Below are 72,089 nucleotides of genomic sequence, written 5' to 3' on the forward strand. Positions count from 1 at the left end.
ACCTTGCACATTGTGGCAAGATCACCACATTTCAACATCATCATTTCATGTGACTTTTGACAAGATTTTAAGTGGCTTTAAATTCAAATATCTTTATGGTGAATTTGAAAATTTAGGTGTTTAAATATCTTGATATTTGAATTAATGTTTTATCCTCTTGAAAAACAATTGATTTTGAGGAAATTAACTTGAAATTGTATATTTTTAAGCATGTTAAGTATTTATATTTCAAAATGCTTAAAAATAGTTTATGGTAACATATATTTCTTATGGTATTTATGTTTGGTATGAAATGATGATTTTAAATATCTGAAATATTTAAACAAATGGTTGGGTTTCAATATCAAACTTTAGTTTATGGTAGTGTATTTGTTTTAAAAAATAGAAAGTATGGGTGTGGATATTAAATTTAAGTTTATGGTATTATATCTGTTCAGGGAAAATAGAAAGTATGATATGAAAACATGGTTTTCAAATATTGTACTGTTGTTTTTAAAGTGTGTATATAACACCCCACCTTCGCTATAGGCCTATCACTCTCTGCCAATATTGCTGATATTGTTCCCAATTTCACCACTCAACTTAATGTGGGATTCTTTGTTCAAAGCTTCGCAAGATCTCACTCATTCTACGATTGCTCTCGCCTAAGTAAGCTTAACGTCAGAGTTTTTTCAAACCATGAAACCAACCGCACTGAAAAGACATCGCCATTATGAAAGTCACTATTATTACATTTAAACCATTCCTTAATCTATACTAGGGCAATGTGGGATTGGACACCAGGTAGCCTAAGTGCACAGCACTTACATATGCTGATCATCACAATCCACCCCCATTGAGGTACAATGTAATTGCTAGCACACTTTTGGCTACGTACAGGCTCCTATACCATTTGTAACACTTTGTTTTCACTGGCGACCTATCATCCTCTGCCAATATTGTCCTCAATTTAGCCATCACTCTCGATATAGGGTTTTTTGCTTAGGGCTTCCCTATCACACATTCTAAGATTTTCTCGCTTGAGCATGCTTTTCAGAGTTCTTTCAAACCCTAAAACCAACCATTGCTTTTCAGAGCTATTGCTTTTCAGAGTTCTTTCAAACCCTAAAACATATGAATGACTATTATTACATTTGAACTATCCCTTGATTTACACCCTAGTGATGTGGGATTGGACATCAAGTAGCTTGCTTGTGCTCCACACCAACCCACAATGGTAGTCACAGTGTACCATATAGTACCAATGGTTCTATTTATGTTATTAGCTACTAAGGCTTAGTCATTCTATATGTAGTCATGACATAAAAGTATGATGATGAGAATTGTGTGCTACTCCCTTGTGACTATAGGATGACAGATTGCCATGATATGAGAGAATGATGATGAGTTGTGTGCCATTCTCTTGAAGTGAGGATGAGTTGTGTGTCAATCCCTCATGATGTTGGTTTCTATATATCTCTTTTTTGTCTGGTGGCGTTTTGAGATGTTGTACACCATCTGATAACGTTGTGTATATGGTGTGGTACATTGAATATTTTCTCTCTAATATACATATTTTGATGATTTTATTACGTTTCATTATTATTTGTAAATTATGATTAGATTGTTTATTATCAAGCATTAATTTATTTTTTAGTTGATTAACAATATTTTAATTTTTTTAATTATGAAATGTTCTTTCTATGATATTATTCTGGAGATATGAATTGGGTTTTATGAAATGGTTTAAAAATGTGAATTTTTCTAAAAAGTGAAAATGGCTGTTTTTATATTATTATTTTATTTCACTCACTAAGTTTTTCTCATAGTTTTAAATTTTTAAATTGCTCCCTAAACCTCAGCTAAGAGGTTACACATACTACATTTGGTATCTTCATCATATTCCTAATCTATTATCATCTCATATCTTTATAGTCGTTGTTATTCCATCGTTGATGTATTTTCCTTTTCATGTACTTCCGCTGGATTTATCATTTATGTTGTTTTTAGATTGCTCTGGTAGACTGACCTAAAATATATGACTCTTTATTTTATTTTTGTTTCTTTGGATTTGGTTTTGGAACTCATGATTTGATATTGTTGATTTACAGAAAATCTTTTAGAAGTAATATTTTTTAGGCTATGCCCCCCGGTAGACTCGAACCCCGGTCAGTAGCCTTGGATGGTAGTGCTTGTACCAACTGAGCTACCACACTCATCTATTATTGATATTCGACTTGTACTGTTAGGTTATATCCATTTTATGGGAGATCCCACTAAACTTTTCAAAACTTGTTTGATAGGGTTTCCCTAGACGGGACCAGTATAGGCAATTGGGAAGGAGCCCAGGGGCGGTCTTGTTAGTTTGAGTGACACAAGCCTTGTCATCCACTCGTTCTTGTTCCTTTCTTTCTCTTGGTAATATAATAAAGAAGCTTAACCTTGGAGAAATCATCGAAGTTGTGCAAATCATTGTGCAACATTCAAATCGTAGCCTCCATACTAGTGATTTAATTGATTTTTCTTTTCTTTTGATATTCAATCATGCCTTTTGTTTTAATTTTGTTGAATTTGTTTCTAATTATGAACTAAATCATAATTAGGATTATGAAAGTAGCCCTAGTTATTAAGATTTATTTTTATTACCATGGTTTAACTTTTATGGATTGAATATTTGGTTTTTAAGCAATTTAATAAATCAACCAGTTCTTAATGCTTCATGGGTAACATCTTTTGTGATTGATTTAGGCAATATAATTGTAAGGAAATCTACGGTATATTGTAGTTTAATGGTTGGTTTACATGCGGTGCTTCCTATGCTAATAAGTGTGCCAAAATTACTTAATCATTGAAAGAATGAGGGCAAGGTTAATCAAAAGAAAACAAGGTATGAAGGATTGAAATTGATTTGGAGTGAAGGTGTATCTCGGCTTTGATGTAATAAGCTGCTGAAAATTTGTAACAAGGCCGGTTTTGGTGTTCTCTTGGTTTCAAATGGAAACTTAGGTATATTTCTCCAAAATTCAATATATTCATTCATGGAGCTGTAATACATATTTATAGCATACAAAATAGTTGTGAAGGCACACCATGACCGGTTTTAAGGACCAATACAAACAAGTCCTTCATGGTGAAGCAAAAAAACATGTGTAAAGTAACTTTGCACATGCATCATGGTTGGTTGACAAGTGTTGCTGCCTCATTAGTTGCTTCATGGTGAAGTAGTCCTCATGCATGATGACACATGTCCTTCCATGCATTGATTGAGAGAAAGGCCAAATGGTGAAGCTCCATGTCACCAAGTAGCTTCCATGTCACCATCCTTGTCACCAAGGTGCTTTCCATGTCATCTGGGTGCTTGGTTTTTCTTAAACCCTAATTTGGCTAGTATACTTTAAACAACATATTTTGGTGTCTTTGTGCACCAACTTATCTAGCCTAGATTACACAATTTGCTAGAATTAAAATACAAACCAAATATGAAACAAACTAGGTTAATAATTGTTGGGGTGAGAAGGTTATGACCAAGAGCAAGCTAGCTTGAAGTGTTAGCAACAAGCAAGCTTTTGGTGATGCTCTTGGGAATGGTTGTGTGTGAGTTGTGTTTTTAGGTTTTGGTTATGGTGTTTTCTGGTTTTTAGGGTTCCTAAAGTGTTCTAAGGTGTTGAAGAAGAGATAAGAAGAAGAGGAACACGTTGGCTTTTGAAAATGAGGCTTTGATGTATAGCCATTTCATTCATTTTACAATATAAGCTTGAAATTACAACTAGTTCACACATGCCAAGCATGTGAGCTTACAAAATGATTAAAGTATTTGAAATTTAAAAAGTAAAATGGTCAACACCTAACTTTTCATACACAAAAGAGTCAAAAACCAGCTGCAACATGTCTATTCCAAATATAGTAAAAAGTGGCACATGATTTTGAACTAAGTTCCTATTGTTTAACTAGTTTGGGTAAACAACCAAACTAGCTTCACCTACTTAGTTCCCCTTTGTATCTGCTTATGAAACTTGGTTTGAAGCATCCTTGGTCATCAATAAATATTGTTCCAAGAGCTAGGAAAGTTCTGGAACCGGATCATGGGCCAAACAGCTCCAAATCTGGCCCATACTCTGCATACTGGGCCCATCAGATACAGCAATCTGTTTGGAATAGAAAATGAACTTTACCATGTCATTTGGACCTGAAATTTGAACCATAGTCTTCTATATATGTCTGTAGACATCCCTCACAATTTCAGCCCAAAAATCCATTTGCAACCTGAGATATAAGATAAATAGTGGAACTATGTTGCTGGAAATTATGAATCCAGCACCATAGGCATTTCAAGCATAACATTCCTACTATTTTGTGCATAATTTTGCCTATACTTTTGCATACATAACTTAGGCACAAAACATTATCAAAATATACCTTGCATAAATTAAAAACATACAAAAAAATATAAACTCATAAAAGGAAAGGATTTGATACCAAGGTGTGCATGCTAGCCGGTGACATGCACCATCAAGTGGCAAAATTGCCACACTTCAACACTCCTCCTTGGCAATTTTGTATGAGACGTTGAGAAGTCCTCTCAATATCTCAAATCTCTTCTTTCCCAATGGCTTGGTGAAGATATCCGCCAAGTTCTCCTCGGAAGTCACATACTCCAACTTCACTTCACCATTTGCTTCAAATTCCCTTAAGGAATGATACTTGACCGGTATGTGCTTGGTCCTCCCATGTTGGACTGGATTTTGTGCAATTGCTATTGCTGAAGTATTGTCACACAATATTACCGTGGCTTCCTCTTGCTTCAAGCTCAAGTCCTCCAATAATTTCCTAAGCCAAACACCTTGATTAGCACAACTTGAGCAAGCAATATACTCGGCTTCCGCGGTGCTTTGTGCAACGGTTTGTTGCTTCTTGGAATTCCATGAGAAAGGACCATTTCCAAGAGTGTAAATGTAGCCCGATGTGCTCTTGCTATCATCCAATGAACCAGCCCAATCACTATCACTATAACCAAGCAAAGCTTCATTCATGCCATCCTTGTACAATATACCAAAATCACTAGTACCTTTCAAATACCTTAGGATTCTTTTTGCACAACTAAGATGATTTTGTGATGGACTATGCATAAATCTTGACAAAACAGCCACACTAAACATGATATCCAGTCTAGTAGAGCATACATATAAAAGGCTACCAATTAAACTTCTATAGATGGAAGGATTTACCTTTGGAGAATCATCATCCTTCACCAACTTGGTGCCTTCATTCATAGGTGTGGCAACGCTATTACAATCCTCCATGTCAAACTTCTTGAGCAACTCCTTCACATAGCTTTCTTGAGATATGAAGATGCCCTTGGATGATTGGACAACTTCAATTCTAAGAAAGTATTTCATCTCTCCAAGGCTAGACATCTCAAAGTTCAATTTTAGCTCACTTTTGAAATTGCTCACTTCTTTCTCATTACCACCGGTCACTAGAAGGTCATCAACATAAAGAGACACCAACACCATGCAACCATGAGTCCTAATATACAATGTAGGCTCATTAGGACTCCTCCTAAATCCATGCTTTGTCAAAATACCATCTATCTTGGCATACCATGCCTTAGGAGCTTGTTTAAGGCCATACAAGGCCTTGTGTAGCTTGTATACCTTCTTTTCACTTCCTTTCTTCACAAAACCTTCGGGTTGCACAACATAGACCTCCTCCTTCAATATTCCATTCAAGAAGGCTGACTTCACATCAAGGTGATATACTTTCCAAGACTTTTGTGCCGAAATTGCAAGAAGAAGTCTTATGGTTTCCATCCTTGCAACCGGTGCAAAAGTCTCTCCATAATCCACACTGGCTTGTTGTGCATATCCTTTGACAACAAGCCTTGCCTTGTGCTTATTTATGGACCCATCCGGATTGTACTTGGTCCTAAAGATCCACTTCACCCCAATAGCATTCTTTCCCTTCGGTTTTGTTACCAAGCTCCAAGTGTCATTCTTGTTTATCACATCGATTTCATCTTGCATGGCTTGTCTCCACTCTTTTCTTACCATAGCCTCATGGACATTGATTGGATCACTCAATGCCACATTACACCTTTCATAAATCTCATTAAGAGGTCTTGTGCCTCTCACACCATAACCAATCTCCAAATCAGCCCCTATGGAGATTTCTAGCTCATTCTCATCATATTCATCATCATGGGCAGCACCTTCATCATTTCCTTGTTCCTCATCATTATCATGAGCTTCAAGCCGATTGTCTTCATCCATACTAGCCAACTCCTCCTTACTACAAACCCATTTAGCTTCCTCATCAACTTTTACATCTCTACTTATCACAAGTTTCTTGGTTTCCAAGTTATACACTCTATATCCCTTGGTCACATCACTATAGCCAACCAAAACACCAACTTGTGACCTTTCATCAAGCTTTCCTCTCTTCTCTTGTGGTACTAGGATATAACAAATGCTTCCAAATACCCTTAGATGATCAAGAGAAGGCTTATATCCAAACCAAAGCTCAAATGGGGTTTTACTCCTCAAAGACTTGGAGTAAAGCCTATTTTGGATGTAGATGGATGTATTAACTCCTTCGGCCCAAAACTTCTTTGGCAAGCCACTTTCAAACAACAAACATCTAGCCATCTCCATGATGGTACGGTTCTTCCTTTCACATACACCATTTTTTTGTGGTGTGTATGGTGTAGTGAATTGATGAACTATACCATGATCCTTACAAAGTTGTTTGAAAGCCTCACTTGTGTATTCCCCACCATTGTCCGTCCTTAACACCTTTATAGTGCAACCGGATTGATTTTGTACTAACTTCATAAATTCTACAAACTTCTCCAAAGCTTATGATTTTCTTTCAAGGAAATACACCCAACACATTCTTGAGTAATCATCAATGAAAGTTATAAAATACTTGCTGCCATTTAAGGATGGAACACTCATAGGACCACAAATATCCGAATGTATAAGTCCTAACTTCTCCTTTGATCTCCAAGAACAAGATTGAAATGCTAGCCTAGTATGCTTTCCTTTTTGACACACTTCACACACATGTTCTTGCTTCTCCACCAATGGCATGTCTCTAACAAGTTCATGTGTGCCTACCAATGACTTAAAGCTAGCATGGCCTAGTCTTTTATGCCAAAGTTGAGAGGTGTTCTCAACTTTGGTGTTCAATGCAACCGATGCACCATTTTCATCCATATTCAACCTAAAATTCTTGTTCTTCATTCCAACACACATTAATTCATTTCCATGTGGATCAACTATAGTGCATGTCATGTTTGAGAAGTGTAATGCATATTTGTTCTCAAGCATTTGACCTACACTAAGTAAGTTCTCACATAAAGAAGGTACATAGAGAACATCATGGATAGTTTTGATACCTTTGGTGGTGTGTATCACTACATCTCCTTTGCCTTTCACTTCCATCAAGGCTCCATTTCCAATTTTGACTTTGTTGTGGCTGCTCCTATCCAAGTTTGTGAACCACTCATGCTTGTGAGACATATGGTGTGTTGCTCCACTATCAACGATCCATCCTTCATCATTCTTGATGCTACTAAAACAAGTAGCAACAAACAACTCTTCGGATTCACTATCACTTGCATTATCTTTAGTAACATTTGCTTGTTGCTTATCTTTCTTGTTTGCCTTGCATACTCTCTCCACATGACCTTTTTGTTGGCATTTATGGCAAAATGCATCCGGCCTCCACCAACACCTTCTTGGATGATGACCTTTCTTCTTGCAATGGTGACAAGGTTCATAGGACTTCCTCTCAGGTTTGCTAGTTTCACCTTTCTCCTTTATGACCTTAAGCTTGTTCTTCTTTTGATTTTGTGTCTTTTGATGTTGTTTAGACACAAATGCAGCCTCCATTGATTCTTCATGTCTAATCCTCCTCCTTTGCTCCGTAGCTTGCAAGGCATTCACCAACTCGGTCAAGGAAATTTCATTTAGGTTCCTTGACTCCTCTAATGAAGATATCTTAGCTTCAAACCTCTCGGGCAAGGAGACCAACACCTTCTCCACAATCCTTTGGTCACTTAATCTTTCACCTAGCACCCTAATTTGATTCACCACATTAAGAAGCCTTGTGGTGAACTCCTTAACCGTTTCTTTGTCTTTCATCTTGATAGTCTTAAACTCCCTCCTTAGGTTAAGGATTTGCATTTGCCTTGTCCTTGCACTCCCTTGGAACTCATCTTGAAGTTTATCCCAAGCTTCTTTGGCACTCTCACATGCCATTATCCTTGTGAAAATGGTATCACTAATACAAGAATGAATGGCGGTGAGAGCCTTGAAACCTTTAGCCAATTCCTCCTCATGGTGCTTGATTTGGTTGACCGTTGCCCCTTGTCTCAAAGGCTCGGGTTCTTGGGGATTTATGGTGACCTCCCAAAGACCATAAGCCTTCAAGTAGGCTTGCATCTTGATACTCCAAATGTTGTAGTTCTCCCCATTGAAGATAGGAGGAGAAGGAGTTGAAAAACTTGAAGAAGCCATGTGAATGTTGCTTTCTAGTATGAAGGAATATGAAAATATATTTGTGATTTCAAGTATCTCTTCACTCTCAATGAACGAACCAGCCCAAAAAACCTCACAAATCTCACAAAAAAATATGCCTTGCTCTGATACCACTTTGTTGGGGTGAGAAGGTTATGACCAAGAGCAAGCTAGCTTGAAGTGTTAGCAACAAGCAAGCTTTTGGTGATGCTCTTGGGAATGGTTGTGTGTGAGTTGTGTTTTTAGGTTTTGGTTATGGTGTTTTCTGGTTTTTAGGGTTCCTCAAGTGTTCTAAGGTGTTGAAGAAGAGATAAGAAGAAGAGGAACACGTTGGCTTTTGAAAATGAGGCTTTGATGTATAGCCATTTCATTCATTTTACAATATAAGCTTGAAATTACAACTAGTTCACACATGCCAAGCATGTGAGCTTACAAAATGATTAAAGTATTTGAAATTTAAAAAGTAAAATGGTCAACACCTAACTTTTCATACACAAAAGAGTCAAAAACCAGCTGCAACATGTCTATTCCAAATATAGTAAAAAGTGGCACATGGTTTTGAACTAAGTTCCTATTGTTTAACTAGTTTGGGTAAACAACCAAACTAGCTTCACCTACTTAGTTCCCCTTTGTATCTGCTTATGAAACTTGGTTTGAAGCATCCTTGGTCATCAATAAATATTGTTTCTGGAACCGGATCATGGGCCAAACAGCTCCAAATCTGGCCCATACTCTGCATACTGGGCCCATCAGATACAGCAATCTGTTTGGAATAGAAAATGGACTTTACCATGTCATTTGGACCTGAAATTGGAACCATAGTCTTCTATATATGTCTGTAGACATCCCTCAAAATTTCAGCCCAAAACTCCATTTGCAACCTGAGATATAAGATAAATAGTGGAACTATGTTGCTGGAAATTATGAATCCAGCACCATAGGCATTTCAAGCATAACATTCCTACTATTTTGTGCATAATTTTGCCTATACTTTTGCATACATAACTTAGGCACAAAACATTATCAAAATATACCTTGCATAAATTAAAAACATACAAAAAAATATAAACTCATAAAAGGAAAGGATTTGATACCAAGGTGTGCATGCTAGCCGGTGACATGCACCATCAAGTGGCAAAATTGCCACACTTCAACAATAATTTCGGCCAAGGCATTTCAGCTTTTACCTTGCCTTGGTCTCGGTTTTGCATGTTTCATGGCTAACACTTGCCATGATTCTCTAACAATCATGTCTTAATAGAAGCGTATGATTTGGGGTCTTAATTAGGAGTCTATCATTAATATGAGAAATTGAGATCAATTTTTAGTGTTAAGGGGATTAAGCTAGGTTAAATTATCAATTATTCAAATATATTATTTAGCATGATATCTAATAAATTGGATTAACTAGTGGTTAATTTCATAGCCATCGTCTCACCATTATTGAATTAATTCTCAATTTAATTTGCTTTCTTTGTGCTTGCTTACTTTTAATTTCATTATTTGGTTTTTATAATTTAGTTTAGTTCCAGTTTACTTTTAATTGAAAATTAAGTATTTAATTTAATTAGAATTAATAATCCACTATTTCCTTGGATTGGACAATCCACATTTTACTGGAAATTAGTTTATTATTTTATTTGTCCACTTGCAAATATTTTCAGAATATCCTTCAGTTTCTGAAAATTTTGGCAGCTAAAGTCCTCACGAGTTTAGCACTTGTCTCTGTTAAATCAAGCTGTATCAATTTTCTTATTCTATGAAATCAGTTTCAGTTTTTCAGTAGGTTCGTTTTATTGACGCCACATATTGTGGTTATTGGTTTGTGGCTTTTCTTTCCTGCTTAAGTCGGTTGGTTAGTTTTGCATATAAATACCTTGATTAGTAGCTTTTTTTGTATGTTGTAATAATTTTTGTGCAATACATAATGACATAAAAGCTTAGAGCTCTTATTTTCTATGTTTCTTTCTTCAACTAATTTTTCTCAACTAAATTTTTGCTGAACAAGTTTAAATCAGGGGAAAAGGATGGAATTTTGAGATCTGGTTTCGGTTTGTGTTTGAGACTTGTATGATGTATTGATGCAAAAGCTGTTGGTGATTTGAATTTCGATAAATAATAACAATGGAATTTTGAGATATGGGGTTAGTTAGTGCTTGAGGGTTTAAATACCAATTAATAATTATTGTTCTGTTTTTTTTTTCTTTTTTTTTTTTTTTTTTCAAACAAGAAGGTATTCATATTGATTTGAAAAGTTTATCAATATTGAGGATCACGCTTGATAACAAATAGTAATACTTATAAAACAAAAACATGACCATCAAATTTTAAGGTAGGTCAAACTGTTGTGGTTAAATAGCATATATTTCTTTCATAGATTTTTTTTTTTTTGGAGAAAAAAAAAAGTCGGACATATATATATTAGTAACAAAAAAATAGAAGGAAAATTATAACAAAAATAATATTAATAACAACAATAATTATAATAATAATAAAACCAATGCTGTATGTACAACCCATTCGAGTCCAAAAAAAACCAAAAATTAGGTTAGATGTCAGAATTTGTATGGACCATTTGGTTCATTTCCAAAGAGGAAAATCATAACCATGAGATTCGTAACGTTTATAGGCTAATTATAACCTAAAACAATTGTCACAAATTTCATTGCCAAAGTCCAAGAAAATTGATTTAACAACATTATTTTCTACCAAAAGTCTCAGACACGCACAACAGAAAATTAGCCCAAAATTAGTTGGAGATGACAAGAATATTTCTTAATTTGATCATGGTTTTGCTTATATATACTGGGGAAAGTTGCATCATTTTCTTTGTGAAAAAGCTCCATGTAAGTCTTCTTTTTAGAAGGATATGGCTTTTTCATTATCTACTTTGTCACCAACAACAAGCATTTTACTAAGTTTTATCGGAATCTTTGCCATTTCCTTGGCTGCCTTTTGGGCATCGGTCGAGGCTGAGACAGGTTTGCACCTACTTGCAAATATATATATATATATATATTTTTTCATTTCTCCATTATCATATTTGGATTTTTAAACTTAAATTAAAATTAGTTTTCCCTGTAGTCCGAGTTAACCTTTAAAGCAATAACTAAAGCCAATTAATATTTAATATATATATATATATACATATGTATGTATGTATTAACAAAATTTAGAAACGCAAATTTTGAAGAAATTTTTATGCCTGAATATATGTATATATATATAAAGCTACATAAGCTTTTAATCGAATGTGTGATGAGTTATATATCTAATTAAATAAACTAAATTCTTTATGATAGGTTAGATTTGATAAATTAAACAAATTATAAAGTCAATAAGCAGGACAAATAATTCCGTCGATTTGCATATCAAATAATCCTCTCTTTCAATTAGATTCGCCAAACTCTACACTTATATAGTAGCTTGTTAGAATCCATTTCTAAATCATTTTCTTATTCTATTTTTATTTTGTCTTTTTAAAGACAACGTCCTAAATAGAATACTGTAAACATACATTTAGTTTTGAATTTTTCCTAATAATTTCAATTTTTTCCCTATTCCAATTTTCATCAATACACACACACACACACACACACATATAAATATATATATATATATATATATATATGTATATGTTAAATTCAATATGAATACTAAGAAGATGAACGTGCACGTGATCATTATTTATGGTGTAAGTCATACAAATTTTTATGCATTGCAATTTTATTTTTCTCTAATATTATTATTACCATCAATATACATTATGATTAAGATATGAAAATACTAATTAACCATAGGTTTTAGCATTATTTTGCGGTGGATCGAAGTCCAAAAATATTTATTACAAACATTAGATACTCATATGTTATTTCGCAGGTTAAGTAATTGTCCCAAAAATTCATTTTCCTAAAGTAGGATTTCATAATAACAAATTAATACATAATTATATAACAAGTAGCAAAACTCAGTAAAGGTTTCACTGGTGATCCTCACAGCTAGTGACAAATAGCTAAACGTGCAAGAGTAATATACAAATTTGTTTGAAATCTAAAGCTACAAATAGTATTATTCCACTTCATTTCTCACTATATTTACATCTACCCTTTGTTTTTTTTTTTTTTTTTTTTTTTGGTTTAAAATTAATTTGATTCGATAATTGTTTGTTACAGTATCGGTGAACGTGACAGCTGGGGGTATTAACTACGAGTTAGAAGTATATGATGCTTCCATCGCAGAAGAATTAAAAATAAAGTCTCATGACTTTCCAAGCGATTTTATATTTGGAGCTGGTACTTCCGCAGCCCAGGTAATAAATTAGATGTTCACAAATATGAACACATTAGGATAATCTGATTTTATAAAATCAGATTGTAATGCCTCGTAAATTGATCATTTATCTTGCTTCCTAACTAATTTTCACTGCAACTATACTAATTTGCACTGCGACCAAATTCATCAGGATTGTATTTTACCTTGTATATATAAATCTTCTTCAATTTTCAACAAAAATTATCAATTCTCTTTTTCATGTTTTATACAATTGCTTGATAGATTGAAGGGTCAGCAAACGAATCAGGAAGAGGGCAGAGTATTTGGGACAATCTTCTTGCAAAAAGCAAAGGTTTTGAGGCTTCAAACAAACCATTAATTTCCTTTTACTTTTTCATTAGAGCCTGTTTGGAATGTATGAAGATTATGTTGGACTGAAGTATTTTAAGTGCCATCCATTCAATTCAACTAAATTTTAAAATGCATTTAGAAATGATTCCTAGAGATTTAAAAATGCGATAAAAATGATAAAAGTACTTTCTACAGTACTTGGCAAAAAGAGAATTTAAAGGTGCTTTTCAGTGATTTTATTTCTAAGAAATCACCTATGCGTAATTATTTTTCTTATAAATGAAATAATTCCTATGAAATCATTTCCAAACAGCCGTTCCTCGTACAAACCATTAGTAGTACACACATATAAATTGGAAGTATCTTTCAATATAGGCTGCAATTATATTATTAGACTTTGATTACTAATATATTGCATCTGAAATTTCTGGTTATAGCCCCTGCGGCACGTAAGTTCCCGATAGCAATCGATTCATATAAGAGATACAAGGTGAGAATGGAAAATTCATATTTCTCTACGTTAAATGTTTTGTGAGAATCATTTATTTTGTAATTCATATTGTATCATGATATGTTTATTCATTAGGAGGATGTGAAGCATGTGAAGGACCTTGGAGTAAAATATTATAGATTGTCCATCTCTTGGGGTAGAATTCTTCCAAGTAAGTTATTGTGCGTTTAATCTTTTTGGTTTAATTTTTTTCGTTCGGATATCTTTTATGGGTTAATTATTTTTGAATATATAACTTTTTGAGCTTTTAATTGACGCATTTAAATATGAAAGAATTAAATTAAATTCTTCAATACAAAATTGCATTCATAAAATGTCAGTGAGACGAATGAAGTTGGCTCACTAATATGCTCAACACACCTATCCCTTTGTAAATTTTGGGTTGGAGTCAACAATTAAATCCGCAAATTGGTGCAATCTTGACCCCTTCAGAAAATCTTCGGTAGGGCATCAAACCATTCAGCCAATGTGATACCATCCACAAAATGCCATGTGTCAAAATTGGATAAAAATATTATTTTTTATTTGTGTACTCTACTCCATCTTTTTTCACCACAGCTTCTCTCTCTTTTACTGGTTTATTAGGTTTATTAGTCTTATGACTCTGAGTTTGGATCCAAAACCTCAACCATAAAAATCTTTGGTTTTTTTTTTTTTTTTTTTTCTTTTTTTTTCTTTTTTTTTTTTCTATTCGAAAAACAATCTCTTATAAACTTAAATCTGAAACACAAATGCAGATAAAAGTAAGAAAAAAAAAATGTCTTGAATACAAAACAGAATAAGCAAATACACTCCCTAGCCATTTTTTTAAATAAATCTTTTTAAGAGTTTAAAATTATTATAAGATGAGAAACTATAAACTCCTCTTTAATTTTTCAAATCAATTTTTTTCTATGTTGACATGCTGTCAAAGAAAGAAAATAAATGGGTTTCTACGGTGAAAGTACAACGAAGAAAATAAAGGAGGCGAGTATATCCATAAATCCGGATTCAAAAACAGAAAAAAATATTTTAGATTTTGATTTGATAATTCAGAAATAATAGAAAATATATAGAAAGGTTTTCCATCGAAGACATTTTCAAAAAAACTGGAAGATAATAATAAAAAATAAAATAAAATTGAACATGTGCTGTGATATCATTGGGTGGTCGAACTGCATCACCATGTATGCCTGTCCCACTGAAGATTTTCTTAAATTAACAGAAAACAAGAATGAAAAATAAAATAATAGAGTCAATCAAACATAAGGTTTTTTAATATTTATCCTTACATGGCCCATCCTGCACAAATGTTTTTTTTTTTTTTTTTTTGATAAACAATATGATACATGAAGCAGAAGCACTACTAAATTAAAAACACATAAACAAAAGTGAAATAAAGAGACAATTAAATTTATTTATTTTATTTGATAAAATGGGGAAGGAGTCTGAGTTTATTGAATCTGAAACGTGAAAGTTATCAGCAATGATCATTAGCAATGATCATTGCGAAAGTGAAAACTAAATATAGTAAACTGACCTGTTTAACAATTTTATCCTTTATACTTAAAATTTGTTATTTCAAAAATCATCCTGGTATATCATAATGACCACAAAGCATTTTAATTCGGTACCAAATCAAAATCAATATTCTAATATTTTAAATAATAATTGCAAAACAAAATTAAATTACATTTTTAGATCACAAAGTAAATAAAATTATTATTTATCTCGTGTTTACAAATTAAATTATATTCCATGCTTTTATTATAAAATATAATAACTAAAAAAATCTTGTGTTATCCCATTTACAATTTATTTTTTATTTGATGAGATGATAGTTAGGTAATTTTTTTGTTTCAATTATTTTTTCTCGTTATTAGTTATTTAACCTTGAGTATTAGTTGTTATTAATTTATCGAATTTACCTATTATCAATTAGTTCTTAAAACTTCATAAACTCAACCGATCAAAATAGTCAAAACTGTACGGGTAATTATTGAAACTTTTAGACTTTAGCCATTTGTTGTATTTATATGTTTGGCTTTATTTTCCTCTTTACTCTTATTATTATTATTATTATTATTATAATTTTTTAATGAAAGATCCTAATATTCGCATCGTGTATAAGCAGATGGAACATTAAGTGGTGGAATAAACCAGCAGGGTATTGATCATTATAACCGTTTAATTGATGAATTGATAAAAAATGGTATGAAATGAAGCTAAAATTCATACCCTAATGGATTTTACATATTATATAACTGAAGTATGTTAATGGATTTTACATATTATATAACTGAAGTATGTTTTTACACTTTAACATTGTGTTCAAATGCAGGCATCGTACCCGTTGTTACAATTTTGCACTTTGACTTTCCACAAATTCTGGAAGAGAAGTATGGCGGATATTTAAGTCGATCATTTGTGTAAGCACATATCTAAAATAAAGTGAATGGTTATATGAAAATGAGCGGGTGTATCTATATGCAGTAATTTTTTTCATTAAATTCACCAAAAAAAAAAAAAAAAGTAATTTTTTATTAAGCGTTTAGCACTGATTAATCAGTGGAATATTTCACCTGAATTACATGCAGTAATTTTTTATTAGGCATTTGGCACTGATTACATGTTATTAGATACCATAAGAGGTCCAGTAGAACTGTAGGGGGAAAAAAAAAAAACAAAAAAAGGTCCAGTAGAACAAAATTTTATCAATATGATTGTAACATTTTTTTATTATCCTTCTACATTTTCAGGGATGATTTCAAGGACTACAGCGAAATTTGTTTCAAAACATTTGGGGACAGAGTAAAACATTGGATTACTATAAATGAGCCAAAAGTTATTGCAACATATGGATATGAAAAAGGTTGGGCACCACCTCAAAGGTGTTCTCTCCCAGACATGAAATGCCCAAATGGTGGTAATTCAAGTACAGAACCTTACATTGTAGCCCATAACCTTATCCTTGCCCATGCTGTTGTATATAAGCTTTATAAACAGAAATATGAGGTAACAAAAAGCTACATTTTTTTTTTCTCTGTACAGCTGCGGCTATATATTTTTTTGTTTTTTAAATCAAAATTTTGTTAATCAAATAATATGATAGGAGACTATCAGTTTAAAAAATATAAACTCTAAATTCATGGGTAGTGAACCCAAGAACATCCTACCACATAATTTTAAAAAATATATATAATTTGACGATCCTAGCAATTTTCTTTTTTTATATATATTTTTATATAGGAAACTTTATATCTATAAGCCTAATTTACATCAGAATCTTAAAATCAAATACCTATAGTGACATACATTTGGGGAAAGTAAGCCATAAATAAAATTTTAAATTTCAACCTTTTAGAATGATCTAATAACTTATAATGGATAAAACTATTAAATTGATCTTATAAGAGCCTAGTAGTTGTGTATAATATATGTAGATATATATAGTCTAATTCACATCAAAATGACCTGATGTTTTTAATATTATATATTATTTTTTTAGCTCTTGGATCATATTAAGTACTAGAATTTAAAATTTTAAAAAATGTTAAATATGAATTTACTGACATATTAAAATGTCTTTTTATGAAATATGAACCTTGTTTAGATACGGTGATTAATAAATATAATTTGAAATCTCATTCCATACAATTACAAGGGATAAAAAAGAAAGTTTTAATGTTAATTCTGATATTAAAGATTTAATATGAACCTGATTGTATCTATATATATATATATATATATATATTTATGAGAATTTATCATGTAAGTTAATTGAATTTTGGTTACAGCTTCAAGGTGGAGTTGTTGGCATTGCTCTGAATTCAAATTATTATGAACCTTATAATAAATCATCAGAAGACAAAGAAGCAGCTAAAAGACTACTAGACTTTCATTTGGGATGGTAAGCAAATCGAAACATTTATTATCAGTAAACTCATTTTTTATCATCCCCAAAGTATTGTCGTTAACAACAATATTTGGTCATTTTTATTTGGGATCTATATTTTTCAATTGGCTTTACTTGATTAAATATTTTTGAACTTTTTAAAAATTTATAATACTCTATATGGAAAAATTCAAAGTATAGCATTAATCAGCCACTTATATTTTGTCAGTTGATCTAATTAATAATAATCATTGGTGATAATAAATAATTAATTGTTCCTCTATAGATTCTAGTAAGAAATTAATTAATTTTAATGAAGTGCTTCTTTGTATATTAGGTATGTGGAACCATTAGTTTACGGAGATTATCCAAAAATTATGAGAGAATTGGTAAAGGAGAGGCTACCTGAATTTTCTGAAAACGAGAAATCTTTGCTGAAGGGTAGTTTTGATTTCATTGGAATGAATTATTATGTATCAAGTTACGCACAAAATATGAAAGAACCTCCGTCTGGAATTTTGCACCATTCAGTGGATTCATTAGCAAATGAGCTAGGTAAAATTTATGATGTGCTTTTCATTATTGAATAAGCTAAATATATAAATAAAGAAACTAATTATTATAACATAAAACAATTTTCAATAATATATATACGTATGATCCATATATTGATTGTTTTTTTCAGAGCAAAAAAATGGACTTCCTCTTGGTTACCCAGTAAGTATAACACAACTTTAATTTCCTGGTATCATTTTAGAAGTGGGAAATTAAATAAATAAAATGAAAAATAAAGTTGAAGATAATAAGTTTCAACAATTTCAGGTCGTTTTTGTCTTATCAATTGTTTGCATAATTGCAGGTAAATGGAAGTTATCCACAAGGCATGGAGAAATTGCTGAAATTTATGAAGGAAAAGTATCAAAGCCCAAATATCTACATTTCAGAAAATGGTAGGAAAATATTTCTTGTCTATTATTTAAAAAATTAATTAAATCTAACAAAATAATGACCACCCAAACGATTTTAATTTGTGTATACATTCCAACTTTCGATCTATGTAGGTGCATATGAGATAAACGTTGACAAGCTACCAATCGAACAAGCATTAAAAGATCCTCATCGAATTACCTATGTTCTTCGACATTTGAATGCTGTACGTAATGCTATAAAGTAAGTAACTATACATTATAACTTAACCAAGATAATTAGAGTACACATTTTTCAACCAAAAAATATTAATTTTTTCATTATATAGTATCTTAGTGTACACAAATTTCCCTTCTTGTGGCATATTTACACGTCTATCAAAAAAAAAAAAAAAAAAAAAAACAATTGGCTAATGAATACTGTAATAACAATTACTTATCTTTATTGTGATAGTAAAATTTTAACATTATGCTATAAATTAAATTTAAATTATATCTGCGCGTATAAAAAGAAGATATTCTTGAAAATTTATTCTTTACTTGATTTTTTGTTAGAAGATTTTCTACACTTTAGGAAAATTATCCAAACACTTTTAAAAATAGTTTTTGAATTCTAAAAGCTACCAGAAGCAATTTTTGATAATCTATGTAAAATAGGACCTAAAGAACCACATAATCCTGTGTATGGAATTATATATAAGTTGTTATGGATAATTTCATTGTGGTTACATTAATATTATTTTGCAGGAGTGGTGTTAATGTTAAAGGGTACTTCTATTGGTCAGTATTCGACAGCTTTGAATGGGGAATGGGCTTAATATTCAGATATGGATTTTACTACATTGACTTCAACAATAATTTGGAACGCATACCCAAAGTATCTCTTAAGTGGTTTCATGATTTTCTTCAATCAAATTGACATCGATGTCTCCCTTAAACAGAAAATCTCATTCATTGTCACCACCTTTATTGCTTTGTAAAATGTACAACAAAATTGGTTATAAATAAAGTTGGTGCTTAGTAGCATTGTTCTTTAATTAGAGTTGACATACAAATTTTTATTTGACAAAATCAAATTCCGACTATCAAAAGTAAATTACAGATAAATGCAACTCTAAGCACAAGCTAATGAAATAATATGACATGATCAATACATACTAAATTTATTTATTTATTTATTTGTTTATTTATTATTATTTTTTTTAATTTGACAACATTGAACTCATTATCTCATAGCTGGCGATCTGTATATTTCTTTTATGCATGTTAGTGCTAATATAAAAAAATCAACCAATCGTCTTTAACACAATGAACAACAACTTGTTACAGAATAAACCTAATATCAACATACATGCATGTACTGTATTTTATTAGATAAGAGATTAGATATACTGACCTTTAAGTACAACCATTGAATATTAATTATTATTATCCCCACAAATAGAAAATAAAAAATACACAGGAGCAGCGCCTAATAGACACTGTCCTCTCTAACATTTTTACCAAAAACAAACACTCTAGATGCACACTGAAGTATTATAGAAAATGTATGTTCAAAGGCCCTCCTACAAAAGTAAATAAACAAGCAAGTCCCATTAATGGCAAAATAAGCCATGTAAATAAGTCACATGATTATAACTAGTCTTATAAAACACCCAACTAGTTCTCTGTGCAATTGAATTTTTTTATTTTGTTTTCTGTTAGCAGCATTAATAATGTTTAGACATATATAAGTTGTCTGAAAGCTTATGGATAATTTCATTATGGATACATTAATATTATTTTGTAGGAGTGGTGTTAATGTTAAGGGGCACTTCTATTGGTCAGTATTCGAGAACTTTGAATGGGGAACGGGCTTAATGTTTAGATATGGATTTTACTACATTGACTTCATCAATAATTTGAATGCACAATGACAGTATCTCTTAAGTGGTTCATGATTTTCTTCAATCAAATTGACATCGATGGCCCTTAAACAGTATATCTAATTTATCGTCACCACCTTTAATTCTTTGTAAAATGTACAAAAAAAATTTGTTATAAATAAAGTTGGTGCTTAGTAGCATTATTCTTTAATTAAAGTTGGCAAACAAATATTTATTTTACAAACTTAAATTTCGATTATCAGAAGTAAATTACAGATAAATGCAACTTTCAATACAAGCCAATGAAATAATATCACATGGTTAATACATGCTACGGTTTTTTTTATTTTATTTTATTTTTATTTTTTTAACAAGATTAAACTGTTTATACTCATTGCTAGCGATATGTATATTTCTTTTTATATGTGTTAGAGCTAACAAAAAGAATCAATCAAAAGTTTTTAATATAATGAACAACAACTTATAGCACTATAAACCCAAGATCAAAACACATACTTATATTGTATTTTATTTGATAAGAGATTAGATATACTAACCATTACGCGCAGTCATTGAATCTTAATTATCATTATTCCTGCAATTAGAAAATAAGAAATATATAAGAGCAATGCAAAATGGACACACTCCTCCTTAACCTTTTTCTCTTAAGTTTTCTATAACACTCCATCCCAAAGTACACCAAAATTTTTCGTTATAGATCGATTAACCAATCTATGAGTGCACAATGTCACCCACATATTTGTTTTATTGGTTGAAAAAACCATGTGAGAGGAGTGAGAAGGAGTAGAGAGAAAGAGAGAGGAAGAGAGAAACCAGCTAACCTCCTAACAAATTTCCATTTGATGCAAATGGAGTTTCATGGTGATCGAGGTACCATTGAGAAGTACGCATTGATTCGAGTTCATATATTAGCAGCATACTTAATGTGGATATTTGGTTAAAATTTTATGCAAAGTTTTTTACGATACTGCATTTACCGTGCATCAATCTATATGTGCATGCAAATTGTGTGGTACAGTGCCCACCAACACTATGACACGTGACAATCCATTAACCATGGCACCCACGGGGTAGTTTTATTGGTTGAAAGAAGCATGTGAGAGGAGAGAGAAAGAGAGAGGAAGAGAGAAACCAGCTAACCTCCCAACAAATTTTCATAGCCAGTGGCCGCTGGATGCGCCAGCATTGGCGACGCTTACCAATGATGGCAACAAATCACTAGAATCCTTTAGGAGATCCAAAGATAGTTAGTTCGCAAGCTTCCCGTTTAGATCCCGGCCATCACCGATTCGATCTCTAAGAGGTAAGACCCGATCTATAATTCTTGTGTTATAAGCTTCGTTTTGGTATATAGTTTGTGTATTTTAGATAAAATTTGTGTTAGCTTCCCTGGACAACTATATATATTATAGTCGATTAATTGGAGTTTTGTGTTGTTGATATTTTAGTTACCCATATGAATCGTGGGACCGATTTTGTGGAGGATCTCAAGTGATCCATGTGTTTGAGGTGAGTGGTCCTTTTCCAAAATTATTTTCGACGGGTTGATTATATATTTATTTTTGTATTATTTAAAATTTTGAAAAAGATTGTGTATATATTAAAAATTTTAGAAAATTATTATTTAATTTGATGGATGGATTTATGTGATCTAAATATATTTGTGGCATAAAATTTATATTTATGGTTTTAAAGAAATTATTATATTAAATTATTGTTAAATTTGTCATTATATTTTATTGTTAAATTTATTATGTATAATAAAATATATTTATGGGAATTTTATGTGATTTAATGTAATCTTTGCATAAATGAATTTTAAGGATTTAGGAAAAAAATCCCTATTAATTTATTGTGCATAAGAATATATTTGTGCATTTAAATATTTATGAATTTGGATTTATTATGGTAATTAAATTGAATTATTTAAATTTTTGGTTTATGATGATGGTTTAAAAGAAAATATCCAATTTTATAGGTTTAGAAAGAACATGCTAAACCCGATGGTATTTTAGTAAATTTTGGTATTTATGTTATTGCAAATTTTTTATTTTTTATTTAGTTTTTAGATGCACTATACAGTATTGGTGTTTTATATTGTATTTGTTGATTATTGTGCATATATGTATGATCATCCTATGATAGCTATAGGCCTAAGAGTTTGCAAGTATTTTACACAGTGAGCATCAGCCGCTGCCCTCGCTGCCCCTTTGGCTGCAAGATTAATAGTTGTAAGTATCGACGCCTTCGGATGCCAAAGTGAACGTTTGCAGGTTTTTCTCTTTAACATTCCCGTCAAAATGACACTAGGTACTGCTTGGAACTGTTTGGTATATAGTGTGGTGTATCAGATTATTTTCTTGACACGTTCTTTTAAAACAAAACATTTTAAAATGTATTTTATTATGTTTTTATTATTTATTTCAAAATTGAAGTTTTAAATTAATTAAAATATTACTTTTATTATTTAATTAATTTACTTATTCAAAATTTTATGTAATAATATTAATTTTATTTTTATACTAAAATTTTTCTAATACAAATTGTATTTATGATTATATTTTACCTTATAATATTTTATTCTAAATGTAATAATTTGTTACAAAATTATTTTCAATGTTATCTTAAGTTTAAAATATTTATGTTCTAAATTATTTGCTTGATTTTTGGGGAATATAAAAAATATGGCTTTTATAAAAATAGTTTTAAAAATGAAAACTTCTCAAACTGAGTAAAATAATGGGGGTTTTGGGTAAAAATAATAAATTATTTACTTACATATACAATTATTTACTTAACATCATTTATTTTTATTTCTTTATATTATATTTTATATAGTAGTTGGGTCACACATTAGGATAGTTAGCATCTCATTATTATTGTTTTTTTTTAAACCCATTCCCCGGGGCCATGGTGTTAGCAGGCATTGGCTGTCCAAAGGCGAATTCAACATTTTCTGTCTGTTACTAAGTCCCAAGAAGACCATTTCCTTTTTCTTTTTTTTTTTCCTTTTTTCTTTTTTGTACTATTTCTTTCTTATCTATCTATGTTGTATTAAATTTCGTACTTGTTTTAAACCCTAGTATCCTTTATCTACTGTGTTGGATGATTATTACTTATTTAATATTGTGCCAGTTCCCTATATTGTTTTATTTTGAAGTGTAGTCTTTGTAAAAATCCTTTTAGGAGTGAGATGGGAGGAATAAGGTGATGCTTTTTAAGAGTTTATTTTTTTGTAGGGATTTTTGGGGCATGTCCGACCTTTAAAGGAAATGCCATCGAACTTTCTGTAGTGAGTTTCAGTTGCATTTCTTCAATCAGGGCTTATTTAGGGTTCCAGTCAGAAATCATAGGTGGGTCTTGAGAAAGTAGTATCAGAGCTCTAGGTTCATGTATCCTTAAGGGACTGTGCATTGTTGTGCATCCTATCCACATTAATTCTTTGATTTGATTGTATTGAAGTGTCATTCTATTGTCTCAGAGAATTCATTGCTAACTTCAATCCCCCTAAAGTGTCAATTAAAGATCACCACCTCTACAGGAGAGTTCTTGTGGCCTAGCCAAATGGTCAAGGGTTGCCTATTCTATATTAAGGATTAGGTAATAGAAGTAGATCTGATTCTGTTGGATCATTTCATACTTGATGTGATCCTAAGCAAGGACTGGTTAGCTGGAAATCATGCCTCGGTGGACTGCTATCGCAAAGAAGTGATGTTTATGTGACCAAGCCTACCTAAGGTGGTGTTCTGTGAAGAAGCTAAAAGGCCTTTATCAAAGTTAATTTCTGCCCTCACTACTAAGAGCTATTGGAAAAAGGTTGCCAAAGGTATCTAGGTTAGGTGGTTGATACCCGAGTAGGTGGTATAAGGTTGGAAGGCATGCCTATAATGAGAGACTTTCTAGATGTGTGTCCTAATGAGTTGCTTGGGTTACAATTAGAGAGAAAGATTGACTTCACCATTGATTTGGTTCCGAACACAATACCCATCTCCTTGCCACCATACCATATGGCACCAGCAGAGTTGTGGGAGTTAAAGGTTTAATTGCAAGACTTGGTGGATAAGGGTTTTATCAGACCGAGCGTGTCATCTTGGGGAGCTCACATCCTGTATATGAAGAAGAAAGATGGTAGCCTAAGGTTGTGTATCAACTACCAGCAACTTAACAAGGTGGCCATTCTGAACCATTATTCGTTACTGAGGAATGATGACCTATTCAATTGAACTTAAAGGTGCCAAGCTGCTCTCTAGGATTGACTTAAGACCTGAATACTATCAGTTGAGAATTTAGTTGTCGAATATTCCTAATACTACCTTCAGGGTAAAGTGCAGGCACTACGAGTTTTTAGTATTATTGTACGGACTTACCAATGCCTTAATGGCCTTTATGGACTTGATGAACTATATGTTCTGCCCTAGATCGTTTTGTCATCCTATCCATCGATGACATTTTGATCTATTCGAGGAGCAGAGAAAAGCATGTGAAGCATTTAAGGAGAGTGCTCCAGTCTCTAAGGCTGTACTAATTTTATGCTAATTTTGACAAGTGTGAGTTTCAGCTAAACCGAGTGGGTTTTCTTAGACACATCATGTCAGAGAATGGCAGTTACATGGATCTCGAGAAATTGTAAGCTGTGTAAATTTGGGAGCACCTTATTACAATGACAAAGGTGCTGTGTTTCCTAAGCCTAGCAGGATACTACTACCATTTTATAAAAGGATTTTCTAAGCTAGCATGGCCATTCCACTACCTAAGTCAAAAAGGAGTTGAGTTTAAATGGATGGATAGATGTGAGCAAAGCTTCTATGAGTTAAAGGAAAGGTTGACATCCACACCTATCTTAACTTTACCCTATTGGAGTGAAGGTTTCAAAGTCTATTGTGATGCATCCCATTAAGGTCTAGGTTGCATGTTAATATAGAATCGAAGGGTGCGTCATAACAATTGAAGACTCACGAGGGGAACTACACACACATGATCTCTAGAGCTTACAGTGGTAGTATTTGCTCTAAAGACCTAGAGATATTGCTTGTATAGGGCCACATGCCAGATTTATGCCAACTATAAGAGCCTTAAGTTAAATATGAGGCAGAAGAGGTGGATATAGTTGTTAAAGGACTATGATTGCATGATTAACTATCACCCACGCAAAGCGAATGTGGTAGCTAATGCCTTAAGTAGAAAAGTTATTGGATCCTTTGCCCATATACTATCAATCCAAATTCCTCGCATGGTCAAGTTAAAGAAGATAGGAGTGGTAATGTACATGCATCCTTCAAAGTCCTCTTGGCTAGTTTTCAGATGCCACCAACGTTAGTGGATTGCATTTTGAAGACCTAAATGGAAGATACTAAAAGTGGATCGCATTTTGAAGACCTAAATGGAAGATACTAAGCTAAGGATGATCAAAAGTAAGGTGCAAGAAGGTTTTGATCTAGAGTTCTCTATCAGAAGGGATGGACCCTTTGCGTACAAAGGTAGGCTCTATATTCCTGACATCCCCAAGATTAAGCAAGAGATCTTAGAGAAGGCACATAGTTCGATGTATGCAATGTATCTTATGAGCACAAAGATGCATTGGACGCTGATAAAGTATTACTAGTGGATTGGCATGAAAAGAGAAGTTGTAGATTTTGTGTTAAAGTGTATGATTTGCCAACAAGTAAAAGTAGAAAGGCAAACATCTTCAAGACAACTCCAACCCTTGCCTATCCCTGTGTGGAAGTGGGGAAACCACAATATGGACTTCGTGTTCAAACTTCCTCCCACAGTGAGAAGGTACCATGACATTTCGATGATCATCGATCAACTCATGAAGTCAGTGCATTTCCTGCTCATGCTAGAATGTTTCTCACCAACGAAGTTAGCTGAGCTGTCTGTGAAGTGTATCATGAGTCTCCATCAAGTACCTATCACCATCACATCTGATCGAGATCCATACTTTACTTCATGACTGTGGTGGAAGTTTGTAGACGCACTTAGAGCGAGGTTCGATTAACATACAACTTTTCACTTGCAGACCAACAGGCAAGTAGGACATACCATTCAAACCTTGGACGATATACTGAGATCATGCATCATGTAATTCTAAAGGAATTGGGATGAGCAATTATCACTGGTAGAGTTTGTTTATAATACTAACTACTAAATGAGCTTCAAGATGTCCTCCTATAAGGCTCTGTATAGGAAACAGTGTCGAACCCCATTGTGTTTGAGTGAAGTGGGTGAGGAGCAGCTCCTTACAAAGAACAATGTAGTTGGGTCTAAATACTTGCGGATGACCAGGGATAAGGTGAAAGTCGTCCGAGAAAGGTTAAAAGCTGCTTAAGACCAATAGAAGAGTAACATTGATATGCGTAGAAAGGATCTTGAGTCCGAAGTAGGTGACCGGGTTTTCTTGAAGCTGACCATATGGAAGGAGTTGTATGCTTTAGCCCACGAAGAAAGCTAAGTGCTCATCACATAGGTCCCTATTAGATAACCAAAAGAATTGCCCTAATAGCATTAAAGGAGTTGGTGTGAGTGCACAATGTGTTTCATGTATTGATGCTGCGGAAGTACATTGTAGACCTATTGCAAATGCTCAAGATTCCCAACATTGAGTTAAGAGAAGACCTATCATATGTAGAGCAGCCAGTGCAAATTCTAGGTCATGAGGAGTGAGGATTGCATAATAATTCCAATCCACTAATCAAAGTCTTGTGGTAAAATCACTTAGTTGAGGAGGTTACATGGGCGTCCGAAGCGCAGATGCATGACCAATACCCCTATTTATTCTAGTGATTGTAACACAATTTTTTAAAGTACGTTGGAATTTTTATGTGTTTGCTGAGTTAATCGAGTTGACTAAGTAAGACCCATGTTGACTTTTTGTTATGGATGAAGTTTCACGTTGACCAGGGCCTTGTAGCAAAGTACGTGTCGATTTGAGTTCATAGACAAGCGGCACATTTAATTTGGATATTTAGTTGAAAAGTTATGGACATGTAAAGTTTTTCCAAGACTATGTTTGCCACGTACCCATCTTTATGTGTGTGAAAAATGTATGCACTATGCCCACCAATATTGTACCATGTGTCAATCCATTAACCAATCACGTGAGCGCATAGTCGCATCCATGGGGTGGTTTTATTTGTTGAAAAGGGTGTGTGAAAGGAGAGATAAGGAGGACAGAGAAAGAGAGAGAAGAGAGAGAAATTTCCTTGGTGCCATTCATCGTGCTTCGAACTCTGCCTAGAGATCGGTTAGCTAGCCAAACTTCACGGTTAATAGGTCGATGATGTGCTAAGATTGGCATGTTTTCCAACAAAAGTGTTAGATGTTTCTTCGGTTGTTTTCTCTCAATCCGGCCACCCTCTTGCTATAGCACCCTTACCATCATGTTACCCACCTTCTCCTTGACCTTGCTACAAAAATTTCACTGCTAATGGCTGCCAAACACGTCAATGTCGATGATGTTTACCAACAGTGGTGATGGCTCAAGAATTCTTTGTTCTAGCGAGTTTTCAACATGTCCACCCACCTTTTTCCCCTTTTTTGATCTCCTTAAATCCAAATCCATGGTCCATTTCATCAAATCTTGATAGATAATAACACCTTGTATGAAGATAAGTAGGTTTTCCATAAATATTTTAGCTTGTGCCCTTGTGATTGGCCCAGTCTTCAATTGTACAGGATCAGCACCCTAGCAAGAGTTGGTTATACGGATATATGTGAATTCTCATCATTCTCCTCCTCTTGAAAAGGATTTGTCCTTAAATCAAAATCATCATTTGCAGCAAATGGAGATAAATCAGTAACATTAAATGTAGCACTCACATTATACTCACTTGGTATGTCAAGTTTGTAATGATTTTCATTGACCCTCTCCAAAACTTGAAAAGGTCAATCCCCTCGAGACATAAGCTTTGACTTTCATTGTTCGGGAAACCTCTTCTTTCTTAGGTGCAACCAAACCTAATCTCCGGGTTCAAATACAACCTTTATTCGGCCTTGATTAGCATTCTCGGCATATTGCTCCATCCTCCTCTCAATGTTTGCTTTTGTTTTTTCATGAATCTGCTTAATAAAATTGACTTTTTACTTTCCATCTAGATTAGCACGTTCTATTAAAGGCAAAGGTGTTAAATCTAATGAAGTTAAAGGATTAAAGCCATAAACAATTTCAAATGGAGTATATTTAGTAGCTAAATGTAAAGATCTATTATAAGCAAGTTCCACATGTGGCAACATTCCTCCCATGTTATTAAATTCTTACTAATTAATGCTTTCAATAACGCAGACAAAGTTCTATTTACTACTTCAGTTTGTGGATGACAAATAGTTGAAAATAAAAGTTTACTCCCTAACTTAGCTGATGTGATTCTGCCCGAGCCCGCTCAACCGATAACCCGCTGGGGTGCTGACCCGACATGGATGAAGACTAGGCCAATCACAAAAGCTCAAATTAAGCGATTTAAGGACAACCTGGGAGAATTTATACAGGGGGTAATCAATCTCAATAGAGCTTGTCCATACTTGAAGATACAAAGCCTATTCTAAGCATCCAAGTGGTGGAAGCCGATACGGACCCGGGTAGTAGTTTTGGTGCAAATATGGACAATGGGCAGCATGAAATGATTCCAAATCTTTATGGATTCAATACATATGTATAAGAGGATATGGAATCAAGTCAAGCCAGCTTCAAAGGCATTCAAAAAGGGGTTGTACGGACAGCTTCAAATTTGGCCTGTTTTTTACTGTATTTTGTGCTGGCTTTTATTGTATTTTGCTGAGTTGGCTTTTTCTTCCTCTTCCAAGCATGGAAAACATGTGGGACTTCATATTCAGCTTATTTAGCATCCTAAAAAGCATATTGAAGCTGGTTTGGAGCTCAATTTGGTCAAAGAGTGGTCAAAGTCAACTTAGTAAAAAAGTTAGTATTATAGTTTCCTAATTTGATTCTACTTTTTGTTTTAGGAAATCACCATTACTTTTTAGTTTTTATTTATTTATTTTCTGGCAAAATAAGTTTATGAAATTTATTATTTTATTATTTTCATTGTAAATTAATTAATTCCTAATTCAAAATAAAGGAATTAATTAATCCAAATTAGATTAGGAAAGGAGTGAGTATTTCAGCCACCATAGAACTCTTCATTGTGTGGCCGGTTTTTCCTACGGTTTTTAGGGTTTATTTTGTTTCTTTCAAAGCATATTTAAAGGCTTATTTTTCAATAAGAATACAACTTTGAGTTGATTCAGAAAATACTTGTGAGATTAATTATCTCTTTGTTCTTTGAGAACACCTAAAACACCATTAGAGAATTGGTTGTTTTAGCTTAACTTATCAATAGGTTTTCCATCCCCTATTGTGGCGTCTACATTATACCAAGGTTTCCAACCATAGGTTGGTTAGGGGTTGAGGTCCATTCCGTTAGAACTTGAACTTAATTGAGATCCGGGCTAATATAATACGGATTTGGAAGCAGGTCGTCCTAGGTTCGTATCATTTGGTATTAGAGCTAAATTTTGTTCAGGTTTGATCTATCTTTATTTTCTTTATATTTTTTTTGTGTTATTCTGGAATTTTAGCATTAGGTTAAGGTTGCATCCATCCCATACACGTTCTGCATCTTAAAAAAAATTAAAAATTCATTCCTAGTTGAATTAGGATTTCCTAGTTTTATCGTATTTTTATTTCCTACTTTGTTGGTTGTTTTTCATCATTGTTCTTGTTAATTTTGGTTTTTTTATTATTTTTCTTTGCTTTTTTAGTCTTAAATATTTGCATTCATATATTAAAAAAAAAAAATTTGAAGAGTGGGGTTTGCGAAATAAAAAATAAAATAAAATCACATAATTTGAATTTTTGATTGGGAGGTCACGGGTTTGGTGTTTGTTTTGGAGTTGGAATTGCAATTTTGGTAATTATTCTTACTACTGCAGTTGTTTTTGTTCTGTGAGTGAAAAAAAAAAAAAAGAAGAAGAAGAAGAAGAAAAAGCCGAATTAAAAAAAAAAAAATCAGTTTGTTGAATTTGGTGTTTGCTGGAAATTTCCTTGAAGTGCTGCATTGTTGACTATTTGTTACATATTTGGAGTTGCTGGAGAATTATTTTTGCTGCTGGATATTTGGAATTTTGGGTGCTTAAATTATTGGATTAACATTAGTTAAAGGATTTGATACCAAACTTGAATTACAAGAACAACAACCAACACTATTTTATATTTTTGTTCAATTTGATTCTTGTTTGAGTTTGAAATTCTTTTTCCTAAATTTTATTCTTGAATCCTTAATCTCTTACCATCTGGTCCAGTTCTTAAAAATTCCAAAGATTTCTCCTTAATTTGCTTTATTTTGCCTAGAAAACCCAAAAACTAGGTCTTACTGAATTCTTTCGATATTGCCTACTTTTTGCCACTGTTTTGTTGATAAGTTTAATTAAAACATACTTGTGATCTAATTTCTGTTTTGTGGGTGTTTTAATTAGAACTTTGAGATAATTCATTGAGTGGAAAAAGGCAAGAGCTTGTGAGCTTAAAAGAGGATAAAAGCTTAAACTAGTGTGAAAACATGAGTGTTGAGACCTTGTTTGAGTGAAATACATGAGGGAGTGCCTTTTGGTGAGAATTTATTTTATTTTGGATTATTTATACTAACATGGCAGATTCATGGGTGAGGAGAGGAGATCCACCTTTGAGAATTAATGAAGAGGAGTCCGTAGGATTTAAAGGTGATTTCCGAGCTACGAGGAGTGGTGAGCAAACGGACATGAGGGCTATATTGGAGCAATTACAGCGGATAAATGCCCAATTTGACCATTTAAATCAAAAAATGGACAGGTTAGAAACATCCCAAGGAGTGCCCAATATAAGGTTAGTGTTGAAATGTGGTGATCTTGCCACAATGTGCAAGGTAGTTCGGTTACACTTGCACTCTTTGTTCTGCAACATCAAAGACCAAACATTATTTATGTTTATGCATTTTATTTTATCTTGTAATGTTTAAGAACAATATCCTTTTTGTAATGCCCTAAGCTCATTATCTAGCTTAAGGCCTTTTTTGTCTAGTTGCTGGAATTGTATTTCCATCAACATAAGTCCACTTCCTTGGATGCCATTTCAAGTACGTTTGGGATTTGGACCTGAATTTTGGATATGATAAACTAGATATGCAGAGGAAGCAGCAGCAAAAGTAATGGCCCAATTTGGAGTTGGGAAGGCTGAGTTAAGCCCAAAATAATCTGACCCTTGTGCAGTATTGTTGCCCAGAAAACTGGGCAAAACTGCCTCGGGTTTGATTACTTTTGAATGGGTAAATGGACTTTGTTTTCTCTGGTTTTTTTCTAGAACATATTTTAATATTCAAAAAGGCTTCCCTCCAATTTTCAAGTCAAATGGAGCTGATTTTCAAATTCAAATGCCTTATACAAGCTGAACTGCCCATTAAAGAAGGTTTCTTGCATGCCCAGCACATTGATTAGAGTTAGTTGAGGTAGTTTGGCTTGGTTGGTTACTTTTAATGCTTTTTTATTTATTGCTCAATATGGCAGCATGCCTTATTGTCTTTTTGATGTATTTAAAAGTATGAAAATTGAAATGAAAAACGTTGAGAAAGAAAATATTCAAAAAACAGATTTTGAAAAACAACATTTTTGGCTCTCTTTCTCTCAACTACTACATTTTGGTTTCTTCTTCTTCCCAAAAGCTAACAACCTTCTCAAGAACCCTAAACCTCCATTAAAACCAGAAACAAAACCTTAACAAACCCAAAAAAGAAACAAAATCAAGAACCAAGAACCAACAACAATCATTCTTGACTAACATCTTGAATGATTGTGCTCTAGGGTATAACAACATAAACCTACACCAAATTCCATCATGGTATCAGAGCATAGTGTAATTTCTTAGGACCTTGTGAGCTTTCAACCTATACCATTTTATTTGTGAGAGGATCCCCCACCTAAAACCTTCCAACCGAAACCAAAACCTCCCAAAAAGACGAGTTGACACTCACCAAAACGCCACCACCCGAGAGCTTGTTCTTGTGTCCATTTTTCAAAACTTTTCAAAAACCATTTTTTCAAATGGCCTCACAATCCTTTGCAACCCCAACACCACCTAAGTTTGAAGGCCAAAACTATTCCATTTGGAGTATAAAAATGAAAGCCTACCTTCAAGTCTTTGGTTTATGGGAAGTCATAGAAGAAGGTTATGTAGTGGAAGAGTTGAGAGCTAATGCAACCCAAGCACAAAGAAATGCACATGAGGCCGAAGTTGCGAAGGGGTTCAAGGCCCTCACTGCCTTGCACTCCTCCATGAGTGATTCCATTTTTACAAGGATAATGTCATCCACAAGTGCTAGAGAGGTTTGGATAAAGCTTCAAGAGGAGTTCCATGGAAATACTAGAACTCGGAAAATGCAAGTTTTAAACCTAAGAAGAGGGTTTGAGACCTTGAAGATGAAGGAGAATGAGCTTGTCAAGGATTTCACGGAAAGGATGCTCAAAGTGGTAAATCAAATTCGGGTCCTTAGTGAGCAATTGACTGATCAAAGGGTAGTAGAGAAAGTATTGGTTAGCTTACCCGAAAAGTTTGAAGCTAAGATTTCCTCCCTTAAAGAGTCTAGAAATCTTAGTGAAATAACCTTGAGTGAGCTCATCAATGCTCTTCAAGCAACCGAACAAAGTAGAGCCATTAGAAAGGAGGAGACCATAGAAAGTGCATTCTATGGTGGCCAAGGCAACAAAAAGAAGAATAAAGGAAGGAACAGCAACAATACCAACCAAACCGGTTTTACAACCAACAACAACACAAACAACAACAAAAGTGGATGGAATCAAAAAAGCCATCAAAACCGAGGAGGGCATCCACCTTGCCCTGATTGCAAGAAGCTTGGACATCCACCATCCAAGTGTTTTTGGAGGCCGGATGCATCTTGTGAAAGATGTGGAGGAAAAGGCCACATTGCCAAAGTATGCAAGCAAAGGAGACAACAAGCCAATGTGGTTAATGAAGAAGCCGAGAACCTATTTGAACATTTAATTCTTCATTTTCTTCTTCAAACCATGGCTCATCCTCATTCACCAATAGCTCCTCCTTACTCCAATCCCATTTTGCATTCTCATCAATCTTCACATCTCTTGTTACCAGAAGCTTTTTGGTCTTTAGGTTATAGACCCTCAAACCTTTGGTAACCTCACTATATCCCACCAAGACACCAACATTAGCCTTTTTCTCAAGCTTATCTCTCATGTGTGAGTGAATATGGAGAAAGCACACACTACCAAACACTTTAACATTCTCTAAGGATGGTTTCTCTCCAAACCACAACTCATAGGGTGTCTTGCCTTCAATGGATTTGGTCAAGCATCAATTTTGAATGTAGGAACTAGTATAGATAGACTCGATTCAAAATTTCTTTGGCATTTTCTTTTCATGTATCATACATCTAGCCATCTCCATCAATGTCCTATTCTTCCTCTCACACACACCATTTTGTTATGGTGTGTATGGTATGGTAAATTGAGGAATTATTCCATTCCCTTTGCAAAAATCTTCAAGAGCTAGGCTAGTATATTCACCACCATTGTCGGTCCTCAAGCACTTCAAAGTGGACCTACTTTGATTTTCAACTAACTTCTTGAATTCCATAAATTTTTCTAGAACGTGTGACTTATGTGTGAGAAAATAAATCCAATACATTCTATAGTAGTCATCAATAAAGGTGAGAAAGTATTAATGACCACTCGAGGACGATACACTCATGGGACCACACACATCCAAATGAACAAGTTCTAACTTCTCCTTGGCTCTCTATGCACCAATTTTAGGAAATGGCAACCTAAGGGACTTTCCAAGTTGACAAACTTCACACACATTTTTAACATCATCAATTAAGGGCATATCATTCACCAAAGCATTAGTATTATTCATTGTACCATAACTAGAGTGACCAAGCATTTTATGTCAAAGTTAAGAAATGGATAAACTTTGCCTTCAAAGCTTGTTCACTATCTAGTAAATTCAACTTATAGCTTTTATCTTTCAAGGAAACTTTAAACACCTCATTTCCAAAAGCATCCGATATCAAACAACCATCACAACTAAAGTTTAAAACATATCCTTTTTCAATCAATTGTGCAACACTCAACAAGTTTTCACATAATGAAGGCACATATAGAACATTTTGGATAAGTTTTGTACCTTTATTGGTATTAAATGAGATGTCTCATTTTCCTTCTATATCCATGAAGCTTCCATTCCCAATCTTCAACCTTGTCTTGTAGGATCGGTCAAGCTCCACAAAGTTGGTTTCTTCAAAAGTCTTATGGTGTAAACAATCACTATCTACTAACCAACCAAAACCACTACTTGTAGCTTTTAGGCATGTAGCCACAAATAAGGTCTCAGCCTCCTCATTTACAACATTCGCTTGTTGCCTTCGTTGCTTGTATACTTTGCCAACATGTCCTTTTTGCCCACATTTGTCACAAGTTGGATCCAATCTCCAAAAGCACTTGTTTGGTGCATGTCCATGCTTCTTGCAATGAGGGCATGGTGGATAACCCCCACGGTTTTATTGTTGTCCTCCTTGTTATTGCCTTGCATTGTTGTTGTTGTTGGAATTGTTGTTGTTGTTGTTAAAACCTCCATAACCGATTCCTCCTTTATTATTGTTGTTGTTCTTTTTATTCTTTTTTTTGCTTGGACTAGACATAAAAGCACTTTCCAAAGACTCCTCCTTTCTTATGGCCTTCTTTGTTCGGTTGCTTGGAGGGCATTAATAAGCTCACTCAAAGTAATCTTACTAAGATTCCTTGATTCTTTAAAGGAAGAAATCTTAACTTCAAACTTTTCAGGTATGCTCACCAATACCTTCTTTACAACCCTTTGGTCGATCAATTGCTGACTAAGGGCTCTAATTTGGTTCACAACCTTTAGTAGTCCATCGATAAAGTCCTTAACCAACTCATTTTCTTTCATTCTAATTGTTTCAAACTCTCTTCTTAAGTTTAAAACTTGCATATGTCTTGTTCTGGTGTTTCCTTGAAATTCTTCTTGCAACTTTAACCAAACTTCTTTAGCACTTGTACAAGATATGATTCTAGTGAAGATGGAGTCACTCACCAAAGAATGAAGGGCTGTCAAGGCCTTGAATCCTTTAGCTATCTCGGTCTCATGTGCAAGTCTTTGTGCTTCTGTGGCATTTGTTCTCAACTCCCCAACTTCATAACCTTCTTCCATCATATCCCAAAGTCTAAAGGCTTGTAGGTAATGATACGAACCTAGGACGACCTGCTCCTAAACCCGTATTATATTAGCCCGGATCTCAATTAAGTTCAAGTTCTAATGGAATGGACCTCAACCTCTAACCAACCTGTGGTTAGAAACCTTGGTATAATGTAGACGCCACAATAGGGGATGGAAAATCTATTGATAAGTCAAGCTAAAACAACATATTCTCTAATGGTGTTTTAGGTGTTCTCAAAGAACAAAGAGATAATTAATCTCACAAGTATTTTCTTTATCAAATCAAAGTTATATTCTTATTGAAAAATAAGCCTTTAAATAGGCTTTGAAAGAAACAAAATAAACCCTAAAAACCTTAGGAAAAACCGGCGACACAATGAAGAGTTCTATGATGGCCGAAATTCTCACTCCTTTCCTAATCTAATTTAGATTAATTAATTCCTTTATTTTAAATTAGGAATTAATTAACTTACAATGAAAATAATAGAATAATAACTTTCCTAAACTTATTGTTCCAGAAAATAAATAAATAAAAACTAAAAAGTAATGGTAATTTCCTAAAACAAAAAGTAGAATCAAATTGGGAAACTATAATACTAGCTTTTTGACTAAGTTGACTTTGACCAAATTGAGCTCCAAATCAGCTTCAATATGCTTTGTAGGATTCAAAATAAGCTGAATATGAAGTCCCACACGTTGCCCATGCTTGGAAGAGGAAGAAAAAGCTAACTCAGCAAAATACAGTAAAAAACAGGCCAAATTTGAAGCTGTCCGTACAACCCCTTTTTGAATGCCTTTGAATCTGCCTTGACTTGAATCCATATCCTCTTAGACATACGTATTGAATCCATAAAGATTTAGAACCATTTCATGCTGCCCGTTGTCCATATTTGCACCAAAACTGCTACCCGGGTCCGTATCGGTTTCCACCACTTGGATGCTTAGAATAGGCTTTGTATCTTCAAGTATGGACAATCTCTGTTGAGATTGATTACCCCCTGTATAAATACTCCCAGGTTGTCCTTAAATCTCTTAACTTGAGCTCTTGTGATTGGCCTAGTCTTCATCCATGTCGAGTCAGCACCTCAGTGGGTTATCGGTTGAGCAAGCTGGGCAGAATCACATCAGGTAAGCTTTCATCTTTATGCTCTAAATGGAATAATTTTGGCCCTCAAATTTTGGTGGAGTGGGAGGTGAAAAACTTTGAGAATCCATGACATAAAATTGGATTTTTGAAGAAAATGGCTTTTGGGTTGGATTTTTGGTGAGTTTTCTAGCTAGATTTTTGTACCACTTCAAACCAAAAACGAAAGGAATGAAATGGGAGGTTCCCTCACAAGAAAATAGGCTAGAAAGAAGAAAGCTCACAAGGTCCCTCAACAATGGTTTAAACAAAGCTCTGATACCATGTTGGAGTTTGGTGTGGTTTTAGGTTCACTTGGCCAAGATTGTTGTACACAAAGTGTTAGTCTTGTGTACAACATTTAATCCGGCTTTTGGTTTGATGTTTAGGTGATTTTTGTGTTTGTTTTTGGTATGGTGATATTTAGGATTGTTATGATTTTTGTTTTGAAGGAAGAAGAAGAAGATGAAGATGAAGAGAAGATGTTAGAAAAGGCCACACAAAACTAGACAGCACACTAATTCATTGCTTTTCATTCATTTGTTGCATATATAGATACAAAACTTGTCACATGCATGTGAGGTATGTGTGGGACCAAATGGAAGTCTTTAAAATTCAAAATTTACTTATTTCCCACTTAAAATTATGATACATAACCATCCACCACCAGCTTCACATGTGAGTGCATAATTATAACAAGAGTTGGTGAGATTTTGAATTTCAAAAAACTGTCTCCACCAAATCTTGTACTACTACTTTAACCAGATGGAAGGCTGGGATATCTTCATCCAAATTGCTTGAATTTTGGTATGTAGTATGTTGAAATATCAAGGATAAAATCTGGAGAAGACCAAGTTCAAAAGAATTGGGTAAGGCCTCCAATTCATCTAAAAACCATGGGCCATAACTGCTGGAAATCTCAGTAGTTATGCCAACTTGCAACCTGTATATCTTGGGCTTTCCATGGCCTTTTTGAGTGATTATTTTTTATATCTTTTCATTTTCATGTATACTAAAACATATCCCAAAATTATAAACTTGTTCTAAAAGCTCAGAGAATGCCAGCCCCAACAATGGACCTATGTTGCTGGAAACACTGTTTCCAGCACATAGCCATTTTACAAAATAAAATCAATACCCAACAAAGAGACAATTCCTAAACTAAATACAATAAAACTTAGGCATTCAAAAGACATTAAAAGGAACATAAAACATAGACATAAATATTGCATTAGGTCATTCAACAAAATATTTCTTTTAAAGAAAGAAAGAGGGTGCAAACCTTGGTGGATTTTGGTTTACACAAGGTGGCAAGATTACCACATTTTCAACACTTCCTTCTTGCATCAAAATAGCTCCAATACTTACACCCAAAGCATCACATTCAATTTCAAAAGTTTTAGAAAAATTTGGCAAAACTAATAAAGGAGCATTAGTTAAATTTTCTTTCAACAAATTGAAAGATTTTTCTTGTGATTTGCCCCATTTGAATCAAATATTCTTCTTGACAGCTTTGGTCAATGGTGCTAAAATCCTTGATAAATCTTTGGTAGAAGCTAGCTAAACCATGAAAACTCCTTACGTGGGTAATTGATGTAGGTTTTGGCCACTCTTGTATGGCTTTAACCATGGATTGGTCAACCTTAATTCATGCAGCACTTACAACAAATCCTAGAAAAACAAGTTCATCTTAACAAAGATTACACTTTTTCATGTTAGCAAATAACCTTTCCTTCCTAAGTACTTTCAAAACTAACCTAAGATGTTCTATATGTTCATCAAGAATTCGGTTATACACAAGAATATCATCAAATATACAACCATAAATTTTCTAATGAATGGATGCATGACATGATTCATTAATCGCATGAAAGTGCTAGGTGCATTAGTTAAACCAAAAGGCATTAACCATTCATACTATCCATATTTAGTCTTAAATGAAGTTTTTCATTCATCCCCCTCTTTCATCCTAATTTGATGATACCCATTCCTAGGATTAATTTTAGAAAACATGCATGCACTATATAATTCATCAAGCATATAATCTAATATAGGAATAGGACTTAATGGTTATACTATTAATAGCCCTACAATCTACACACATGCACCATGATCCATCTTTCTTAGGCACTAATAAAACAGGGACAACACATGGACTCATGCTTTCACGAATATAACATTTTTCAAGCAATTCACTTACCTGGCTTTGTAGCTTCTTTGTCTCCTCAGGATTGCTTCTATATGCATGCCTATTAGGAATTCCAGCTCCAGGAATAAAATCAATTTGATTGTCAATCCTTCGAATAGGTGGTAAACCACTAGCAATTTCCTTCAAAAAAACATCATCAAATTCTCATAAAAAAGAAGAAACAAAACTTGGCAATTCAAGCTCTTTAGGGTTATCTTGATCATTTAAGTAAGCATTTTTATAAATCATAATCAACATAGGTTTCCTACTAAAAAATGCTTTATTAATATCACTTAAACAAAGATAAAAAAATTTAATTTTCTTCTCTTTCCTCTCTTTTTCCCTCACTTTCAGTTTTCTCACCCTTTTTCTCTCTCTTGGGTTCATCTCTCATTTTCCCCTCAAATTCAGTTTTAGAAGACTTACCTTGAATGAATGGATCAGCCTTACCTCCTATTTCAATTGGTGAAGCCATAGGTGCCACACTTACCCTCTTCTTTAGCCGTTCGACCTCCTTCCTTTGTTGTATTTGTAGTTGGTCTCTAAACATCTCTTTTGGAGTCAATGACTCAAGCTTAATCTTCATTCCCTTTAGTTTAAAAGCAATATCATTTTCTTGATAATAATGTATAGTATTCTTAACAAATTTCCTTGGTCTTCCTCATAAAATATGTCCGACATGCATAAATATAACATCACATAAAACAACATTCACATATTTATCAATGTTAAACTTGACCATGGCTTGTTTGTTTACTTTCATCTCACCACTATTATTAATACATTGTAGTCTATATGGTTTAGGATGTTTAATTGTTGTTAATCCTAATTTCTTAACCACAACATTACTAATTACATTAGTACAATTTCCATTATCAATTATCATACTACAAATATTACCTTGAATTTCACATCTAGTATGGAAGATGTTTTTGTTTTGGATCTGATCGTCATCCTTGTACAGGGTTAGAACCTTCCTTTCCACGAAACTAAGTTCGGCCCTTGATGCCTTTAAGGTCTCGGGTTTTCCATGTTCTTCATCTTCAATTTCTTCTTCAATAAGTTCGGCTTCTTCCTCGGAATCTTCACTTCAAGACTCCAACTCTCCATTGCCTGTCCACCATTATTCTTCGATTTATTCATTGGTTGGCAACATGTCCTCAACCCTGACACTTAAAACAAACAATATCTCAAGTTTTTAAGGGTTAGGATTAGATTTACCTTCAAACTTTAGTGCTTGATTAGAATCCGGCTTTTTATCTCTCCTTGGCCGACTGGAACTCTCACCATCAAGCTTCGGTGTTAGCCTTGATTCATATGCGGGATTGCTTCTCCAAACACTTGAATTAATCCTTTTGCTGTTGGAAACCCCACCAAATTGTGAGTTTGTAACCCTCCTCTTAAATTGGTTCTCAATTTTGATAGCCACATGTAACATCTATTGTTGATATGTGGTGATCTTGCCACAATGTGCAAGGTAGTTCGGTTACACTTGCACTCTTTGTTTTGCAACATCAAAGACCAAACATTATTTATGTTTATGCATTTTATTTTATCTTGCAATGTTTAAGAACAATATCCTTTTTATAATGCCCTAAGCTCATTATCTAGCTTAAGGCCTTTTTTGTCTAGTTGCTGGAATTGTATTTCCAGCAACATAAGTCCAGTTCCTTGGATGCCGTTTGAAGTAGGCTTGGGATTTGGACCTGAATTTTGGATATGATAAACTAGATATGCATAGGAAGCAGCAGCAAAACTAATGGCCCAGTTTGGAGCTGGTAAGGCTGAGTTAAGCCCAAAACAATCTGACCCTTGTGCAGTTTTGTTGCCCAGAAAATTGGACAAAACTGCCTCGGGTTTGATTACTTTTGAATGCGTAAATGGACTTTGTTCTATCTGGTTTTTGGTTAGAACATAGTTTAATATTGAAAAAGGCTTTCTTCCAATTTTCAAGTCAAATGGATCGGGTTTTAAAATTCAAAAGCCTTAGACAAGCTGAATTGCCCATTAAAGTAGGTTTCTTGCATGCCCAGCACATTGATTAGAGTTAGTTGAGGTAGTTTGGCTTGGTTGGTCATTTTTAATGCTTTTGTATTTATTGCTCAATATGGCAGCATGCCTTATTGTCTTTTTGATGTATTTAAAAGTATGAAAATTGTAATGAAAAACGTTGAGACAGAAAATATTCAAAAAACAGATTTTGAAAAACAACACTTTTGGCTCTCTCTCTCTCTCAACTACTACATTTTGGTTTCTTCTTCTTCCCAAAAGCTAACAACCTTCTCAAGAACCCTAAACCTCCATTAAAACCAAAAACAAAACCTTAACAAACCCAAAAACAAAATCAAGAACCAAGAACCAACAACAATCATTCTTGACTAACATCTTGAATGATTGTGCTCTAGGTACAACAACATAAACCTACACCAAATTCCATCATGGTATCAGAGCATAGTGTAATTTCTTAGGACCTTGTGAGCTTTCAACCTATACCATTTTATTTGTGAGAGGATGCCCCACCTAAAGCCTTCCAACCGAAACCAAAACCTCCCAAAAAGACGAGTTGACACTCACCAAAACACCACCACCTCGAGAGCTTGTTCTTGTGTCCATTTTTCAAAACTTTTCAAAAACCATTTTTTCAAATGGCCTCACAATCCTTTGTAACCCCAACACCACCTAAGTTTGAAGGCCAAAACTATTCCATTTGGAGTATAAAAATGAAAGCCTACCTTTAAGCCTTTGGTTTATGGGAAGTCATAGAAGAAGGTTATGTAGTGGAAGAGTTGAGAGCTAATGCAACCTAAGCACAAAGAAATGCACATGAGGCCGAAGTTGCGAAGGGGTTCAAGGCCCTCACTGCCTTGCACTCCTCCATGAGTGATTCCATTTTTACAAGGATAATGTCATGCACAAGTGGTAGAAAGGTTTGGATAAAGCTTCAAGAGGAGTTCCATGGAAATACTAGAACTCGGCAAATGCAAGTTTTAAACCTAAAAAGAGAGTTTGAGACCTTGAAGATGAAGGAGAATGAGCTTTTTGTTGAGCAATTGACCGATCAAAGGGTAGTAGAGAAAGTATTGGTGAGCTTACCCGAAAGGTTTGAAGCTAAGATTTTCTCCCTTGAAGAATCTAGAAATATTAGTGAAATAACCTTAAGTGAGCTCATCAATGTTCTTCAAGCAACCGAACAAAGGAGAGCCATTAGAAAGGAGGAGACCATAGAGGGTGCATTCTATGGTGGCCACGGCAACAAAAAAAAGAATAAAGGAAGGAAGAGCAACAACACCAACCAAACCGGTTTTACAACCAACAACAATACAAACAACAACAAAAGTGGATGGAATCAACAACAACAACAACAAAAAAGCCATCAAAACCGAGGAGGGCATCCACCTTGCCCTGATTGTAAGAAGCTTGGACATCCACCATCCAAGTGTTTTTGGAGGCCGGATGCATCTTGTGAAAGATGTGGAGGAAAAGGCCACATTGCCAAAGTATGCAAGCAAAGGAGACAACAAGCCAATGTGGTTAATGAAGAAGCCGAGAACCTATTTGTGGCCACATGTCTTAAAGCCATAAGTAGTGGTCTCGATTGGCTTGTGGATAATGGTTGCTCACACCACATGAGTTTCCAAAAGGATGGCTTTATGGAGCTTGACCGAAACTACAAAACCAAAGTGAAGATTGGTGATGGCCGGTTCATGAAAGTAGAAGGCAAAGGAGATGTGTGCTTGAACACCAAGGAAGGTACCAAAATTATAAAAGATGTGCTATATGTTCCTAGTTTGTGTGAAAACTTGCTTAGTGCACAATTGGTAGAAAGAGGCTTTGCTTTAAATTTTGTAAAAGATGGATGTATCATATATGATGCTTGTGGCAATGAGCTATTTAAGGTACCATTGAAGGACAAAAGCTATAGATTGGACCTAGTTAAGAATGAACAAGCCTTAAAAACCAAAGCGGAGTCCATTTCTCAACTTTAGCATAAAAGGCTTGGGCATTCTAGCTATAGTGCCATGAAAAACACCAATGACATTGTGAAGGACATGCCAAAGATTGAGGAGATGAAAAGCCTATGTGATGTATGCCAACTAGGGAAATCCACAAGGCTTCCATTCCCTAAAGCCGGTTCATGGAGAGCTGAGGAGAAGCTTAAGCTAGTCCATTCGGATATGTGTGGACCGATGAGTTTGTCATCAATTGGAGGATGTAAGTACTTCATAACCTTCATTGATGACTACTCAAGGATGTGTTGGGTATATTTTCTAACAACCAAGTCACAAGTGCTTGAGAAGTTCATGGAATTCAAGAAGATGGTGGAAACCTAAAGCAATGCAAAGATGAAGTGCTTGAGAACCGACAATGGTGGAGAATATTCAAGCTTGGCTATGGAGGATTTTTGCAAAGAAAATGGAATGGTGCATCAATTCACAACACCATACACACCACAACAAAATGGTGTTTGTGAGAGGAAAAATAGGACCTTGATGGAGATGTCAAGGTGCATGATACATGAGAAGAACATGCCAAATAAGTTTTGGGCCGAAGCCATATACACGGCTAACTACATCCAAAACCGAGCATACACCAAAGCCAATGAGTCCAAGACACCCTATGAGATATGGTATGGAGAAAAACCATCTTTGGACAACATAAAAATCTTTGGAAGTGTTTGTTTTCTCCATGTTCATCCACACATGAGAGACAAGCTTGACAAAAGGGCAAATGTGGGCATCTTGGTCGGCTTTAGTGAGGTTACCAAAGGTTTTAGGGTTTTCAACTTGGAAACCAAGAAACTTGTGGTAAAAAGGGATGTGAGGATTGATGAAGATGCTGTTTGGGATTAGACAAAGGAGGAGCTTCTTGTCCATGAAGATAATGCTTGGTTGGATGATGAAGAAGAAGAAACCAATGACAATGACAATGAAGAAAATGAAGATGATGAGGAGGATGCACTTGAGACCATTGGAGCCGAATTGGAGATTGGAGATGGTGTTAGAGGAGAAAGGCCATTGTTCGAAATATATGAAAGGTGCAATGTTGGCTTGAGTGATCCTACCAATGCTCAAGAAGCTATGCAAAAGAAAGAGTGGATGGAGGCCATGCAAACCGAAATGGATATGATAGAAAAGAATGAAACTTGGTCTTTGGTTTCTAAACCTAAAAACAAGAAACCAATTGGTGTAAAGTGGATCTTTAGGACCAAGTTCAACACGGATGGAACAATATGCAAGCACAAGGCAAGGCTTGTGGCAAAAGGCTATGCACAATAAGCGGGTGTGGATTATGGAGAGACGTTTGCACCGGTTGCAAGAATGGAGACCATAACGCTCATCCTATCCATCTCGGCCTCAATGTCGTGGAAGGTGTACCACCTTGATGTAAAGTCGGCTTTCTTGAATGGTATGCTTCAAGAGGAGGTTTATGTCAAGCAACCCGAGGGTTTCATTGTTCAAGGACATGAGAACAAAGTTTACCATCTACACAAGGCACTTTACGGGTTAAAGCAAGCACCTAGGGCTTGGTATGGCAAGATTGATGGTTACTTGACTTACCAAGGCTTTAGGAGGAGTCCAAATGAGCCAACACTATACACAAGGAATGAAGAAGGCATGATTGTTATCTCACTCTATGTGGATGATTTGTTGGTCACGGGTGAAAATGAAAAGAATGTGGAAGTTTTGAAAAATGAACTTGAAAAGGAGTTTGACATGTCAAGCCTTGGTGAAATGAATTACTTCCTTGGAGTGGAAGTGATGCAATGCTCTAGGGGTATTTTCATATCTCAAGAGAAATACATCAAAGATCTTTTGAAAAAGTTCAACCTTGATGAATGCAAGCTAATGTCAACACCAATGAGCCAAGGAGTCAAATACAAGAAGAAGGATGGCACACCAAAGGTAAACCCAACCCTATATAGAAGCATGATAGGAAGTTTTCTCTATGTATGTTCATCAAGACTGGATATTATGCATGTCACATGTTTTTTGTCTAGATATATGCAAGCACCATCCCAAAACCATTTTGTAGGTGCCAAAAGAATTCTTAGATACTTAAAAGGAACACAAGACTTTGGAGTTTGGTATGATAGGCAAGATGTGATGAGATTAATGGCCTACTCGGATAGTGATTGGGCCGGATGCTTGGATGATATGAAGAGCACTTTGGGGTATCTTTTCTCACTTGGTAGTGGACCATTTTCATGGAATGCAAAGAAGCAAGCAACAACCGCTCAAAGCACCGCCGAAGCCGAGTACATTGCTTGCTCTTCATGTGTAAATCAATGCATTTGGCTTAGGAAATTATTGGAGGACCTTGGTTATCCTCAAGAGGGTTCAACCATCATCAAATGTGACAACACTTTAGCCATATCAATAGCCAAGAACCCCATTCAACATGGAAGGACAAAACACATACCGGTAAAGTATCACTCTTTGAGGGAGTTGGAAGAAAATGGAGAAGTAAGCTTGGAATATATCAAGACCGAAGATAACCTTGCAGATTTCTTCACCAAGCCACTTCCAAAAGCAAGATTTGAGAACTTGAGGAAGCTTCTAAATATTTCAAGCAAGAACACTAAGGAGGAGTATTGAAATGTGGTGATCTTGCCACAATGTGCAAGGTAGTTCGGTTACACTTGCACTCTTTGTTTTGCAACATCAAAGACCAAACATTATTTATGTTTATTCATTTTATTTTATCTTGTAATGTTTAAGAACAATATCCTTTTTGTAATGCCCTAAGCTCATTATCTAGCTTAAGGCCTTTTTTGTCTAGTTGCTGGAATTGTATTTCCAGCAACATAAGTCCACTTCCTTCGATGCTGTTTGAAGTAGGTTTGGGATTTGGAACTAAAATTTGGATATGATAAACTATATATGGAGAGGAAGCAGCCACAAAAAGAATGGCCCAATTTCGAGCTGGTAAGGCTGAGTTAAGCCCAAAACAATCTGACCCTTGTGCAGTTTTGTTGCCCAGAAAACTAGGCAAAACTGCCTTGGGTTTGATTACTTTTGAATGGGTAAATGGACTTTGTTTTATCTGGTTTTTGGCTAGAACATAGTTTAATATTCAAAAAGGCTTCCTTCCAATTTTCAAGTCAAATGGAGCTGGTTTTCAAATTCAAATGCCTTAGACAAGCTGAATTGCCCATTAAAGAAGGTTTCTTGCATGCCCAGCACATTGATTAGAGTTAGTTGAGGTAGTTTGGCTTGGTTGGTCATTTTTAATGCTTTTGTATTTATTGCTCAATATGGCAGCATGCCTTATTGTCTTTTTGATGTATTTAAAAGTATGAAAATTGTAATGAAAAACGTTGAGAAAGAAAATATTCAAAAAACAGATTTTGAAAAACAACACTTTTGGCTCTCTCTCTCTCAACTACTACATTTTGGTTTCTTCTTCTTCCCAAAAGCTAACAACCTTCTCAAGAACCCTAAACCTCCATTAAAACCAGAAACAAAACCTTAACAAACCCAAAAACAAAATCAAGAACCAAGAACCAACAACAATCATTCTTGACTAACACCTTGAATGATTGTGCTCTAGGGTACAACAACATAAACCTACACCAAAATCCATCATCTACTGCAATTCCTTCTTGATTCAAACCTCCCAAAAACCACACCATGGTTGCCTCAAGATCCTTATCCATGCTCGATCTCATCATGAGCATCTCCATCTCCTTGTAGTAGTCCTCCATGGTCCTATTTCCTTGTGATAAAGATTGAAGTCTTTGATGCAACATCCTATGATAATGGGTCGGCACAAATCTCTTTCTCATGGCTCCTTTCATTTGTTGCCAAGTGGTAATTAATTCATCTCCAACCTTCCTTCGGGTACTTTGCTCATTATTCCACCATTGTAATGCATAATGACTAAGTTCCAAAGCGACCTATTTAACCTTCTTTGCCTCAGAATAGTTATGACAATCAAATATCATCTCCATGCGCTCTTCCCATTCTAGATAAGCTTCTGGATTACTTTTACCTAAAAATGGTGGTATATTGACTTTAGTGTCACCAAGGACATCATCTTCCTCTTGGGCTTGTCTCCCATAGGTTTGCCTTCCCTAAAGTGTAAAATATCTTCAAACTCCTCCTCGAGGTTATTTCCAAAATTACCTCCTTTGAATTCGTCTCTAAAACATCCACGACCTCGATCTCGGCCTCCATGAAACTCTTGCCTTGGATTCCGCTAACCTTGTGATGTTTCAAACCTTTCCATCCTTTGATCAAGTTGATCAAAGTGAGCATTCATCCGTTGTAATTGTTCCAAGACCGCCATCATGTTGGTAGGTTCGCCTCCACTACTCGTAGCTCTATAATCCCCTTTGAATCCAACGGATTCTTCTTCAATGTTTCTAAATGAACCATCTCCTCTTCTCATCCTTGAATCTATCATATTAGTAAAGATAATGCCAAACAAAAAAAAAATCCTTACCAAAATCACTCCCTCACATGTTTCCCTCAAACAAGGTCTTGACCCTCGTGTTTGCACAGTAGTTTCGGCTTTTAACCCTCTTTTAAGCTCTCATGTTCTTGCCTTTTTCTACTTAAAGAATTATCTCTAAGTTTTATTAAAACACACTCAAAGTAGCAATTAGATCACAAGTATGCCCGAATTAAACTTATCAATAAAACAACAACAAAAAGCAAGCAAATATCGAGTGAATTGATAAAACTTAGTCTCGGCCTTACTAACCAAAAACAAGGTAAATCAACAAGATATTTGCAGAACCAATAAGAAGCAGACCAGAATATAAAGAAGAGATTGAAACAACGAAAAAGAAACAATTCAAACAAAATATAGAATAGTTATTGATTGTAGTTATTGTCATTTAAGTCTTTGTCTTAAATCCTTTAACCAATTTTAATCCAAACAATTTTAGCACTCAAAATTCAAATATCCAGCAACCAAATATTGAATAAATAATCAGCAACTCAATAATTACATTTGTGTTTCTCGAAAGAAAACAATCCCTAATAACAATCTACCAAAACTAACCTTTGTGCAAAACTTTTTTTTTTTTAATCTTCGGCTTTTCTTTCTTTTTTTTTTTATTATTATCTTTTTATAATCACTCACTGAATATAAGCACAAACTACAGTAGCAACAAACAACACCAAAGTTGCAATTCCAATGCCAAAATATTACCAAACCCGATTCACACTTTCAAACAAAAACAATTGCAAAAATTTAAGGGTTTTATGCAATATGCTTTCAAACCTCCCTCCTTTTTTCTATTTTTATTTTTGAATATATGAATGCAACTAATTAAAATTAAAATGGCAAAGAAAAATGTACAATAAACCAAATTACTAAGAACTAATATGCAAAACAACCAACAAACTAGGCAGCAAAAATTTGGTTAACATAGAGAAACAAATTCTGCTATGAAAAAACATTTGTGGTTTTTTTTTTTTTATATATGCAGAACATGGATAAATAGGAAAAAACCTTAATCAAATGTTAAAATTGTAGAATAACAAAACAAAATAAAAAAATAAATAAAGCAAATAAGATAGATCAAACCTGAACAAAATTCGGCATGGATACAAATGATACGAACCTAGGTCGACTTGCTCCTAAACCCGTATTATATTAGCCCGGATCACAATTAAGTTCAGGTTCTAATTGTCACCTTAACTCCTAATCAACTTATGATTAGAAACCTTGGTATAATAATGAAGACACCACAATAGACGATGGATGTCCTATTGATAAGTCAAACTAAAACACTTGATTTCTATTCAATGTTTTAGATGTTCAAAGAGAATAAATCATAAATAATTTTTTTGATTAACATTCTAAGCTATCATTCCATTGAGAAATAAGACCTTAAATAGGCTAAAGATACAAACAAAAATGTTAAATTAACTAAGGTAAATTCGGCCAACATGGATTAGGAAACAAAGGTGTGGCCAAATTTCCTAACCTTTCCTTAATTAATTTGAATTAATTAATTTCTTAATTTTAAAATTGGAATTAATTAATTTACAATCAAAATAATAAAATATCAACCTTCCTGATATGCACCTAGGATGACCTATGCCTAAACCTGTATTATATTAGCCCAGATCTAATTATGTTCAAGTTATAATTGTCACCTTAGCCCCTAACCAACCTATGATTAGAAACCTTTGTATAATGAAGATGCCATAGTAGGTGATGGATATCCTATTGATAAATCAAACTAAAACACTCACTCTCTAATGGTGTTTTAGGTGTTCAAAAGAACAAAGAAAAATTCAATCTCACAAAATAATTTCTGAATATTATTAATGGTGTGTTCTTCCTAAAAAACAAGCCCTTATATAGGCTAATAGAAAACAAAATAAAACCCTAAAAACTAAAGGGAAAACTGGCCATGCTTGTTGTTTCCTAATGTGACCAAATTTTCTCTCTCCTTTCCTAATCTAATTTTGATTAATTAATTCCTTTATTTTTGAATTAGGAATTAATTAATTTACAATGATAATAATAAAATAATAACTTTTCTAAACTTATTTGTCCAGCAAATAAATAAATAAAAACCAAAAGTAAAGGTAATTTCCTAAAACAAAAAGTAGAAATCAAATTAGCAAACTAAAATACTATCTTTTGGACTAAGTTGATTTTGACCAATCTTTGACCAATTTAAGCTCCAAATCAGCTTCCATATGCCTTGTAGAATGCTAAATAGGCTGATCATGAAGTTCCACACATTGCCATTACTTGGAGGAAAGAGAAAAAGCCAACTCAGCAAAATACAGTAAAGCCGGCAAGGAAAACAGTAAAACAGGCCAAATTTTGATGTTGTGGGCACAGCCCCTTTTTGGATGCCTTTGAAGCTGCCTTGAATTGATTCCATGACCTCTTAGAAATATGTATTGAATCCATGAAGCATTGGAACCATTTCCTGCGGTCCAGACTCTATAAATGCACCAAAACCACTACTCGAGTCCGTATTAGCTTCTACCACTTGTATGCTCAAAATAGGTCTTGGATCTTTGGGCATGGACAAGCCATCTTGAGAATGAATTATTCCTTAGATAAAGGCAGCAAGGTTGTCCATAAACCTCTTAGTTGGAGCCCTTGTGATCGGCCTGGTCTTCATCCGTATCGAGTCAGCACCCAGCGGGTTATTGGTTGTGCAGGTTCGAGCAGATTTGCATTACTTCCTAATGTAAATTTTCCACCAATTAGATAAATAAAAATCACAATAAAAGACTAACTTCCTAAAACAAAAGTCAAATTTCATATTAGGAAACTAGTTGACTAGTTTTACAACTAAGCTGTCTTTGTCCAATCACCAGCTAATTTAGGCTCTAAATCAGCTCCAATATGCCATGTAGGATGCCAAATAGGATTAATGTTGGTTCCCATACATTTCACTTAATTGGAATAAGAAAAACTTGCTTGATCCATAAGAAAAGTCCAAGTCAGGGCCAAAACATGCACTTTCGGCCCACATGATGAAGTCTTGTGCGCCAGCATGGTTAATGAACAGCTTTGCTCCGACCTTACATGATTTCATGGTCCCTTGGAGTACTCAAGCACATTCATAAGTCAACAAATTCATTCCTTGCAACCCGGGGTCCAAAAATATAGCAAAACAGCTTTCCGGGTCCATTTCGGGCTTCATAACTTGTATGCATAGAATGGGCTTTGGATCTTTGAGTGTTGTCATGCCTTGTGAAGAATTAATAACACCTTGTATGAGGCTAACCAGGTTTTCCATAAATCTCTTAGCTTGTGCTCTTGTGGTTAGCCCTGTCTTCAACTGTACAGGATCAACACCCCAGCGAGTAGTTGGTTATATGGGTACAGGTGGATTCTCATCAAAAAATAAATTATTTATATTGTCAGATTTGCGATGATGGTTTAAAATAAAATGTGGAAATTTATAGGCTTAGGAACAATGTGCTAAACCCAGTGTATTTTAGTGAATTTTGATTTTTATGCTATTATATATATTTTTTATGCTTTTTAGATGCATCATATAGTACTGGCATTCTGTAGTGTATTTGTTGATTAGCACTCATATATGTGTGGACCTCTTATGGGACCTATGGGTTTAATGTTTAGCAAGTATTTTACACAATGAGCATCAGTTGCCCCCAGGCTCAAGATGACTAGTTGTCAACATCGGCACCTTGGGACACCATGTTGATTGTTTATTGGTTTCTCTCTTTAACCTTCCTGTTAAAGTGGTATTTAGGATGCCGAATACTGCTCGACACCACTTAGTTTTTAGTGTAGTGCATCAAGTTATTTTCTTGACACATTCTTTAAAACAAAATATTTTAAAATGTATTTTATTTTATTTTTATTATTTATTTCAAAATTGATGTTTTAAATCAATTAAATTATTACTTTTATTATTTAATTAAATTTTTAATCAAAATTTTATGTATTAATGTTAATTTAATTTTTATACTAAGTTTTTCTTATACAAATTTTATTTATGATTTTATTTTACCTAATGATATTTTATTCTAAATGTAATAAGTTTTTGACAGATTATTTTCAATGTTATTTTAATTTTAAATTATTTATGTTCTAAATTATTTTCTTGATTTTTGGAGAACATAAAAAATATGGGTTCTGTTAAAATAGTTTTAAAAATGGAAACTTTTCAAATTGAGTGAAATAGTGAGGGTTTTGAGTGAAAATAATAAATTTTTATTTTATTTTAAGTTATTACATACTTATATAATTACTTACTTATCATCATTTATTATTATTTATTTATATTATATTTTATGTAGTTGTTCGGTCATTCACTTAGATGATTAATATCTCATTATTCTCATTTGGATGATCATCCAAGGGTGAGTTCGATATCTTCCTTCCACTGCTGAGTCCCAAGAAGACTTTTTTTTTTCTTTTCTTGTAATATTTCTTTCTTATCTCTCTATGTTGTATTATATTCTGTACTTGTCGTAAACCCTCGTTTGCTCTGTACACCATATTGGATGATTATTAATTATTTAATATTGTCTCTATTTCCTGTATTGTTTTATTATGAAGTGCTGCCTTTGTGGAAGTATTTGTAGTAAGGTGGAACAAATAAAATTCTGCTTTTTAGGAGTATGTTTTTTATATAGGGAATTTTGAAGCATGTCAAACTCTTAGGGTAGATACTGTTAGATTTTCTATAGAAAGGTCCGGTAGGACTTTTCTAATTGAGGCTTATCTAGGATTCAGGTAAGGAATCTTAAGTGGGTTGACATTTTCACCAAAAATAGACACCATAGATGTCACAAACTCTAATTTCAATATTATATCATACATTAATTATTGACTTATTCCCAGTTTATATACATATACAAATAATTAAAAATAATAATAATATTTAATGTATATAATGAACATAGAAATAATAATAATAATAATAATAACAATATAAACAAGGAATAAGCCAACTTGGAATTAGAAGGAACAGGTTCTTCAGTCCAATAAGCAAATTGAAATATTACAGGGAAGATGTGTCCAACAACCCTACTGTAACACCCCACTTTTACTGCAGACCTATCACTATTTGCTAATATTATCTCCAATCTAGTCACTGCACTAGGTATGGGGTTTTCTATTAAGAGCTTTTCAAAAGGTCACCCATCTTTGGATTACTCTCGCCTGACCATTCTTAACTTCAGAGTTATTTTGAACTTTGAAGCCAACCACTCTAAAAAGGCATCGGCATTATGAGAGTGACTATCATTAGATTTGAATCAACTCCTGATCTACTCCTAAGTGATATGAGATTAGACTCAGGTAGCTTGCCAGTACCCTGCACCTACCCACACTGGTTATCACAATCCACGCCCTTTGAGGCCAAATGTCTTCACTTATACATTTCTGACTGAGTATAGGCTATAACACTGTGACCCAAGAAAATGCTTCAAAATTGAACTTTCCACTAAGTTTGACTAGGATTGACCAAGGGGGTCACATTATAGACTTTTTATTATGAGAGGAATTATGCTTTGACCAAGGCACTATGGTGAAGTACTCAGTGACTCAAGTTCATAAACTAGTAGTACACAAAAATCGAAGCTGGGATTGGAACTGATAGGTGAGCCCAGGTGATGAGTATCCGCCGGAGCTCGTACAGCCGACAACCCACTGGGATGCCGACCCAATACGAATGAAGACTGAGCCGATCACTAGAGCTCAAGCCAAGAGGCTTAAGGACAACCTGTGAGCATTTATACAGGGAGTATTTAATTATCAAAAGAGCTTGTCCATACCCAAAGATACAAAGCCTATTCTACGCATTCAAGCTGTGGAAGCCGATATGGGCTCGAATACCTGTTTTCCTGCAAATTTGGACTCCAGGAAACAAGGAATGGTTCCAACACTTCATGAAATCAATGCATAACATTAAGAGGACATGGAATTCAGCCAAGGTAGAATCCAAAGCATCTGAGAAGGACTTACCGGACAGTATCTCAATTTGGCCGAAAATGTCTGGTTTAGTCGTTAGCTTTGATTTTTCTTCTTGTTTGACTTATTCCATTCAAGGGACAACCTATGGGAATCATTATTAATCATATCTGGCATCCTACATGGCATCTGGAAGCTGAGTTGGAGTGGAAACAAGCTGGAAATTGGTCAAAGATACCTTAGTAGTCAAACTAGTCAACTAGTTTTCTGATTTGATTTCGACTTTTGTTTTAGGAGATTAATCTTTTATTTGGTTTCTATTTAGTTATTTGCTGGAAAAAAAAACTTAGGAAAGTTATTATTTTATTATTTTCATTGTAAATTAATTAATTCCTAATTCATAATAAAGGAATTAATTAATCCAAATTAGATTAGGAAATGAGGTGAATTTCGGCCAAGCTAGGTTTCCTATTCTTTGATGGATGGTTTTATCTAGAGAATTAGGGTTTTATTTTGTAACTTTTAGCCTATTTAAGGGCTTATTCTATTAATAATATACAGTACATTATTCATATAGAAAATTATTTGTGAGATTGAATTTTCTTTATTCTCTTTGAACACCTAAAACACCATTAGCAAATGAGTGTTTTAGTTTGACTTATCAATAGTATATCTATCACCTATTATGACATCTTCATCATACCAAGGTTTCTAATCACAGGTTGGTTAGGGGTTGGTGCCACCATTAGAACTTGAACATAATTAGATCCGGGCTAATATAATATGGGTTCAGGCGCAGGTCGTCCTAGGTTCATATCACCAGGGTTCACTTTTATTTGTATTGATTTTTATTTAAGACTTACGTACCATGTGATAGTGCTCATCGATATGAGTCCGTGAACTATCGGCACACTTAATTTGGATGTACGATTGAAAAGTCATAGATCTATAAATTCATGCCTACTATTTAGGACTGACTTTACCAATGGAATATTTAGAGGGGTCCCTACAAGTGCCACATGTCACCAATTATAGATGCTGCATGTACCAATTCATATGTGCCATGTGTCACCAATAAATGAGTGCCACATGTCACCATAAATATATATATATAATAAAATAAAATATAATATTTTTTTTCTTTTTTCGTTACTTCTCTCTCTCTCTCTCTCTCTCTCTCTCTCTCTCTCTCTCTCTCTCTCTTGGCTGGCCGAACTGGCCGTTCTCTGACAGTCGAAGGGTTACACATGTTGGCAGGCATGGAAGCCCATAGTCATGTGACATCGTCTGCCAAGTACCTGGCTGTTCTGTAGACAGATGCACTAGGATCGGTGTTCTAACGCCAATGGTCGGAATCGCCTAGTTTGTCAGTTTTCCAGTGATGCCTTGCCACAAGGTTGGTAGATCCCCCTACATTTCAACCCGTAATTCTAAATACGGCTTTTATTTTTCCAAATTCCAAATGGTTGAAGCGATACAATGGCTTGAAGTTTGGCCAAAACTTCCTGGCCATTTTCTAACCATCGACGATGGGATATGCCTCTTTGATCATCATCGTTTAAACTTTATTTTGATATAGAATTTGTAAATTTTGGTTGCGTATTTGAGATTTTGCCATTTTTGAATAAATTTTTGTATTTATTGCTAAAATTATATTAAATTATATATATACATGTCTATATATATATATGTATATATGAGTTTGCAAATTTGAATTAGTGAGTGTTAGTTTTTTTTTTTTTTTTAAATTATGTTTACTGTTATGGCATTTAGTATTAAACATGTATGTTTGTAAAAATATACTTTATGTGTGTGTATATATATATATGTATACCTTTGGCATGTGTGTAGATGTCTATATATATTTGTAAATATAAATATATATATTCTTAAAAAATTGTGAATATTTATTTATATATGACAAAAATGGTTCACAAATTGTGATTGACCATAGGATGCTTATTATCCACTATAGATCTAATGTTATACATATATATATATATATATATATATATATATATATAAATACGTATGCATAGGTGTGTAGATAGATATATATATATATATATAGTATCGGGTTACAATTAGGCATATGCATGTATACCTATATCTATGATTTGTAAGATTATCTATTTATATTTACCTGTATATATATTTATAAATATATGTGTGTATGTGAGTATAACTAAATTTGTATATATATATATATTTGTTCATTTAATTACTTATTATTACAAGTAGTTTTTAAATGAGTTATTTTACCAATTACTATTATTTGAAATTGCATCAAATTCCAAAAAGGGTTTAGATGCATATATTGATTTAAGAACAAAATAATATTTCATTTATTTTTTCACTTACTTAACTATGTAGTTAATTTCATTATTTACTCTTTTATCTATTTATTTAATTATGATTGTATAAATTCAGGCATACCATTTAGTACATGTGTTATTAAATATACGCTATCCACTGTGGATTTTATGAGTTATATATTGTTTCTGGAGTTATGTTTATATATATATTTATGCGCACATATGATACGAACCTAGGACGACCTGCTCCTAAACCCGTATTATATTAGCCTGGATCTAATTATGTTCAAGTTCTAATGGTCATCTCAACCCCTAATCAACATGTGATTAAAAACCTTGGTATATAATGAAGACGTCACAATAGGTGATGGAACGCCTATTGATAAGTCAAACTAAAACACTCATTCACTAATGGTGTTTTAGGTGTTCAAAAGGACAAAGAGAATTCAATCTCACAAATAATTTTCTGTATAAAATTCAAGCTTTCATTTCTCATTGAAAATAAGCCTTTAAATAGGCTAAGATTACAAAGCAAAAACCCTAAAAAAAAATTAAATTCAAAACCGGCCACCTATAGGAATTAAGAAACTTGGCCGAATTCTAATAATTCCTAAATTAAGTTTCCTAAACTAAATTTGATTCATTAATTCCTTCATTTTGAATTAGGAATTAATTAATTTATAATGGAAATAATAAATTAATAATTTTCCTAAACTTATTTTTCCAGAAAATTAATAAATAAAAACTAAAAGTAATGGAAGTTTCCGAAAACAAAAAGTAAAAACAAATTAGGAAACTAAAATATTAGCTTTTTGACTAAGTTGACTCTGACCAATCTTTGACCAATTTGTACTCAAATCAGCTTCAATATGCTTTTTAGGATGCCAAATAAGCTGAATATGAAGTCCCACATGTTGCCCTTCCTTGTAAGAAAGAGAAAAAGCGAACTCAGCACAATAGAGTAAAGCCAGCACAAAATACAGCAAAACGGGGCAAATTTTGGACCGATGCGCACACCACCTTTTTGTTTGCCTTTGAAGCTGCCTTGACTTGATTTCATGACTTAGAAGACTTATGAATTGAATCCATAAATATTTGGAACCATTTCATGCTGCCCAATCTCCATTTGTGCACCAAAACCGCTACCTGGGTCCATACCGACCTCCATCACTTGTATGCTTAGGATAGGTCTTCGCTCTTTAGATATGGAAAAGCCCTTTCGAGTATGAATTACTCCCTGGATAAAAGCAGCAATATTTTTCTTAAACTTCTTAGTTTGAGCCCTATTAATTAGCCCGGTCTTCATCTGTATCGAGTCAGCAACCCAGCGGGTTGTCGGTTGTGCGGGCTCAGGCGGAATCACATCATTCCCCTCCTCTTGAAAAAGATTTGTCCTCAAATCTAGTTCATCACCTGCAGCAAAAGGAAACAAATCATAATCTTTGGATGTAGCACTCATATTATACTCACCAGGTAAATCAAGCGTGTAGGTGTTTTCATTGATCCTTTCCAAGACTTGAAAAGATCCATCTCCTCGCAGCATAAGCTTGGACTTTCTTTGTTCGGGAAATGTCTCTTTCCTTGGTTGAAACCAAAACCAATCTTTTGGATCAAACACTATCACAACAAATACTAAAAATACAAGTTCATCACACTTTTTAATTTTAGCAAATAATCTCTCCCAAATTTTCAAATTTCCACTAAGTAAAGCTTTCAATAATGCAGATAAAGTCCTATGCAACAAAAACATCTTTAAATAAGTATCTTTAATTTTCATGACCAGAAATGATTTCTTATTCATAACTAATTTATTAACATCACCAAAGCTAAGATAAAAATTTCTATTTTTCCTCTCTTTTCTTTCTTTTCCTTTCTCACTCATGGATTCATTGAATTTTGCATCACTCTCGGCTTTTGCTCCAATTTTCTTACTTTCAGATTTGTTTAAATTTTTCCGCTTAACCTGGGTTTTAGAGGACTTACCTTGGACAGCAAGCAAACATTTCCCCTCTTGAATGGATGGTGGAACCCTTGGTACCATACTAGCCTTCTCTTTGAGGCTTTCGGCTTCCCTCCTTTGTTGCATTTGTAGTTGATCTCTAAAAACCTCCTTCGAGGTTAATGGCTCCAGCTTGACCTTCTTACCTTTAAATCTAAAAATAATACAACTCTCTCGACCATAATGAGTAGCATCTTTCATTTCTCATTGAAAATAAGCCTTTACATAGGCTAAGATTACAAAGCAATAACCCAAAAATAAATAAATTCAAAACCGGCCACCTATAGGAATTAAGAAACTTGGCCGAATTCTAATACTTCCTAAACTAAGTTTCCTAAACTAAATTTGATTAATTAATTCCTTTATTTTGAATTAGCAATTAACTAATTTACAATGGAAATAATAAATTAGTAATTTTTCTAAACTTATTTTTCCAGAAAATAAATAAATAAAAACTAAAAAGTAATGGAAGTTTCCTAAAACAAAAAGTAAAAACAAATTAGGAAACTAAAATACTAGCTTTTTGACTAAGTTGACTTTGACTAATCTTTGACCAATTTGAACTCCAAATCAGCTTCAATATGCTTTTTAGGATGCCAAATAAGCTGAATATGAAGTCCTACACGTTGCCTTTGCTTGTAAGAAAGAGAAAAAACCAACTTAGCACAATACAGTAAAGCCAGCACAAAATACAGCAAAACCTGGCAAATCTTGGACCCATGTGCACACCACCTGTTTGCTTGCCTTTGAAGCTGCCTTGACTTTATTTCATGACTTAGAAGACTTATGAATTGAATCCATAAAGTTTTGGAACCATTTCATGCTACCCGATCTCCATTTGTGCACCGAAACCACTACCCGAGTCCATACTGGCCTCCATCACTTGTATGCTTAGGATAGGTCTTGGTTCTTCGGACATGGATAAGCCCTTTTGAGTATGAATTATTCCCTGGATAAAAGCAGCAATATTGTCCTTAAACTTCTTAGCTTGAGCCCTAGTGATTGGCCCGGTCTTCATCCGTATCGAGTCAGCAACTCAGTGGGTTGTTGGTTGTGCGGGCTCGGGCAGAATCACATCAACATACATATGTATATTTATGACTAAATATGTAAATATATTCTTAGATTTAACATGTCATTTACATTTATATTATTAAATTATGCTAATGTGTCTAAAATGTTGTATATGGTTTTAGCTAATCTAATGCTTTTATTTCCAATAATGATTTGTACCCTGGATATATAAATTTGGGTGGTAGATATGCATGGATCAGAGAATTATTTATTTATTTATCCATGCTAATCAAAGAAAATTAAAAGTCATAAAAACACTTAATATTAAAATGATATTGCTGTAGTATACTTCCTTAAAATTAAGTTACAGGTTTCATAAATATTGATTTTAAATTATTTATTTATTTAAATCATTTAATTACATTTTAAAAATGTAATTATGGAGAGTTGACATTTTTGAAAAAATATATATATATATATACATATCTTATGTGATTAGTTAGTTTGTAGATGCACCATATAGTACTGTGTTCTGTATTATTATATTATGGATTATTGCACAGGTTATATTTAGTCATATTTTGTGAGAGCTATAGTGAGCGAGGGTAGGCAAGTATTTTACGATGACAGCATTAGTCACCCTCCCCATGGCTGAAGGATGACAAATTTAGCCATTCCTATGGAAGGTAACATAAGCAAAGGTATTTTACGATTATAGCATTAGCTATTCTCCCTTGGCCATAGGATGATAGGTTATCTAGTAGTGGCACCATTGGGATGATGATGGGGGCCATGTTCAAGTTCTCTTCTCCCTCCCTTTTCTATCAAGTGGTGTTTGGGAAGCCAAGCATCATTAAGTAGTATTTATATATCGTATAGTGCATCATGATGCCAATCCGCCTGTACAATCAACTACTTGTTGGGGTGATAATCCTGTACAAGTAAAGATCGAGCCAATTACTAGGGCACAAGCTAAAAGATTTAAGGACAATCTTGTTAGTTTCATATAAGGAATAATTAAATCTCAAGAAGGCATAACTATACTAGAAGATTCTAAGCCTGTGCTGAGCATTCATGTTTTAAAGGTAGAAATGGACCCTGTAAGCTATTTTGGTGCATTTGACGACTATGTGCAGCAAAGGGGAAGTTTGTGTGTTTATGAACATGCTTGAGTTTTCCAGAAGCAAGGGCATCCAAGCACGGCTAAAGGCGCACAAGCTTCAACTATGGCCAGTTTTGCTAGTTTGGTGCTGAGAAGTGGTTTACTTGCATTCCAAGAAAACTTTAACCATTCTAGTCAATGGCAATGTGTGAGGACCAGTTCTATACTAGGCATCTGACATGGTATATTGGATCAGATTTGGTGACGAGAATCCACCCATACCCGTACAACCAATTACCCACTGAGGTGCTAATCCTGTACAAATGAAGACGGGGACAATCACGAGGGTACAAGCTAAGAGATTCAAGGAGAACCTGGTTAGGTTCATACAAGGTGTGATTCAAACTCAAGATGGCATGAAAATACCCAAAGATCCAAAGCCCATCTTATGCATCCAAATTATAAAGGCGGAAATGGACGTGACAAGCTATTTTGGTGATTTTATGGACTCCGGCTAGCAAGGAATGAATTTGTTGGTTTATGAACATGATTAAGCACTCCAAGGGACCATGAAATCATGCCAATATAAAAAAAAAAAAATCAAATCCAACATTTGTAGATGAAGCTTCATGTTGGTCGAAAATCATCCATTTGGCATTGACTTTGACTTCTTTCGTTGAACAAGCAAATTTGACTTATTCCAATCAAGGGAAACATATGGAAACCAATATTAATCCTATTTAACATCCTAAATGGCATATTGGAGCTAATTTAGAGCCTAAACTGGCTCGTGATTAAATAAACACAGCTTAGTTGTAAAACTAGTCAAAATTTAACTTTTGTTTTAGGAAATTAGTCTTTTATTTATTTGTTTGCTGGACAAATTACTTTAGGCAGGTTAATATTTTATTATTTTGGCCAAAAATTAATTAATTCCTATTTCAAAATTAAGGAATTAATTAATCTAATTTAGATTAAGAAAGGAAGCGAATTCCAACCACACCTAATTGCCTAATTCATGTTGGCCGAAATTACCATAGCTGATTTAGAGTTTTTGTTTTGTAACTTTAGCCATTTAAGGACTTATTTTTCAATGGAACGGCAACTTATATTATTATTTCTAAAATTATTTGTGAGAAGAATTCTCTTTATTCTTTTGGAACACCTAAAACACTTAATAGAAATCAAGTGTTTTAGTTTGACTTATCAATAGGACATCCATTACCTATTGTGGCATCTTCATCATATACCAAGGTTTCTAATCACAATTTGATTAGGGGCTAAGGTGACCATTCAAATCTGAACTCAATTTTTAATGCGGACTAATATAATACGGGTTTAGGAGCAAATCGACCTAGGTTCGTATTATTTGGTACCGGAGCAGAATTTTGTTCAGGTTTGATCTATCTTATTTGATTTGTTAGGTTTTATGTTATTCTGTAATTTTAACATTAGGTTAAGGTTGTTTCCCATCTATCCACATTCTACATGTTAAAAAAAAAAAAAAAAAAACACACACACACACACACACACAAAAGTTTCTTCGTAGCTGAATTTGTTTCTTTGTTTTAGACAAATTTTTGCTTGTAGTTTGTTGGTTGTTTTGCATATTCGTTCTTAGTAATTTGGTTTTTTGTTGATTTTTATTTTCTGCTTTAATCTTAATTAGTTGCATTCATATATTCAAAAACAAAAAAAAAGGACACAGATTTGATAACATATTGCATAAAATCTACGAGTTTTTGCAATTTATTTTTGTTGGAGTTTATATCGGGTTTGTTGAATTTTTGGCATTGGAATTACAATTTTGGTATTGTTTCTTGCTACTAGAGTTGGTGTTTATAATCTGTAAGTGATTTAAAAAAAAAAAATAGAAAGCCGAAGATATAAAAGAAGAAAAAAAAAATTATGCACAAAGGCCGGTTTTGGCAGATTGTTTTTGGGGATTGTTTGTTTTTGGAAAACACAATTGTAATCGCTGAGTTGCTGATTTTATACTCAATATTTGATTGCTGGATATTTGAATTTTGAGTGCTAAAATTGTTTGGATTAAAATTGGATAAAGGAATTGAGACAAAGACTTGAATTACAAGAACTAGAACCAACAACTGTTTTGTATTTTGCTCTAATTGTTTCTTGTTCATTGTTTAAATCTTTTTTCAAGATTTTATCCTTGAATTACTGGTCCTTAATATTTTGATTTATCCTTTGTTAAATCTGAAAATTTTACCTTTGTTTTGGTTAGTTAGGCCAAGACTAGGTTTTATCAATTCACTCGGTATTTGCTTGTTTTAGTTGCTGTTTTGAGTGTGTTTTAATAAAAATTTGAAATAATTCTTTGAGTGAAACATGTGAAAGAGTGATTGTGGTAAAGATTTTTGTATTATTTTTACTAACATGACAGATTCAAGAATGAGAAGAGGACATGGTTCATTTAGAAACATTGAAGAAGAATCCACGAGATTCAAAGGGGATTCTAGAGCTACAAGTAGTGGAGGTGAACCTATCAACATGATGGAGGTCTTGGAACAATTACACGGATGAATGCTCACTTTGATCAACTAGATCAAAGGATGGATAGGTTTGAAACATGACAAGGTGGGCCAAATAGAAGACATGAACCACATGGAGGCCGAGGTCGAGATTTGAGGAGGCTATGGACGTTTTAGGGAGGAATTCGAAGGAGGTAATTTTGGAGATAACCTCGAAGAGGAGTTTGAAGATATTTTTGCACTCCAAGGAAGGCAAACCCATGGGAGGTAAGCCTATGAGGAAGATGATGACCTTGGAAACATTAAGGTCAATATACCACCTTTTATGGGAAAGAGCGATCCGGAGGCTTACCTAGAGTTGGAGGAGCGTATGGAGATGATATTTGATTACCACAACTATTCCAAGGAAAAGAAGGTTAATGGTGGAATAATGAACAAGGTACCCAAAGGAGACTTGGCGATGAATTAATTATAACTTGGCGACAAATGAAAGGAGCCATGAGGAAGAGATTTGTGCTATCTCATTAGAATAGGTTACTGTATCAAAGACTTCAATCATCATCACAAAGAAGTAGGACCGTAGAGGACTACTACAAAAAGATGGAGAGGCTCATGATGAGATCGAGCATGAATGAAGACTGAGAGGCAATCATGGCTCAGTTTTTAGGTGGTTTGAATCGAGAGATAGCCAACCAAGTAGAATTACAACAATATGTGGAATTTAAGGAGATGTTACATGTGGCCATTAAAATTAAGCTCACAGTTTGGAGGAGTTTCCAACAGCACATGGTCCAATTTAAATGTTTGGAGAAGCAATCCCGCATATGAATCAAGGCCAAAACTGAAGCAAGGAGAAGAAAGCTTCAATCGGCCAGGAAGGACACAAGGCTAGATTCCATTAAGCTTCAATCGGCCAGGAGGGACACAAGGCTGGATTCCATTCAAGCACCTACGTTGGAAGGTAAATCTGATCTTAAATCCTTAAGACCTAGAGATATTGTTTGTTTTAAGTGCCAGCAAGTAGTTGAAGCAATTGGGGATGAAGCACAAGATGAAGCTGAGACTCTCCAAGCTTCAAATTCTAAAATTGAGTTTGCTAGCAAGGAGGGTCTTGATCGTGTATAAAGATAAGGATCAATTCCAAAGAGAAAACATCTTGCATACCCGACGTAAAATTCAAGGTAATATTTATAGTATGATATTTGATGGTGGAAGTTGTGCTAATGTAACTAGTATTGTTGTGGTTGAGAAATTAGGGTTTACAATCATTAAACATCCCAAACCATATAGATTACAATGGCTTAATGATAGTGGTGAGATGAAAGTAAACAAACAAGATATGGTATAATTTAGCATTGATAAATATGTGGATGATGTGTTATGTGATGTTGTGCCTATGCATGCTGATCATATTTTGTTGGGAAGGCCATGGCAACTTGATAAAGACATCATACATTATGGTTAAGAGAATGTCATTGTATTCCAATTCAAAGGTAAGAAGATTAATCTTGAGCCATTAACTCCAAAGGAGGTATTTAGAGACCAATTACAAATGCAACAAATGAGGGAGGCCAAATGACTCAAGGAGAAGATAAGCATGGCACCAATGACTTCACCAATTGTCAAGGAGGACAAGACCGAATCACACACCCAAAGTAAGCATTCTGGAATCGAATTTGAGGGAAAACAAAGAGAAGAAGCCAAAAGAGATAAAATGAGTCAAAAATCCGAGAGCATGAGGGTGAAAGAGAAAACCGAGAATAGCAAAGGAAAAGAGAGGGAAGAGAAGAAAAAGAAAAAAAATTATCCTAGCTTGGTGATATTAATAAAGCAATTTTAAGTAAGAAACCTACGCTGTGTATGATTTATAAAGATGCTTATTTAAATCATCAAGCTAAACTTGAAGAGCTTGAATTGCCAAGTTCTATTTCTTCTCATTTGCAGGAATTTAATGATGTCTTTCCGGAGGAAATTCCTAGTAGTTTACGACCTATTTGAGGGATTGAGCATCAAATCGATTTTATTTCTGGAGCTGCAATTCCTAATAGGCCTACATATAGAAGTAATCCCGAGGAGATAAAGGAACTACAAAGCCAGGTAAGTGAATTGCTTGAAAAAGTTTATATTAGAGTAAGCAAGAGTCCATGTGCTGTCCCTGTTTTATTAGTAACGAAGAAAGATGGGTCATAACGTATGTGTGTGGATTGCAGGGCTATCAATAATATAACCACTAAGTATAGGCATCATGTTCCTAGATTAGATGATATGCTTGATGAATTGTATGATGCTTGCATATTCTGTAAAATTGATCTTAGGAGTGGGTATCGTCAAATTAGGATGAAAGAGGGGGATGAATGGAAAACTGCATTCAAGACTAAATATGGTTTATATGAGTAGTTAGTAATGCCTTTTGGTTTAACTAATGTACTGAGTACTTTTCTGAGGTCAATGCATCATTTCATGCGTCCATTCATTGGGAAATTTGTGGTAGTATTTTTTGATGATATTCTAGTGTATAGCCGAAATCTTGATGAACATGTAGAACATCTTAGGCTAGTTTTAAAAGTACTTAGTAAGGAAAGGTTATTTGCTAACATGAAAAAGTGTGATTTTTGTCAAGATGAGCTTGTTTTTCTAGAATTTGTTGTAAGTGCTACAAGAATAAAGTTGACCAATCTAAGGTTAAAGTTCTTGTGGCCGAAACCTACATTAATTACCCAGGTAATGAGTTTTCATGGTTTGGCTAGTTTCTACCAAAGAGTTTTTAAGGATTTTCGCACCATTGCAGCACCATTGACCGAAGTGGTCAAGACAAATGTTGGATTCAAATGGGGCGAAATACAAGAGAAATCCTTTAATTTGTTTAAAGAAAAATTAACTAATGCTCCTTTATTAGTTTTATCTAATTTTTCTAAAAGTTTTGAAATTGAATGTGATTCTTTGGGTGTAGGTATTGGGGCTATTTTGATGCAAGAAGGAAGACATATAGCCTACTTTAGTGAGAAGTTAAATAGAGCTACGTTGAACTACCCCGACCTATGACAAAGAGATGTATACTTTGGTGAGAGCTTTGGAGACATGGCAACATTACTTGATGCCAAAGGAATTTGTGATTCACACGGATCATGAATCATTGGAGCACATTAAAGGCCAAGGGAAGCTCAACCGAAGGCTTGGGAAGTGGATTGAATTCATTGGAAACTTTTCCTTGTGTCATCTGCTACAAGAAATGCAAGGAAAATGTAGTTGCCGATGCATTATCCCGAAGGTATTTATTATTTTCTAACTTAGATGCTAGATTGCTTGGATTTGAACAATTAAAAGAACTTTATGAACATGATAGTGACTTTGGTGAAATATTTAAAAATTGTGCTAAGCATGGTTATAATAAATTCTACATTTTTTAGGGATATTTGTTAAGGGAAAGTCAACTTTGTGTACCTAATTGTAGCATTAGAGAATTACTAGTTAAGGAAGGTCATGGTGGGAGTTTAATGGGTCATTTTGGAGTTGTAAAGACTTTATCTATTCTGCAGGAACACTTTTATTGGCCAAATATGAGGACAAATGAGAGAATTTGTGAGAGATATCTAAAGTGTCGAAAATCTAAGTCAAGATTAAGGCCGCACGATTTGTATCTTCTGATGAGAATCCGCTCGAGCTTGCACAACCGACAACCCACTAGGGTACCAATCCAATACAAACAAAGACCAGGTCAATCACTAGAGCTCAAGCTAAGAGGTTTAGGGATCACCTTGCTACCTTTATCCAAGGTATAATCCATTCTCAAAATGGCATGTTTATTCCTGAATAACCAAGACCTGTTTTGAGCATACAAGTGATGGAAGCCGATACGGGGCCAGGTAGCGGTTTTGGTGCTTTTAAAGAGTCTGAGCAGCATGAAATGGGTCCAATGCTTCATGGATTCAATACATATATCTAAGAGGATATGGAATCAAGTCAAGGAAGCTTCAAAACCATTCAAAAGAGGGGTGTGCGCATAAGGAGAAATTTGGCTAGATTTTTGCTATTTTCTTACTGGCTTTACTATATTTTGTTGAGTTGGCTTTTCTTCCAAGCAAAGGCAACGTGTGGGACTTCATGGTAAGCTTATTTGGCATCCTAAAAAGCATATTGAAGCTGATTTGGAGCTCAAATTGGTCAAAAAATGATCAATGTCAACATAGTCAAAAAGCTAATATTTTAGTTTCCTAATTTAATTCTACTTTTTGTTTCAGGAAATTACCATTACTTTTTGGTTTTTATTTATTTATTTTCTGGAAAAATAAGTTTATAAAATTTATTATTTTAATATTTTCATTGTAAATTAATTAATTCCTAATTCAAAATAAAGGAATTAATTAACAAAAATTAGTTTAGGAAAGAAGTAAGAATTTCGGCCACCATAGGAAACCACTTTGTATGGCCGATTTTCCCTTTAGTTTAAGGGTTTTATTTTGTGACTTTGTAGCCTATATAAAGGCTTATTTCTTCAATAAGAATTAAGCTTAAATTTTGTACAGAAAATTATTTGTGAGATTGAATTCTCTTTGTTCTTTTGAACACCTAAAACACCATTAGTGAATGAGTGTTTTCGTTTGACTTATCAATAGGCCTTTCATCACCTATTGTGGCATCTTCAATATATACCAAGATTTCTAATTATAAGTTGGTTAGGGGTCAAGTCGAACATTAGAACTTGAACGTAATTAGATCCGGGCTAATATAATATAGGTTTAGGAGCAGGTCGTCCTAGGTTTGTATCATTTGGTATCAAAGACAAATTTTGTTCAGGTTTGATCTATCTTTATTTGCTTTTTTAGTTTTTGTGTTAATCTGCAATTTTAGCATTAGGTTAAGGTTGCTTCTATCATCATAGATGTCTGCATCTTAAAAAAAAAAAAAACCATTCCTAGTTGAATTAGGATTTCCTAGTTTAATCGTATTTTTTGTTTCCTAGTTTGTTGGTTGTCTTTTATTATTGTTCTTGTTAATTTTGGTTTTTGTTGATTTTTATTTGCTGTTTTCATCTTAAATTTGGCATTCATATCTTCAAAAAAAAAAAAAAAAAAAAAAAACAGAGAAGGGTTTGCGGCAATATAAAAAATAAAAAAATAAAAAAAAAACTGCACATTTTATTTTGTTGGTGGTCATAGGTTTGGTGGATTTTTGGTGTTGGAATTGCAATTTTAGTACTAATCTTTGATACTGCAGTTATGTTATGTTCTGTGATTAAAAAAATAAAAATAAAAAGAAAAAAGAAGAAGAAAAAGCCAAATAAAAAAAAAAAACTTTTCGGTTTGTTGAATTTGGTGTTTGCTGGAGAATTTTTTTTTGAACTGCTACATTGTTGACTGTTTGTTGCATATTTGGAGTTTCTGGAGAATTTTTTTTGCTGTTGGATATTTGGATTTTGGGTGCCTAAATTATTTGGAATAAAATTAGACAAAGGAATTGATACAAAACTAGAATTACGAGAACAACAACCAACACTATTCTTTAATTTTGTTTGAATTGATTCTTCTTCGTGTTTGAAAATTTTTTTCCTAAATTTTATTCTTGAATCCTTAAACTCTTACCATCTCGTCCAGTTCTTAAAAATTCCAAAATTTTCTCACCGATTTGCCTTATTTTGCCTACAAAAACCGAAAACTAGGATTCGTTAATTCATTTGGTATTGCTTACTTTTTGCTACTGTTTTGTTGATAAATTTAATTAAAACATACTTGTGATGTAATTGATATTTTTTGGGTGTTTTAATTAGAACTTTGGGATAATTCATTGAGTGGAAAAAGGCAAGAGTGTGTGAGCTTAAAATAAGGTAAAAGCCGAAACTAGTGTGAAAACATAAGTGTCGAGACCTTGATTGAGTGAAACACGTGAGGGAGTGAATTTGGTGAGATCTTATTTTATTTCTATATTATTCATACTAACATGGCAGATTCAAGGGTGAGAAGAAGAGATCCACCTTTAAGAATTAATGAAGAAAGTCCATAGGATTCCATGGTGGTTCCCGAGCTACGGGGAATGGTGAGCAAACGGACATGAGGGCTATATTGGAGCAATTACAGTGGATGAATGTTCGATTTGAAAACATAAATCAAAGGATGGACATGATAGAAACATCACAAAAAGGACCGAATATAAGGTTAAATGCTTATGGAGGTCGAGGTCGAGGTCGATGAGGCCAAGGGCGACCAAGAGAGGATTTCGGGGGAAGTAACTTCGAAGATGACTTGGATGAGGGGTTTGACGAAATCTTTGAACCTCAAGAAAGGACAATCCATCAGAGACCAGCAAGGAATAAAGATGATGATCTCGAAAATATCAAGGTAAATATTCCACCTTTCATGGGAAAAAGTGATCCGGAAGCATATTTGGAATGGGAAGAGAGAATGGAGATGATTTTTTATTATCATAATTATTCAGAGGCCAAGAAGGTGAAGTTGGCAGCAATGGAGTTTGGTCATTATGCAATCCAATGGTGGACCAATGAGCAAAACACCTGAAGGAGAGTTGGTGAAGACTTGATCACTACATGGCGACAAATGAAAGGAGCCATGAGAAAGCGATTCGTACCATCACACTATCATAGGTTGCTGCATCAAAGGCTTCAATCTTTATCTCAAGGAAGTAGGTCCATGGAGGATTCTTATAAGGAGATGGAGATGCTTATGATGAGGTTAAGCATGAATTGAGGATAGAGAAGCAATCATGGCAAGATTCCTTGGTGGTTTGAATCGTGAGATAGTCAATCAACTAGAATTGCAACAATATGTGGAGTTGGAGGAGATATTGCATGTGGCTATTAAATTGGAGCATCACTTCAAGAGGAGGGGTGTAGGCTCACAGTTTGGAGGAGTTTCCAACAGCGGAAGATCAATTCCAAGTGGCTGGAGAAACAATCCTACCTATGAAAGCAAGCCAAAGCCGAAGGTGGGAGAAGAAAGCACCAATCGGCCAAGAAAGGAGCTTAAAGTCGAATCTGTCCAAACACATCAAAATGAGGTAAAATATGATCCTAAACCATAAAGATCAAGAAAATTATTTGTTTTAAGTGCCAGGGACACGCTAGCCAATGCCCGAATGGAAGGATCATGGTGTTGAAGGATAATGGTGAGTTAGAATCGGAAAGTCAAGAAAGTGGTGATGAACCGAGCAAGAGGAGAAGGAAGAGCTTGAATGCTGAATTAAGCTTGGTTTCTAGGTGAGTGCTAGCTACATACAAAGATGAGGATGAAATTCAAAGAGAGAACATCTTCCACATCCGATGTGAGATCCAAGGTAAGATTTGTAGCATGGTTGTTGATAGTGGGAGTTGAACCAATGTAATTAGTAATCTTGTGGTAGATAAATTAGGCTTAATAACAATTAAACATCCAGAACCATATAGGTTATAATGGCTTAATGATAGTGGTGAGATGAAAGTTAATAAACAAGCCAAAGTAAAATTCAACATTGACAAATATGTGGATGTGGTTTTATGTGATGTTGTGCATATGCATGCGGGACATATTTTACTTCGTAGAACTTGGAAATTTGATAGAGATGATATTAATTATGGTAGAGAGAATAGTATTGTTTTTAGGTTTAAAGGTAAGAAGGTCAAGCTAGAGGCATTAACTCCTAAAGAGGTGTACAAAGATCAAATACAAATACAACAAAGGAGGATGGCCGAACAACTCAAGTAGAGAGTTAGTATGGCCCCATGGAAACAACACCCATCCAAGGAGTCCAAGTTGTGCAAGACCAACTAGGTAAGTGTTATAAGACCCAACTTGAGTGGAAAAACCAAGAGAAAGCCGAAAGTGATGTGAGAAGGGGAGAGATACCCGAGAGTGTGAGAAAAGCCGAAAGTGAAGGAAATTGTGTGGTGGCCGAGAGAGAGAGAGGGGGAAAGAAAGGAAAGAAAGAAATAATAAAAAATTTTATTTGAGTTTTGGAGATGTAAATAAAGCTATCTTGAGTAAGAAATGATTGCTAGTCCTGATTTATAACGATAATTATTTTAATGATCAAGCTAACTTTGAAGAACTTGAATTGCCAAGTTCAATTCTTTCTCTTTTGCAAGATTTTGAAGATGTCTTTCCGAATGAAATTCCATAGGGATTGCCACCAATTAGAGAGATTGAACATTAAATTGATTTTGTTCCAGGGGCTGCCATACCAAATAGACCTGCATATAGAAGCAATCCCAAAGAAACAAAGGAGCTACAAAAACAGGTAAGTGAATTACTTGATAAAGGTTACATTCGTTAGAGTATGAGTCCATGTGCTGTTCTTGTTTTATTAGTGCCTAAAAAAGATGGTTCTTGGAGAATGTTTGTTGATTGTAAGGATATAACTAATATCACCATTAAATATAGACATTCAATTCCTAGATTAGATGATATGCTTGATGAATTGCATGTTCACTAAAATTGATCTTAGGAGTGGATACCATCAAATTAGAATCAAAGAAGGTGATGAATGGAACACTGCATTTAAGACTAAATATTGGCTATATGAATGGTTAGTCATGCCTTTTGGTTTAACTAATGCACCTAGTACTTTTATGAGGCTTATGAATCATGTTATGCATCCATTTATTGGTAAATTTGTGCTTGTTTACTTTGATGATATTTTAGTGTATAGCCGAAACTTAGATGAACATGTAGACCATCTTAGGCAAGTTTTAAATATCCTTAGGAAAGAAAGGTTGTTTGCTAACATGAAAAAGTGTGACTTTTTCAAAGATAAGCTTGTTTTGCTAGGATTTGTAGTAAGTGCTGTAGGAATCAAAGTTGATTAATATAAATTTCAAGCAATAAAGAAGTGGCCAACACCACTACAAAAAAAATGGAAATTAGCGACTAAGCCATCAGTGACATAAAAATAATGGTCACTGAATGGATAAAAGAGCTGTCAATATTTAGTCACAGAAACGATAGTAACAGATACATGGAGAATTTTGGTTGACCTTTTATGGTGACCACAAAATTGGTCACAAATAGCAATTTTCACTGACCAAAAATTATCTGGTAGTTAAAAAGGCAGGGCAGGAAAGCTTCCCGCCTTTTTTTTTTTTTTTTTTTGCTGGAACGTGAAGTTTCAACGACCAACCAATATTGGTCACTCAAAGTACTTATCAGGGACCAACACATTGATCACTAATAAAATAAGCTAAAAAATTTTGTAAGGAAAAATATCAAATAATGTTATTACAAGGCATTCCACGACCAAAATAGTTTTGGGTCGTCAAATGTTATGTTTGTGACTAAAATATTGGTCACTAAAGAGAATTTAAAATAATAAAAGATAAAAACAAATTTTGATAGTAAGTTTACTTTCATGCCGTCAGCGACCAGCTATGTTTGGTGAGTAAATGAAATGGCGGGAAGGAGAACCTTAGCTAAATGCAAGAAAAAGAAACACGAAATTCATAATTTAATGGTTTGAGCTACCATGTCAGTGGCTATTAAATAGTTCCGAACAGTGTTAATAATAATATTAATAAAATAATCCACAATGACCAAGTTTTTATTTGCAAAAATAATTTTTGAAGTTCAAAATCTTTAGATCCTATACGAAATATTGAAATTTTAATTTTCATATAAAACCATATCTGCAAATTGAATTAAATGAAAATATTGAAATTTTAATTTCTTATAAAACCATATCTACAAATTGAATTAAATGCTACAATTTGACTAAAAAAAGTTTAATTAAAAATATCAAAATGATATCCAGCAGTAATAAAAAAAATTTAATTTGTAGCAATAAATTATTAAATAACAACGATAAAAGATTTAGTATCTTATAAATGATTTTAAAAATAAAGTTTTTCAATTAATAAGTGATGCAGAGATTTTTTAAAAATTTTCGAATTGAAAATTATAAAGTAATTGTTCAATTCTGTTTCCTTCATTCCCTATATTATATTTTTTACGTAAT

At 34.1% G+C, this 72,089-nt stretch overlaps 1 protein-coding gene across 1 annotated transcript; it reads left to right on the forward strand.

The window, feature by feature from the left end:
- Positions 1–11,343: 11,343 nt before the first annotated feature.
- LOC112491432 (beta-glucosidase 13) lies at positions 11,344–19,443 on the forward strand. Its single transcript, XM_048481612.2, has 14 exons — positions 11,344–11,479; positions 12,671–12,807; positions 13,053–13,122; positions 13,559–13,611; positions 13,708–13,783; positions 15,746–15,823; positions 15,953–16,040; positions 16,371–16,626; positions 17,409–17,521; positions 17,844–18,061; positions 18,192–18,223; positions 18,366–18,456; positions 18,568–18,676; positions 19,180–19,443. Exons 1-14 carry the CDS (start codon positions 11,368–11,370, stop codon positions 19,349–19,351), a joined length of 1,605 nt encoding a protein of 534 aa, XP_048337569.2. The 5' UTR covers positions 11,344–11,367; the 3' UTR covers positions 19,352–19,443.
- Positions 19,444–72,089: the final 52,646 nt, after the last annotated feature.

This window comes from Ziziphus jujuba, chromosome 9, assembly GCF_031755915.1.
Source record: "Ziziphus jujuba cultivar Dongzao chromosome 9, ASM3175591v1".
Lineage (NCBI taxonomy): Eukaryota > Viridiplantae > Streptophyta > Magnoliopsida > Rosales > Rhamnaceae > Ziziphus > Ziziphus jujuba.

What these genes read in the sequence shown, in the direction of transcription:
- LOC112491432 (XM_048481612.2), top strand. Translation starts at nt 11,368, where the DNA reads ATGGCTTTTTCATTATCTACTTTGTCACCAACAACAAGCATTTTACTA. An exon ending in TCTTCTTGCAAAAAGCAAAG is followed by an intron (nt 13,123 to 13,558) that starts GTTTTGAGGCTT and finishes TTCTGGTTATAG; the next exon opens with CCCCTGCGGCACGTAAGTTC. An exon ending in TTTATAAACAGAAATATGAG is followed by an intron (nt 16,627 to 17,408) that starts GTAACAAAAAGC and finishes TTTTGGTTACAG; the next exon opens with CTTCAAGGTGGAGTTGTTGG.